The sequence below is a fragment of the Peromyscus maniculatus genome, chromosome 3, assembly GCF_049852395.1.
Source record: "Peromyscus maniculatus bairdii isolate BWxNUB_F1_BW_parent chromosome 3, HU_Pman_BW_mat_3.1, whole genome shotgun sequence".
Lineage (NCBI taxonomy): Eukaryota > Metazoa > Chordata > Mammalia > Rodentia > Cricetidae > Peromyscus > Peromyscus maniculatus.
In genome coordinates this window covers 109269383-109340451 of record NC_134854.1, presented here as the reverse complement: position 1 = coordinate 109340451, position 71069 = coordinate 109269383, and the positions used below count along the sequence as shown (strand labels likewise).

Below are 71069 nucleotides of genomic sequence, written 5' to 3'. Positions count from 1 at the left end.
TTCCATGGCTTGATTTTAGTTTTGGTTTTTGACTCCAGAGTCCAGCTTTGGAACTCAGGCTGGCCCCAGGTTCAGGAGTTCAGGTACTGCAGGCAGCAGGGCTCCTCAGAGCACACGCTTTCCTCTCCACCACCATTAATCCTTTCTCTTTCTGACAGGGACTCCTGTAGCCCAGGCTGGGACTGAACTATTTAACCAAAGATGACTTCGATTCCTGATTCTCCTGCCTCCACCTCCCATGTACTGGGATTCCAGGCGTGACCCACCATGCCTGGCCCACTTGGGGTTTTTTGTTTGTTTGTTTGGTTGGTTGGTTGGTTGGTTGGTTTGGTTTGGTTTTTGGTTTTTCCAGACAGGATTTCTCTGTGTAGCCTTGGCTGTCCTGGAACTCGCTCTGTAGACCAGGTTGGCCTCGAACTCACAGAGATCTACCTGCTTCTGCTTCCTGATTGCTGGGACTAAAGGCGTGCAGTACTATCGCCCAGCTTTTTTTTTTTTTTTAATACAGGGTCTCATGTAGGCCAAGCTAACTCAGAACTCCATGTAGCTAAGGCTGGCCTTGAACGCTTGATCTTCCTCCTTCCAACTGCTGGATGCTGGAGTGACCAGGGTACCCCTTCATGACAGGTGTCAAAGAAGTTTTGAATCATTGTTTTCAGCTGCAGACTGTATAGGTTTAGGAGAACTCCATCCTGAGTCTTAATTTCCTCAACTTTAACATGGGCATGAACCACTCATGAAGTTGGTTTGTGTCTGTTGCCCTTCGCTGGTTTTTGGTTGGGTTTTGATTTAATTTTTGGCCGTGCTAGGGATGGAACTCATGGTCTTGCCAATACTGAGCCAGGTCTCTGTATTCCAGGCTGACCTACACCTCACTATGTAGCCCAAGCTGGCCTGAAACACAGGTCAGTCCTTCTGCCGCAGCCTCTGGAGTGCTGGGGTAACAAGCATGAGCCACCATGCCGGGATCCTTGACTTTTTCTTTTCTTCTTTCCTTTTTGTTTGGTTTGGTTTGATTTTTTTTTTTTTTTGGTTTTTCAAGACAGGGTTTCTCTGTGTAGCTTTGCGCCTTTCCTAGAGCTCACTTGGTAGCCCAGGCTGGCCTCGAACTCACAGAGATCCGCCTGCCTCTGCCTCCCGAGTGCTGGGATTAAAGGCGTGCGCCACCAACGCCCGGCTCGGTTTGATTTTTTTTTTAACAGGGTCTTACTTTGTAGACCTCAAATTCATAGACATCTACCTGCCTCTGCCTGCTGAGTGCAGGAATTAAAGGCCTACGCTATCACTCCTGGCAAATATGTATGTATGCATTCAGTGCTAGGGACAGACCCGGGGCCTTATGCATGCTAGACAAGTACCACTGAGCATACCCTCCGCCCTGTTAAATATTCACTGAGGGCTGGAAAGATGACTCAGTGTCTAGGAACACTTCTTACAGGCCAAACATGGCAGTGTACACCTTTAATCCAAGGATTCGGGAGGCTGAGGCAAGTAGATCTCTAAGTTCAAGGCCAACCTGGTCTACAAAGGAGTTCCAGGACAACCAGGGCTACACAGAGAAACCTTGTCTCAAACAAAAAACGTTTGGTTTTTGTCAGTCTTCTGTATCCTAAACTGACCATGAACTCTGTAACCAAGGGTGACCTTGAGCTTCTGATCCTCCTGCCTCTCTAACTCCTCAGTGCTGCGATTGTGGGTCTGAGGTTGAACCCAGGCTTCTAACCAGCCGTATCCCCAGCCCTAAGGGCCTTTTCACTCACACAGTAAGGTATAAGGGCCCGGCCCAGGCCAGGTGCATTTTTCCCAACTCTGTCTTGCTAGTCCCTTCCAAAGACCCCCTCCCTCCTCCCGCCCATGCTCTCGCCATTTCCCCGGCAGCCTTCCTGTGGGGGAGGGTCCCACTTAGAAAACACAGCAGGAATGAAACTGATAGAAAACTGGGAGGCATTCCTGAGCATGCGTTCACACCCCTCAGGCTTCACAGGCCTACCTTCCTTCCTTCCTCCCTCCCTTCCAGATAAAGAGATCAAAGTTCCCCAAGAGCTGACTCCCCAGGCTGGTTTATGTGAGGAGAGGGAGGGGGAGGAGGAAGATAGGATGATCCACTGAGAAGACAGGAGGGGAAGTTCTGCCCAGAAAGCTGAGGTCTCCATCCCAGCTAGCAGCCAAGGCTCTGCGCTAACACAGAAGCTCATCCTCCTGTACTGCAGGGTCCGATGCAAGACCAGACCAGTCCCACCGCCATCTAAATCCCATAGTGCACAAACTGGAAGGACCCCCAGGGCGTGTGGATGTGTTTATAAACAAAACCACCTCAAGGGAACAGGAGAGTGGGACTGAATGCCCCTCAAGTACCTGTATTTTTAAAAAAGACACCAATTAAGAAATAGCCCATGGGGCTGGAGAGACATCTCAACGATTAAGAACACTTGCTCTTGCCGAGGAACTGGGTTTGGCTCCCAGCAGGTGCACGGCATTCACAGCTCTCTGTAACTCCAGTTCCAGGGGCTCCCGCACCCTCTTCTGGCCTCCTTAGATACCAGGCACACACGTGGTGTGTACACACATATGCAGGCAAACACTACACACACATACAACCTTTAAAAAGAGAGTTCAAAAGAAAAGAAAGAGCTGGGCATGGTGGCACACGTCTTTAATCCCCACTGAAGGAGGCAGAACCAGTCAGGTCTCCCTGAGTTCCAGGCCAGCCAGGGAGACTTCTCCTCTCCACCACAGCAAGCATCTCAGTAAGGAGCCCATGTCAAGGCAGGCATGGTAGGACGCGCTTGCAGTTGCAGCCGTCAGGTAAACCCTCATCAACAGAGAGGCTGTCAGAGCCCTTCGAGGTGGAATGACAGGGGGTTGTGAGACGTCCAGCTAAACTCGGGTCCTCTGGAGGAGAGGGTTACACACTCCTCCCTGAAGCCTGGGTTCTGTAACTCTCTTTACCAAGTCCTTCTCACTGACCACTTACCCTTCACTTCCTCCTCCCTCCCAGGAAACCTGGAAGGGTGTTTAGGGGCCCGGAGAGGATTGTGATGAACTGGGGCAGGTGAAGCCACCAGTTTTTTGGTAAGGTGGATGGATGTCTTCCCCGATGCTGGGAGGCTTCACCTGCTAGGTCCACAGCCCAAGGTCACCATCCCTCGCTGTCTGGCCTCGTCTGATGTCTCCGGCCTGTACCATGAGTTCAAGGTCAAACTGGCCAATTTAGCAAGACCTGTTTCAAAATTTAAAAAGCTAGCTTCAAACTAGAGAAATCCTCCTGCTTCTGCCTCCCAAGAGCTTGGATTAAAATCACTTGCCACCACTCTGGGCCTCCCGTGCATTATTTGGGTTGTTTCTTTATTTCTTATTTTATCGTTTTTTTGTAGTTTGATGGTGCTGGGGCCTCCAGGTGTTAGTTAAGTGTGGCACCACTAAGGGTGCCCACCACGTGTCTGTCTGCTCCTGTTTGACTTTTTGTTGTTTATTTTGGAGACAGGGTCTCTCTGTGTAGACCAGGTTGGCCCGGAATTCACAGAGATCTGTCTCCCAAGTGCTGGCTTTAAAGGCATTTGCCACCACACTTATTTATTCACTTTGGAGACAGGTCTCTGAAAGCCACACTGGCCTCCGACTTACTACGTAGCTGAGGACGGCCTGCTTCTGCCCCCAGGTGCTGGGATAACAGGATGCCAACCACGCTGGGCCTTCTTTGCCTATTCCACATCTGCAAGTGAAATCACCTGTGAGCTGTAATGGAAATGACTGGGGCTTGAACCCAGGGCCTTCCACATGTCCAACACGTGCTCTACCGTTTTGGTGCATTCATGATCCTTCTTATTTTCCCTTGAGCAAGATCATACTAGATTTCTTAGAATAGCTTAGAAATTCTATCCTCTGGAGTGCTGGGCTCACAAATGTGCACTACCATGCCTGGCTCAGGGAGATTTTGTTGTTATTGTTTTTCTGAAGCAGGGTTGATACGTGATCTTAATTAGCTTGAAATAAAAACCCGGAGTCAGATATCGATAAGAGAAGCAGAACAGCACCTACTAGAGACTTCTTAGCTCTATGAATCCTCAGACTGAGTGGGGCCGAGATCCTGTCTCCACCTCCCATGTGCTGGGATCAAAGGTGTGAGACACTGCTGACCCGAACTGTTTCTCTTTTAGACAAGTACAATCTTGTGTAGCCCAGGGTGGCCTTGAACTCCTGATCTTCCTGCTTCCTCCTCCCAAATGCTGGGATTAAAGGCATGCATCACCACCGCCCAACATGAAACAGGGTTTTAATCAGTAGTTCCAATCGCCTGCAACACATTATGTTGACCATTCTTGCCTGGACCTCTCTACCATCCTCCTGCCTCTGCCTCCTGAATGCTAGGTTTACAGATGTGTCCCTCCAGGCCTGGATTACACAGATGATTTTTGATGATACCTCCCATGTTCTTGGGGAGACAGCATGGGCTCACTTTGAACAAGGAGACAAAGGAGGTGTTTGGTGTTAGTGTGTGTGTGAGTGTGTGGTGGGAGTGTGAGGTGGTATCACCACACCAGAAGGCTGGAGACTTGGCTGGCTCAATGGGTCTCCTTGCTTTAGGCCAGCAGAGTGGAGCCCAGCAGGGCATGGTCTCTCTCTGTACACTGGGGGGAGACCAGCTTATATCCAAAATTTCAGCAGGGGATTTGGGAATCTAAGAAGTTGGAAGTGTTGTTACAGAAAGCCTAATCCTTATGCCCTATTTCTTTAGACAAGGGATGTCTTAGAAAAGGAAAGTAGAAGTTGACAGAATGACAGGATGTTCTTGCTAACCGCAAACTTACAGAATTATCTATAGCTTGACTACAGTCCTTTCAGGACCTTTTGAAGGATTCTTTCACCCAGGGCCTTCTACCACACTCAAGTACAAGGGCTTGATGGTACTAACCTGTGATCTCAGCACTTGGGAGGCAGAGGCAGGAGGATTGCTGAGAGTTAATGGTCAGTTTGAGTTACATAATGAGTTCCAGTGGGAGACCTTCTCAAAAACCAACAGCCAGGTATGGAGTCTCATGTCTGTAATCCCTGTACTCAGGAGGTTGGGACAGTATGACCCAGAGTTCATGGTAGCCTATGGCTGTTACTTTAGCACTGGGGAGGATGAAGCAGGAGGGTCAGGAGTTCAAGGCCATCCTTAGAGATATGGCAAGTTGGAGGCTAGCTTGGGCTACATGAGATCCTCCCTCAAAAACAAAATAACAAAGGCAGGTAAGAAGTCGTGCAAGCCTGAGTCCCTCAGTTTGAATCTCGGGTACCTATATAAAATGTCAGATGTGGTACTAGACCCTATTATCCCAGTACTCCCACTTGAGAAGGGAACAGAGACAGGAAGGCCCCAGACAGACAGACCAGCTAGCCAGAAGTACAAGGCACAGTGGCAAAAACAAGAAAGACTCTGTCTTGACAGGACAGAGAACTGACTCCCAAAAGTCCTCTGATCTTGACGTGCATACCAAAACACATCACACAGATTGCAAAGTGGATTTTCATGTGAGGTGACTAGGCCTCTCTACATAGACATTTTCTCCGTTTCAGATTCATTTCCCATATTCTTGTTGGGTTTGTTTGTTTGTTTGTTTGTTTGTTTTTGAGACAAGGACATTCTATGTAACCCTGACTTATTTCTCACATTTTTAACCACACTGGAGATTTTTCTCTGTTAGGTTTGCAGGTTAAAACAAACCAATCACAGGACAGCACATTACTTTTCATTTGATTAGTGGGAAGAAAGCAGAAATCACACATGCCGCAGCAGTTTGTATTGAGAATTCAATGGTCCATGTCACGGAGGACATGTGGTTTGTTTATATGTGTGTGCACTTCTGAGTGCCACACTGTGAGTGCGGAGGTCGGGTGACAGTCTGTAAGACAGACAGTTGCTTCTCTCCCAGTATGTGGGTTCCAGGAATCCACCTGGGGTCCTCAGGCTTGTGGAAAACATCTTGCTGGCTCCTAGTCCATTGTTTTTATTTTCTATATTGTTGATTTTGTCTTATTGAGGAACTGCAAATGCATGCCCTGTTCTCAACCCCAGAACCACTGTACTAAAAACAATGAAGCTCCACATTAACCTTTCATCCTATCACTGTCTGGCTCTCTCTTCTTCTTTTTGTTTTATTATTAGTATGAATGTGTCCCTGGATGGTTTGGAATTTGTTAGGTAGCTGAGATTACAGATGTGTACCTCCACACCTGCAAGATTTTCTTTGTAACGATTTTTATCATTATTGTTGCTAAGATTTACTTCTGGAACTTATGTGATGGTGGTGGTGGCGGCAGCGGCGGCAGCGGCGGCGGCGGCGGCGGCGGCGGCGGCGGTGGCGGCGTGTGCTGACGTTTTCCTATGGTATAGAATGTCTGAGTGATTAGAGAGAGCCCTGGGCTCCTGAGATGTTTTCCAGAGTGTGAGGACAGATATTTTCACAAGAATGCTAGGGTTGGGCCTTGCGTGGTGCTACAGGCCTTTGCCTTTACTCCAGCACTCAGGAGGCAGAGGTAGGCAGATCTCCTAAGTATGTGGTATGGTATGCTGTGTGAGTCTCAGTGTGTATGTGGTGAGTTTCTTTGTGTGTGTGTATGTGGTGTATGTGTGTGGTGAGTTTGTGTGGTATATAAGTGTGTGTGTGTGTGTGTGTGTGTGTGTGTGTGTGTATGTGGTGTATGTGTGTGGTGAGTTTGTGTGGTATATAAGTGTGTGTGTGTGTGTGTGTGTGTGTGTAGTGTAACTCTGTGTGTATGTGGTGTGTGTGTGTGTCTCTGTATATGTGATGTGTAATTCTCTCTCTATATATATGTGGTGTGTGTATGAAGTATGTAAGTCTGTGTGTGTGTGTGTGTGTGTGTGTGTGTGTGTGTGTGTGTGTGTACACAAACGTATATGTGCTGCCTACTGGACTAAAAAGAAAGGTAGCCCTGAGTGGGGAGCCGAGCTTTAACAAGGGACAATATGACTCATGTTGCTGACGGGCTGGGAAGGTGGAGCCCAGTGAAGAGAGTCGGAGATGTGAAGATTGCTGCAAGCTCCCCACCCTGCCCCAGGGCCAACCTCCTTTCGGACCAACCAAATACTTTCAGAAAATGTAATCTTTCTTTACTGGCACAATTAAAAAAAAAAAAAAAAAGCCTGGTAGTACACACAACCCCAGCACTGTGGAAGTGGGAGTAGGAAGATTAAGAGTTCAAGGGCATTGTCTTCTACATCGAGAGTTCAAGTCCAGTCTTGACCTAAAACAGTACAGGCTAAGCATGTGACTATAAAAGTATTTTAGTGTGTGTGTGTGTGTGTGTGTGTGTGTGTGTGTGTGTGTGTGTGTGTGTGTGTGTTTAGGTAGCTTTGGAGGCCAGAAGAAGGCACTGGATCCCCTGGAGCTGGAGTTACAGACATTGTTGTGAGCCTCCTGGCTTGGCTATTTGGCTGCTAAAAACTGAACTCAGGTCCTCTGGTAGACAAGCAAGCTCTCTTAACCACTGGGGCATTTCTCCAGCCTAAGGTGTGACTTTTTAAAAGTACAGTCATAAAAAATTCATTGCACAGCCAGGCAGTGGTGGCACATGCCTTTAATCCCAGCACTCTGGAGGCAGAGGCAGGCGGATCTCCGAGTTCCAGGCCTGCCTGGTCTACAGAGTGAGTGAGATCCAGGACAGCCCACGCTACACAGAGAAACTCTGTCCCCAAAAACAAACAAACAAAAGTTCATTACGCAGTTTTACTTCTTTCAGCTTATAGAAAACGTGGAACAACTCGTGGATGCTCTAGAGCAGGCACCACGTTCATCTCGGTGGTTCAAGCTTTAGCATGTGGCTGCCAAGACCAGCACACAATTGCATTTCTCTGTACATGGCTGGGTGTGTCTACGGGTGGCTTTTTAAAAATTTGCCTCAGGCTGGGATGAGATTGGAGCTGAGCAGAACTCAGGTGTGGCTGTGAGGAGGGGCCAGGAGACAGAACCAGCCAGAAGAGTACTGCATATATATACACACACACACACACATATATCAATAGTACTGGGGTTGTATGTATCTTATATTAGTTTTCAGAGGCAGGGTTTCTCTCTGTGTAGCTCTGGCTGTCCTGGCACTGGCTTTGTAGACCAGGCTGGCCTCAAACTCAGAGATGTGTCTGCCTCTGTGCCCCGAGTGATAGGATTAAAGGCATGTGTCACTACACCCAAATGTATATATATATTTTAATGAGACAAAGTTTTGGTATGTAGCCCAGGCTGGCCTTGAATTCCTCCTGCCTCAGTTTCCAGAGTGCTGGGATTACAGACACACAGCCCACACCCAGTCAGAGGAGCACATTTCCTGATTTCCTGGGAACTCACACCTGAGGATGGTCATGGTGAAGGCTTGGCCTAACCACCAGCAGCCAGCATGGTAGCTGCTTGCCCATGTGGCTCCTGAAGCCTTGAAATGTCATCTGCATTCAGAGGGGTGGGGTGGGGGTGGGTGGGCTGGAGAGATGGCTCAGCAGTTAAGAGTACTGACTGCTCTTCCAGAAGACCTGGGTTCCATTCCCAGCACCCACATGGCAGCTCACAACTGTCTGTAATTCCAGTTCTAGGGGACCCAACACCCTCACACAGACATACAAGCAGGCAAAACACCAGTGCACATAAAATAAATAATAATAATAAATTATTTTTTAAAAAAATGTAAAATACGGGCTGGGGATGTCCCTCAGTTGGCAGGTGCTTGCGGGATGTCCTTCAGCTGATGGAGTGCTTGGTTAATACGCATGAAAGCTTGGGTTCCATTTCTAGCATTACATAAACTTGGTGTGCTGTTGGAGGTCAATCTGGAATATCTGAGACCCTGCCTCAAAAAAGTTAATAAATAGCCGGGCGGTGGTGGCGGCACACACCTTTAATCCCAGCACACGGGAGGCAGAGCCAGGTGGATCTCTGTGAGTTCGAGGCCAGCCTGGGCTACCAAGTGAGTTCCAGGAAAGGTGCAAAGCTACACAGAGAAACCCTGTCTCGAAAAACCAAAAAATAAATAAATACAAGTAAAAAAAAAAATTTTTTTTTTTTTTCTGGAGCTAAGGACCAAACCCAGGGCCTTGCGCTTTCTAGGCAAGCATTCTACCACTGAGCTAAATCCCAAACCCCATAAAATGGGTTTTAAACACTTAGCATGGGAGGCCAAAGCAGTGGAACGCAGCTACACTGACACTATATATAGTAGCAATGCTATGGAGTTACGTGAGCTGTATTGTGTGAGTTGATTTCACCTATTGGTTTGTTCTGGGTTCTTGGCCTTAAACCCTGGCCCCTGGCACTGAAGGCAACAGCCCACCACTGAGCCCCTCCCATTTACTTTCAAAAATATGGAGATTTGAGGCTGATCATCATAATACACACCTTTAATCCCAGCACACAGGAGGCAGAAGCAGGCAGATCTCTGTGGTCATTAGGCCAGCCTGGTCTACAAAGCAAATTCCAGGACAGCTAGGACAGTTACACAGAGAAACCCTGTCTAAAACCAACCAACCAAACAACCAAACAAACAAAAGGACTTGGGGCCTATGAGATGATGATAGGTCTCACCTGGTAAAGGTCTATACTCCCAAGACCGAACACACCTAAGTTCAATCCTGGGACCCACGTGGTGGAAGGAGAAAACTGACTCTTACAAAGAGTCCTCTGAAGGCCTTTAATCCCAGCACCTTGGGAAACAGAGGCACGGGGCTCTCTGAATTCAAGGCCAACCTATTCCATTGAGAGACTCTGTCTCAAACAAAAAAAGTTAAAAGAGAAAGAAAACAAGCAAGTTGTCCTCTGACCTCCATGTGCATGGCATGCCATGCACACACCCACATACCTGCACACACATTCAATAAACAAAAAATGTAATTACTCCTCCTTACTTTGCTCAAGGAAGCCCGAAGGCACAACAGCCATTTATATCCCAATAGCTGCAGTTGTTAGAAGGCTGACCACTGGCCAGGCACTGTATGTTGATTTAGTAACTTGTCATAGGTCAGAGGGCTGGTCAGAGCGCTGGTCTGTCGATTGTAGAATCCCCACTATTCACTGTGAGGCCAAGATGCCTCCTAGATAGCAAAGACCTGAGAGTCTATCTGGGACAATGACATGTGACCTGACTCAATGCTGAATGCCAGGACCACAGTCTGGCACACAGCAACTCAAGTTCAAAACCCAGTTCCAGGCAGGGCTGGGATGTGGCTCTGTTGGTAAGGTGTTTGCCTGCCATGTTCAAGGCTCTGGGACCCAAGCCCAGTACAGCATAGACTAGGCATGGTGGAACCCAGGTCTGTGATACCAGCACTGAGCAGGCAAAGGATAGAAGGTGATGCTACATAGAGAGTTCATGGCCAGCCTGGGCTGCAGGAGACCCTGTGCAAACAAATAAACAACCAATAGGAAATTAGAGGACCCGGGAGACAGCACAGCAGGTCAAGGTTTTTGCTACCAAGCCTGAGGATAGGAGTTCAATTCCTGGGATTCACGTGGTGGAAGGAGAAAACCAACTTCCCCGAAAGTTGTCCTCTGACCTCCACATGCACGCCATGGTGCATGAGGCCCCTCCCCTAGATATACACACCAAACACAAAAATAAATGTAAAATAAACAGAGAAATAAATAAATGTGAGAAACAATGATGGCCCCTGTGTCCTCCTTCATTTCCCAGGGCAGAGGGTAAATTGCTCATCTATCTAGTGGTCAGCTCCTGGAGCAGCGGCAGGCTCCACCCCTCTGCTCACACAGTCTGTTTCCTGCTGTAGAAAAAAGCCCGGAGAGCCTCACTGGCCCACACTGCAAAGGGAATGCTGATTATCTTGATACTGTAGGCTTTGTCCTGATGTCCTGATTGCATGGGTCACTGACAGCAACACTTGATATTGTGTGATGTTTTTCTGAAAGAGGTTTTTTTTTGGTTTTGGTTTTTCGAGACAAGGTTTCTCTGTGTAACCTTGGCTGTGCTGGAACTTGTTCTTTAGACCAAGCTGGCCTCCAGTTCACAGAGATCTGTCTGCCTCTGCCTCCTGAGTGCTGGGATTAAAGGCTGGTGCCACCACCGCCCAGCTTTGAAAGAACTTATTTTTATTATTTTTTTTTTGGGGGGGGTGGTGTTTCAAGACAGGGTTTCTCTGTGTAGCTTTGGAGCCTGTCCTGGATCTCACTCTGTAGCCCAGGCGGGGTCTTAATGACCACCCACTGTGTGATCCCACCAAAGTTCACCCTGGGGAACCAATGAGCGTGGGTGAGAGGTCACAGACAGGCGTGTGAGTGACCCTAAGACAGCCACACTGGAAGGTCTGCATACAGCATGGATGATGGTGTCCCCAGCGCTGAAGATGAAGCTTCCCCTTCTCTGATTCTTTCCAAGCCTGTTACTCTGGCACCTTCCCAGACACAGAGGAGTCCATCTACCACGTGGGCAGAATTGCATGCAAGTGTCTGGGAGCAGTGGTTGTCCTCTGGTGAGGGTTCAGGGACCCTCCCCACTCCCTCCTCAAGGGATCGAACACCAACAATCACCAGGCCCAGCTGAGATGATCTTTTGCAAGCAGACACAGCTGATCTTATGAAGATGCCATTACTCGGCTTGGAGGACAGTGCTATTTAATGAGAGTAAAAGGGAACAGGAAAGGGAGGAGAGTGGAGGGGAATGGAGGTGGGGTGGGGCGTGGGGGGTGGGTGCAGGGAGGCTGGCTTGCAGGTGAGAATGTCCGGTGTAAGTCAGCAGAGATAATTTTCAGTTTTGAATACTGTAAAACCCTTTAAATAGTCCACTGTAAAGTGAGTAAAATACAGTTCAGCTCCAGGGGATCTTATAATATTCCTCCTGGCCTCAGGTAACCCCACACACAGAAGCACATTCATATAGATACACACACACTAAAATACATACATACATTAACTGAAAAAAAAAATCCTGGGGCTGAAGAGATGGCTTAGCAGTTAAGAGCCTGTACTGTTATTACAGAAGATTCGAGTTCGATTCTCAGCACCCACTTCGGGCAACTCACAACTGCCTGTGACTCCAACTCCCATTATCTAATGCCCTCTTCTGGTCTCTGCAGGCAACTGCATTCACACACACACAGACACACAGACACACACACTCACACACACACACACACACACACACACACACACACACACCCTAAATAGCCACTGTGGCACACACCTTTAATCCCAGCACTCAGAAGGCAGAAGCAGAATTCAAATTTGAGGCCAGCCTGGGCTACCTAGTGAGTTCCAGGGCTACATAGTGAGACCCTGCTTTGGTTAAGAAAAAAATTGAAATAAATCAATAAAATGGTGATTATGGGTTGTGGTTGTGATACAATTCCATGGTAAGGGTCCAATCCAAACAAGGAGCAAATAAATAAAATGGATTTTATGATGATCAAGATTTCAATGTAATAAAAAGAAAAATAGCTGCATACTTGTATATAAAGTAAGTAGTTGGAGCATTAGCAGCAGCAGCAGCAGCAGCAGCAGCAGCAGCAGCAGCAGCAGCGGGGCTTTTCACATGTACCCAACATTCATGCAGTGTGCTAGCTAGTGTGTGTGAGACCCTGTGTTCCCTCTCCATAACCTCTCCTCCCAAAGGTAAGTGTAGTGACACACACTTTGAGTCCCAGCACTCAGCAGGCAGAGGCAGGTAGAACTCGGAGTTTGAGACCAGCCTGATTTATATGGTGAGTTCCAGGCCAGTTGGGGCGACATAGGAAGAAGACCTTGTCTAAAAACTAAAAAAACTGAAGAAGAAGAAGAAGAAGAAGAAGAAGAAGAAGAAGAAGAAGAAGAAGAAGAAGAAGAAGAAGAAGAAGTAGAAGAAGAAGAAAGGCATTTTAAAAATTATTTATTATTTAGAGATTTTTTTTATCTATTTTATTTATTTATCTATCTATCTATTTTTTTAATGTGTGAGGTGTGGGTGCGTGTGCCCCTTGTCTGATATCTCTCTCCAGCCCTGCCATCTTATTCTTTGAGATAAGATCTCTCTCTCTGATTAGCTAGACTGGCTGGCCAGGAAGCCCTGGGATTCCTCTGTCTCTATCCCCTTACCCAGTGCTTTGGTTACAGGTACACAATGCCATTTTCATGTGGGTTCTAAACTTGCATGGCCAGCTCCACATCTCTAGTGTCCCACAAGGGCTCCTTCTGTCCAGGCTGGCTTGGAACTCATGATGGTCTCGTGCCTTATCCTCTTATATGTTGGAATGTGGCCTGGAATTACAGGCATGAGCCACCATGCCTGGCATGCCTTTCTTTTCTTTAATTGGAAGGTGGACAGTAAAAGCTACTAAGGACAGTCAGACATAGTGGTTCATGCTTGTAACCTCATCCATCACTTGGGAGGCTGAGACAGGAGGATCACCCATGGGTTTAAGGCCAGCCTGGGCTACATAGTAAGACCCTTTTTTGTTTTTTTAAGTTACCAAAAACAAAAGACAGTGTGTAGCTAAAAGTTTTCCTGGTCCCACCCAGCTAGCTCAGTGGGTAGAGCATGAGACTCTTAATCTTAGGGTTGTGGGTTCGTGTCCCACGTTAGGCGCCGAGTAGACTAACTTCTAAATGGTCTTATTAAATAAAAAATAACTTGGGTTAAAGCCTTAGAGAGATCAGGGAAATACAGAGAGCTACCAGCTAAGCTCACCTGACCAACTCCCCAGCTTCCAAAGAGCGTGACTTCCTGTCTGTCTACCCAGGCTTATATGCCTTACTATTCTGTCCTCTCATTGGCTCTTAGCCCAGATACCTCACTTCCTCTTCCTACACAGCTCTGTCTTTGTCTGTCTGTACAGACCTCCAGGTCTCTATGGTTGGTAGTGTGTCACCGCACTAGGCTCTGTTCCCTAGTGTGGCCTTGAACACACAGAGATCCTGCCTGCTAAGGGATTAAGGGTGTGTGCTGCCTGACTTCTTTGTTTACTTAAAATGGCTGGCCTTTTCCCCCTGATCTCCAGGCAAGCTTTATTTATTAATGCACAAATAAACTATCACCACAACAGAGTGTCTAAAGGTCGTTTTTCCAGCCTGATGGGACAGTCCAGTAGAGTGACTGAAAGCACAGCTTGGTGCTCTCTCTGGACCTAAATATTCAATAGCTGTGACCTGGGATCGGTCCCTTCAGGACTGGAGGAGGGAGCTAGGCTTTCTCACCTGTAAAATGGCATCAAAACTTCAGCTGGGTTGGGAAGCACACACCTATAATCTCAGTACTTGGGAAGAAGTGGATACAAGGTTTAAGGGGTCTCTAAGGAGGCAGAGACCTCTCAGAGCCTTCCCTGTGCGGCAGGGTACAGAAGAAAGGAGTTCCAGGACAGCCAGAGCTACGTAATAGAGAGACCCTGTCTAAAAAAAAAAAAAAAAAAAAAAAAAGCACCTGGAGGGATGCGAATCAGTGGTTCAGGATCATTCTACATAGTGATTTGGAGTCCACCTAGGATACATGAGATTCTTTTTCAAAAAAAAAAAAAAAACCCACCCAAATACCCAGCTGAAACTGGCTAATGCCAGCTCTCTCCCTCCCACTCTCCTCCCTGGTGTGGACAGAAGGCTTGTGTGTCTGAAGTCGGCCCAGTGTCGGGAGGCAGAGCAGAGATGGGACCACAAAGGCAGCATTATATTCCAAGGCAGCCAGAGAATGGTGGATATTATCTCCTCCTGTCTTCCAGCTTGGAAGACTGAACCCTAGAAGGCCGGAGCAACTTGTCCAAGGTCACTGTAAGCAGCTGCCAGAGTCAGGCCTGGAGCTGGGATCCCTCAGCGGAGCCAGGAGTCCTTGCAGATGTGGAAGCTCAGAGGCAGGAGCTCCAGAAGCCCAGGCATGTGTGGAGGAAGCACCCAGCCAGGCATGCCCACATCCCTGTGTACAGATGCCCAGCAGAGTGACAGAGGACCACAGGGAGAGCTGAGGGGGACCCAGGATGACTGTCACTTTGACAGAAAGCTGGAAAGGAACAATCATAAAGGAGGGTGGGGGATTTTCTTTTCTTCTTAGCTCAGGCTAGACTCCAAGGATTTTCTCTTGCATGGGTAGGGATGGGATTTACTTTAAGTAGGGGAAGGATATAATCAGATTTACAATTTTGGAAACATGGGCTAGGGCTGTCACTCAGTTGGTAGAGTGTGTTGCGTGTCTAAAACAGGAAGCTCTAGATTCCATTCCCCAGGCCCACCTAAAACCACATGTGGTGATGAATGCCTGCAATCCCACCTCTACGAGGCTGGAGGATCAGAAGATCTAGGTCATCCTACATATCAATTCTAGGCCAGCCTGGGCTACATGAGACCCTGTCCTCCAAAGAAACAAACAATTTTTAGGAAGTCCCTTTAGTAGTCAGGCAAAGCGAACAGAAGACACACAGTGGAAGACGTCTCCTGTGACAGCCTGTTCCTCTATCCTCCTTATTGTCTGGCTAGTGCAAATGTAAGCACAAAGAAGACACTGGACAGTGTGGGGGGGGCCACTCCAGAGAGTCAAGAGTGTAGGGATGAGTTTGCTTCAACTCAGAGGCCTCAGCTATCAGCACATAGTGCCGGCAGGGGTGGGGGTGGGTCACAGTGTCAGTGGCTGCTCTGGGGATGCCCTGAGGGTGGTGACTCACTGTCCAAAAGGACGGCAAAGGTTATCCAAGTGGCGGTAGTAGTCAGGGGTGGATGTGAAGGGGACTGAGTGAGAGAGGACTGTGGTTTGGAGGGAGAGGGACCTTGTGTCATGGTACAGCTCCTATGGCCATGACACAACATTGTCTGTCAACCTGTCCAGGCTCCTCCATCGAGTGTCTGTGGCCTAACTGCTGATGGCTGTAGTAAGAACCACTGCAGGCTGAAGAGATGGCTCACTGGTCAAGAGCATATGCTGTTCTTGTCGAGGACCTGAGTTTGTTTTGTTTTTCGAGACAGGGTTTCTCTGTGTAGCTTTGTGCCTTTTCCTGGAACTCACTTGGTAGTCCAGGCTGGCCTCGAACTCACAGAGATCCGCCTGCCTCTGCCTCCCAAGTGCTGGGATTAAAGGCGTGCACCGCCACCACCGCCTGGCTGGAGGACCTGAGTTTGATTCCCAGCACCTACATCTGGCAACTCACAACTGCCTATAGCTCCAGCTCCAGGTGATCTGACGCACGCGCACGCACATGCAGGCAAACAAAAATACCAGCCAGGTGTGGCCACTCACTCCTAGAATTCCAGCACTTGGAAGTTACAGGCAGGGGGTGGATTCACAACTCAAGGTCAGCCTAGGCTACACAGTGAGACCACCATAGAAGATACCCTAATCTTTTCCCGATGCTTTTCACATTCCCTGCCGCCGCCGCCGCCGCCGCTTCCATGCTTTCTAGCATCAGTATTTGAGAAGCTGAGTGGCCTCCACTCTATCTGGGCGTCTTCAGCTCCCAGGCCTGCTTCTCCTGATGTTCCCCCTCACTGTTCTGAATTTTTGCTCTTCAAGCATGCATTCCTTTGAAATGTCTGCCCCAAGTTATTTTGGTCATTAAAATGACAGTATATGTGCAGGAGTCAGGAGTGGGGGACAGTAGCAGGGGTGTATGATGAAAAAAAAAAACCCTTCACATTTAGATTTTTTTTTTTTTTTTTTGAGACAGGGTTTCTCTGTTTAGCCCTGGCTGTCCTGGAAATCACTCTGTAGACCAGACTGGCCTCAAACTCTCAGAGCTCTGCCTGCCTCTGCCTCCTTAGTGCTTGAATTAAAGGTGTGCGCTACCACTGCCTGGTGATTTAATTTAATTTAATTTTTTTTTGGTTTTCCCGAGACAGGGTTTCTCAGTGTAGTTTTGGTGCCTCTCTTGGACTTCGCTTTGTAGACCAGGCTGGCCTCCAACTCACAGAGATCTGCCTGACTCTGCCTCCCGGGTGCTGGGATTAAAGGCGTGTGTTACCACCACCCGGAACAACTTACTTTTTTATTTAGCAGTGGTGGGCTGTCCTGGAACTACTGTGGACCAGGCTGGCCTCGAACTCAGAGATCTGCCTGCCTCTGCCTCCCAAGTGCTGGGATCTCACAGCACCACACCTGGCTTTGTTTTCCATCTTAGTAAACTCTTCCTGGTTTCTCTCTCTGGTGACTTTCAAGATTCCCAGAAGGCGTGGGTCTGGTCCTCTTGCCTCCATCTCCCAAGTGCTGGCGTTCCAGGTGTGCTGTTTGTGCTGGTGACGGAACCTAGGCATTCCCAGTGCAGGCAAGACTCCAGCAACAGAGCTACCTCGGTCTTCTTTTTTACTGTGAGGGTGTATTTTATTTATAGGAGCATGGGCATTTCACCAGTGGCTACATCACTGAATAAAATGTCCTTTTCTCCCCCAGCAAAAAAAAATCCTCAGGGAGGGGTGGGGACTTGAATCCATCCCCCCTTTTTTTCTGAGAGAGGATCTCTTGTAGACCAAGTTGGCTTTGATCTACAAGAGATCCTCTCTCAAACTTTGTGGCCGAGAATGACCTTGAACTGCTCCTGGAGCCACTGGAGTGCTAGGGTTAAAGGCAAGAACCATTACACCTGGCTAAATGTTGTACCTTTATTTTTTTGTTGGGGAAGTGGGTGGGTAAGGGAATTTCTTTTCTTTAGAGACAATGGTCCTAGCTGACCTGGGAACTCAATTTGTAGACCAGCTGACCATGAACTCAGAGATCTGCCTGCTTCAGCCTCCTGAGTGCCCGGATTTAATGGACACATGTCTGGCTCTGTGTGTTTTGTTTTGTTTTTGAGATAGGGGTCTCAGTATATAGGTTGGGTCTTCACACTTGTGAGCTTCTTGTCTTAGCCTCTCAGGGCTGGGCTTGCCTATGCCATCACATCTTGTTTGTGTTTTCAAGTCTCCAGCTGGGCAGTGTGGGGCACACCTTTAATCCCAGTACTCAGGAGGCAGAGCCAGGCAGATCTCTGAGTTTGAGGCCAGCCTGGTCTACAGAGTGAGATCCAGGACAGAGTCCAAAGCTACACAGAGAAACCCTGTCTCGAAAAACAAAAAAACAAAACAACTCTCTTCAGCATTACTGCCCCTTCATCAGCCTGGAAACTTTTTCACTTTTCTCAAGGCCACTATCTGGTTAACTATCCTGGTTCTTCAACTATTTCTCTCAAAGTATTTATTTGTATGGTGTTGGGACTGAACTGAACACAGGGCCTTGTGCATATCAGACAATTGCTCTACCACTAAACTACTTTTGAGATCCCGCTGTGTCAGAGAGACACCAGCACCCAAGACTACTTAAGTCCCTCATCTCCTCACCACCTAGCTTCTGGTCCGTATTTATGTGCTGGCATGCAGCTGGGACTTCGTTTCTAGTTACTGGTGGGCTATTTGTGCCTGTGTATAAATCTGTCACCAGGCTGGGATACATTGTTCTTTTTGTCTGTCTGTCTTCAGCCTCCCCAGTGTACATTCTGCTTGCTGCATCGCAGCCTGTGTTAGAACCTCCTTCCCTAGATGACCTTCTAGTGGCTGTCTGCCCCTGCCTTCCCTTTCTCCAAGGCGGGAGCCATTCTATGCTCTGCTGCCCAGATTATCTTGAAATTACTGGGCATGTCGGGGAGGAGAGCTGAGAAAGCTCAAGTGATCTCCCGCGGTATATTTGAACCATTTCCCTCTTTTAGGGACTCCAGTGCCTTGTCTGACGACTCAAGTTTGTAGTCCACTTGCCCCATTAGTGCTGTTTCCAGAAGACACTGTACTAGGCCCTCACTGGCCCCGTGCCCCTCCTGGTCACTCGGCCAAGTTTAGAACACATCAGGGTTTTTTTTTTTTTTTTTCCTGGCTTTTCAAGACAAGGTTTCTCTGTGTAGGCCTGGCTGTCCTGGAACTCATAGTGTAGACCAGGCTGGCCTCGAACTCAAGAGGCCCACATGCCTCTACCTTCAGAGTGCTGGAATTAAATGCGTGCACCACCAAAGCCTGGCATTATTTTTATTTGAGACAGGGCCTCTCTATGTAGTCCTGGCTGGTCTGGAACTCACTATGTAAGGGGCTCAAAGTCAGAGTTCTGTTTGTCTGACTCCTGAGTGCGGGATTAAGGTTATGCACACACCTGGCCAGTATATATGCTTTTAATCAGGTCTTCTCTGCCCGTGTAGTCTAGGCAATCTTGACTCCCACAAATAGGCCATCTGCCATCTAGTTTATTTTGTTCTAAGATTGCTTTTTTTGTCCCAAGCTCAGGGAGTGTGTTTTTTAAACACCTTCAGCTTCCAGTGCTTTGCTCAAGGCCACAAGAACCAAGTCTACTCTATGACCTGGCCTCCCCTTTCAGCAACCCCCACAGCATGGTAGCCGAGCATGGAAATCTCCCCTCCAGGGACTAAACAGGCTCGTACAGTGGTGTCCTGCAGGGAATCATCAACAAATGCTTACTGCCGATAACCTCCTCTATAAAAAGTTCCTTTGCCTGGGTTTGAACTGCCCACTTTGGCACCTTAACTGCATAGTATTGCCTGTGGCTAGTGGCCACTTTTTCTTCTGCTCTGGGTCCAGCCTAGACTCAGCTGATAGGGACTGGATCGCTCGGCCTTTACCACAGCTGTTTTCAAACTTAAGATAAACTCTGAGCTCTTAGTGGCCATTAAAGATGCAGTTTTCTGATTCGGTGAGTAGTGGGACTCAGGAATCCGCATTTTAGCACCCTGGACTGGTCTACATTCCTGGGAGGGCTGTCCCACTTGGGCAGGATTATTTCCTGCAATTATTAGCTAAACACTGCACACAGCTGAGGAGAATCAGAAAAATACCCTTTTGTTTCTGGGCACCTCACTTGGCAGGTGTAACATTCTGACCGGGCTACTTGCCACAGGTGCATGCGCCCCACGTGGTCCTTCTGGAGTGTCATCCCAGCCCCGACCCAAGCCCCTCCAACCCCAGCAGCTGTGGCCCTCCTTCCCACCCCTTGTTTCCCTTTCCTCCTAGTCCCTGCCCCCTCCCACAACCCTTGCCCAGAATATTTTATTGTTCTGGCTAAGTTTTCCCTGCGGGATGGGGGTAGGGGAACCACTGGCTAGACGGACAGGATGTTCTCCATTCATCCTGTCCTACTGAATGGGCAATTTTTCCACCTGAGAAAGCCCTGTATTTTCTACCAGAGATATGGGCAGCGGCCCCTCTCTGGAACTTAGTCGGAGAGAGATGTCACTCCTAAGAGACCCCGTCTCTGTAAACATCCCGAAGCAGGCCCAACCTGCCATTCCTTTGTTGGGGCAGAGGGAATGGAATCTTGCCGATAAGGCAAGGAAAGCTTGCCAAGAAGAACAAGCACGGCCCACCCTTCTCCCTCTGGCCTCCACGCACCCTACACTTAACCGGGGAAGGGAGGGGAAAGAAAGCACCAACAAAAGAGTTCAAGATAGCAATTCCCAGCTTGTTCAAATACGAAGCGTTTTTAACCAATCCATTTTTTTAATTCTTAAATTCTTGACATTACAGAACTAAACTGAAATTTATTAACATTCCACTCTTACATTTCTTATCGACAAACAGAAATAAAATCCATGAGCCAAAAAACCCAAACAAAACTAAAAACAGGGAAAAGCTTATAAAACTAAATATGGATCCCAGCATTAACAGCTGAACAGAGAATGTGATTTTCTTTTTAAATTCTTAGCGGATGATAAAGTGTAGAAACTGAACACTTACAAATTATTTAAAACCTGGAATCACTGACCAGAAATTACACAGTTGGATCATGGGAAAACAGCAGAAGGGGGTTACGAGCGAACCTACACTGTTCTAGCTGCACCCCATGCCCTTCTCAGAGGAAAGCCTGGCATTGATTAGATACTGGGCCAGGCTAATACTGGCAGCCGAGCCAGTGATAGTGACCTGCCTTCCAGAAGAGCCTTCCACCGGGTTGGCAATTTTGATCTGGGCCCCGGACATCTGGCGGATCTCATTGATGTTGGCGCCTTGGCGCCCGATTATGCAGCCGATTAAGTTATTTGGAATGGTGAGTTCATGGGTGGTTTGAGTAGATGCATCCAAACTTGCCCAATAGCCTTTCACCTCTGGAGAGCTGGAGTCAATTCCGGCGAATCCCGTCCCGCCGTGCATCATGGCAAAGTGAGACTGTTGTCTTGCCACCTGGTTCAGCTTGGCCAGATCGAGCGGAGAAATGGTGTGTTGTCCTTGAATCGAGTAGGCGTCTAGAGGTGGTCCCTCCAGGTCGTGGGTGGCGTGGGGGTAGCCCGCCGCGTCGCTGCAGCGATCTTGGCCGCCCGCGCAGATGACTGGCGAGCTGGCCGGCATGGGCTGGTACGGGATGGTCATGACTCTCCCTTGCGGAGACTGGGAGAGCGTCTCCAGCATGACCAGGCAGATCTGCTTGACACACTCGGTGACCGACTGCGGCACGCCGGCGATAGTGATGGCCCGCTCGGTCGAGTTGGGCAGCATATCCCCCGCCACCTGGACCTGGGCCCCCGTGCTCTCGCGGATCTCCTTGATCTTGCAGCCGCCCTTGCCGATCAGGGAGCCACACTGGGTGGCGGGCACCACCAGCCGGAGGGTGACCGGGGGCCGGCTGGCCGCCGTACTGTTGGTCATGGAGCTGTTGATATCTTCCTCCAGCTTGTCGATGATCATGGCGAAGGCCTTAAAGATGGCATTGGTGGGCCCGGTCAGCGTGATGATTCTCTCCGGGCAGTTCCCCTCCGAGATGTTGATCCGCGCGCCGCTCTCCTCGCGGATCCTCTTCACCGACTCCCCTTTCTTCCCGATGATGCTGCCTACTTCCTTTCCGTGCATCAGCAGCCGAATGGTGAGAGTCACGTTGAGTCCGCTTTCGGTCACACCGGCGTCCATGGCGAGCGGCGGGCGGCGTTCGGGAGTTGGGCTCGTTACGTGGTCAAGTCCTGGGCGGCTGGCGGGGGAGGGGAGGAGTAGGCCCGAACTGCCGGCGCGAGGCGAGCGGGGGCCGCGGGAGCGGGCGGGCGCGGGCGGGAGGCCGCGGCGGCGTCGCAAGGCGAGCGGCGGCGGCGGCGGGGGCGAGCGGGGCCGGGAGCGGCGGACGGGCGGGTGGGCGAGGGCGCGGCGGTGGCGACTCCGGCGGCAGCCTCGGCGGTCTGGGCGGGGCGGGAAGCCCGCTTTCAACCCCGCGTACCCTCTGACCCCGGAAGTGCTTGCCGCGCAGGACCCCTAGGAGGAGAGGAGGAGAAAAAAAAAAAAAAAAAAAAGAGGACCGGCTTTTTTAGGTCACAAGACTGCGCCAGCGCGCGCGCGGTGCCGGAGGGAAGCGGCCCGGTGGCACCGCGGGCGGGGAGGGGACGCACCACGCGGGCGGACCTGGGGGATCCGGCAGGGGTTTGGGAGGGGGCACGTGTTCTATGAACGCTGGCCGCCCCGGCAGGGGCCTGAGAAAAAAATGACTTGTGTTGTGACGGCGACAGAGATGAGGCTCCCTTCGCCACCGAGGGGGTTCGCACGCGGAGCGGGACAGGCAACCGCGGGGGCCGCTGCAGGCGGTCGCGGGGGACGCCGCGGGTTTAAAAAAACGTGCGCGCGAGGTGGTCCGGGCGCATGCGCGGGAGTGGGGGGGGGCGGGCGGGGCCCAGGGCGTCTTCCGGGGGGGAGGGGCGGCGAGGCGAGGCGCGGCCGGGCGGGCACGTGGGGCCCCTGCGTCCCCGGCGCCCGGGCGCCTCGTCCCCACCCCCACCCTGGCCTCCGGCCGGGGGCCGCGTCCGGTGGCGCGGAAAGAGCGGAGACGGCCCCGGCCCGGCGTGCGCACGCCCGGGGCGGCCGCGGTGGCGGCGCGGGGCCCGGGTGAGGGCCGCGCGCGGAATGGCGTCTCTTTACATAACGCTTTGTTTGCACTTTCGTCGCTCCGCCGTCCCCGGGAAGCCCCACCTCCTGCCCCTGCGCCGCCTCCCGCGGCGGCCTCTGTAGACGTTAGAGCACTAATGCGCGCTGACCGGGGGCCGCCGGGGCCCGCACGTCCGCCCTCGCCCGCCCGCCCGCCCGGGCCACGCTCTCCAGGCCGCCGGCCCTCGGCGCCGCCGCCGCCATCTTGGGAGGCCTCCCTGCCCGAGTCCCTCCCGCCAGGAAATGGCCACGGAGCCTCTGCAGGGCGAGTTAGGGTGTCCCGGCCTTCGCCCTGCCCCGCGGGCCTCGCCGGACGAGAGGAGGTTGTGCGGACGTGTGTAGACCCTCAGGGAAAGGGCCGGCGTGGCCCCCTCCGCCGCCCCCTTGCATTCCCGCAGCGGGGAGGGCTGGCAGCCATGTTTCCCGACAAGATGGCGACACGTGTCGCCGACGCGCAACTGGGGTGGGTCCGAAAGCTCTAGAACGTGCGTCTCAGCATTCTCGGGCCGTCCCCAGGTTCTTTCGGGATGAGACGGCGGGCCGCTCGGACGTTGGTTGGCAGAGACTCGGGCTCTCCACCTCCCTCGTTGGGCATGTGCATAAAATGCAGGCCCAACGCTGCCTTCTTTTTTTTTCTTTTTGAGTAATGGCAGGCGCGGGTGTGTGCAGTACCTAGCCGAGTATCCAAGCGTCTAGAAACCTGTTTTTCTAGATCTTGTCCAGGTTGTGGTGTTAACTGATTAAAGATTTTGTAGCTAAAACCATGAGGCTGCCTGTGTCTCACTATTCAGCTGTCCGGTGATCCGCAAGTTCGCAGTTATGCCCTCTAATAGAGTCAAAAGGAACCGCCGGTGGTTTTGGATTTGCCAATCCAGATTCTATTCTAAACATTTCACTGCAATCTCCTTTTTTTTTTTTTTTTTTTTTTAATCACAGTCCCCAGACTGCAGTGGGTATTTATTTCTCTCTCTTTTTCCCCCCAGCAGAGTAAGACAAACCCAGAAAGGTGAAGTGACTGATTTAAGGTCACTCAGTATGGAGAATTTGGAATGCATAAACATCTAATTTCCTTACTGGTGAGCACCTTTGTGGATTTTTATTTAAACCAGAGTTTTAGAATTTATTTTTGCAGAGCTGGAGCTGAGACATAGGATCCTGGACTTTTTAGCCAAACTCTTCGCCACATTCCCAGCCCTTGTGTTTTCAGTGCAGATTCACACCATGTAGCCCAGCTTTCCCTAAACTCCAGACCCTCTTGTCCCCGACTCTCAAATACTGGAATTATAGGCATACACCAACACTGGCAGGATTACAGAATTTAAATGTTGCAGGACATGGTAACAAACATCTTTAATCCTAGCTCTAGGGAGGAAGAAACAGGTGGAGTTTGAAGCCAGCCAGGGCTACATAGCAATATCCTGTTTCAAAAAAGGAAAAAAAGCCGGGCCAGCACTCGGGAGGCAGAGCCAGGCGGATCTCTGTGAGTTCGAGGCCAGCCTGGGCTACCAAGTGAGTTCCAGGAAAGGCGCAAAGCTACACAGAGAACCCCTGTCTCGAAAAACAAAAAAAAAAAAAAAGGCAAAAGAATTTAAATGCTGCTTTCAGTGCATTAAATGAGCTTGTCACTTGGTCTATGTTTTGTTTTCAGACAGGATAGTCCTGGCTGTCCTGGAACTCACTCTGTAGACCAGGCTGACCTTGAACTCAGATATCTGAACTGCCTGCTGGGATTAAAGGCCTGTGCCACTACTTCCTGCAAACGTGTCGGGGTTTTTTTTTTTGTTTGTTGTTGTTTTGTTTTGTTTTATTGTTGTTTTTTTTTTTTTTTTGTCTTTTGTTTTTTTGAAGGCAGTGTTTCTTCCTGTAGCCTTGGATGTCCTGGAACTAGCTCTGTAGACCAGGCTGGCCTGGAACTTACAGAGATCCACCCGCCTGTGCCTCCTGAGTGCTGGGATAGAAGGCTTGGGCTACCATTGCCCAGCTGAACCTGTCATTTTTAAAGGAGCCACTCAGATAACCAATTGCTGTATAGTTATCCCCTATTAGTATGTTTAGTGCCTTCTAGTTTTTCCTGGTGTTGGTAACCTTGTCCAGGCTCAAATATTGTTTTAAGAAGCCTCTGGCTGGGCAGTGGTGGCGCACGCCTTTAATCCCAGCACTTGGGAAGCAGAGGCAGGTGGATCTCTGTGAGTTTGAGGCCAGCCTGGTCTCCAAAGCAAGTTCTAGGAGAGGCACAAAGCTACAGAGAAACCCTGTCTCGAAAACAACAACAAAAGAAAAACAATCCTTTGGTTTAGGACTCGAAGTGGAAGTTAGTCAGTCTTGCCCAAAGATTCAAGTATCTGTTAATCTGTGATACATTTTTATCTGTCTGACTTAAGGGGAGCAAGCAGTTTTCTGTATGACTCAGTTATTCATGTGGTGGTTTTCTGGCTTCCCCATTCCAGTATCTTAGCAGATAAAGTAAACTATTTTCCCTGACTCCTATCCTCCATTTTCTGCAAATATTGACAGGGTATGGGAGAGATAAAACATAATCTGTGAACTCTTCAATGTAATCAGTAGTGGGCCAAGCAACAAACATGTACCTAAGTGCCTTTGACTATGTGGGCATTAGGGGAGAAGAGTGTTCTATTTGGACTTACATGGAGATGATGTGTCAAACATTCCAAATGGACATTATTTTGACTAACTCTGCAAACAGCTTTAATAGATATTAGCAAGTGACAAGAATAGACAGCAATAAGTGTGTGCTAGACACTGTTATGTGCGCTATTGGGTGCTTTAATTCAATGCTTCTCACATTTTAAAAAGCATTGAGAAAATTAAATTTGCATGACTCACACATGTACACACGTATGTAACAAAACTATTAAAAAATAGCATTGCTGCTTGGAATATACTCTGGAAATTTCTGCTCGATTCTTTATATGCAAAGAAAACAGGAGCCATTATAACTAAAGTAATTAAAAGTCCATAAGTAGGTCATAACAGATGCACATGTTTAATCCTCACAGAACTTGAAATGAGTGGTGATATTTCCATTTTACAGACGTAAAGGACTTGAGTCTAGGCCATTGGAGTTCAGAAGCTATATGTTGAACCACTAAACTACATATGGATTTTGTTGGGTGTCTTTCCTTGCATGGAATTTAAAATATTAAGTACTAAAAATATCTGGTGAAGCTCGACCCTAATTAGTCTTATTAAATAAAAACCCAGAGTCAGAAACTAGGGTGAAAGCTGAAAGATCAGAGAAGCAGAGCAGCCAGACACTTCTTAACCTCTTTGAAATCTCAGACTGAATGTGTGGGGCTCCTGTCTTTACGAATCCTCAGACTGAATGGTCCTGACTCCACTCGCATTATATTCCTGTCTCTACCTCTGTAGTAGTGGGATTAAAGGTGTGAGCTACCACTGCCTGGCTCTGTTTCCTTTTAGACCGTTTCTTGGTAGCTGAGGGTGGCCTTGAACTCCTGATCATCCTGCTTCCCTCTCCCAAGTGCTGGCATTAAAGGTGTGTGCCACCACTGTCTGGCCTGTATGATTAATTAGTGGCTAGCTCTGACCTCTGATCTCCAGGCAAGCTTTGTCAGAACACAAACAAAATATCATACAACAGTCAGGCAGTAGAGGCAGGCTTGGTGGACTACATCTTTGATCTCAGCACCCTGGAGGCAGAGGCAGGAGGATCTCTGCAAGTTTGAGGCCTGCCTGGCTTACATAGTGAGTTCCAGGACAGTCATGGCTCTGTTTCAAAACAAAATCAGGTTAACAAAAGGATGAAATGTAATATAATGAGAGAGTGTCCTAATTCAGAAAATTCTGGTTCTGAATTTGACAATTTTAAAGCTATTAACTCAGGGTTAAGATGTGGCTTAGCAGTTAAGAGCGCCCCTTTTCCAGGGTACCTGCCTCTTCCAGGATACCAGTGTTGGATACTGAGAACCCACGGGGCTCAGTTATTTGTTAGCTCTAGTTCTAGGGGATCTGACGCCCTCTTCTGGCGTCTGGAGAAACCAGGCATGCAAGTGATGCACAGACATGCATTCAGATAAAAATACCCATACGCATAAAAAGAGCCAGGCGGATCTCTGAGTTCCAGGGCAGCCTGGTATACAGAGCGAGTTCCAGGATAGGCAGGGCTACACAGAGAAACCCTGCCCTGAAAAAAAAAGCAAAAACAGAACAAAACCAATACATTTAAAGTCTGCTAAGGCAGAAAAGACTTAAAAATAGACTCAGGATGAAAAGTCTGATTTGGTTAAGTTTCTTAATTGTAATATTTATATGTATTTTATATTAATTATATATATTTATAAATCAGGAAATATTTCATTTCCTTTATTTTTTTTGGTTGGTTTGTTTTTGTTTTTTCGAGACAGGGTTTTTCTGTGTAACTTTGGCTATTCTGGAGCTAGTTCCAGAATACCACCACTGCCAGGCTGATTTCATCTTTTAAAAAGAAAGTTAATTATCTATCTATCTATCTGTTTATTTATTCTTTTGTTTTTTTCTAGACCGGGTTTCTCTGTGTAACAGTGCTGCCTGTCCTGGGTCTTGCTATAGAGTCCAGGCTGGCCTCGAACTCACAGAGATCCACCTGGCTCTGCCTCCCAAGTGCTGGGATTAAAGGCATGTGCCACCACCACCTGGCTAATTTTTATTTTATGTGAGTGTTTTTGCTTACATGTATGTAGGTGTGTCCTGTGTGTGAAGTGCCTGATGAGGCCAGAAGAGGATGTTGATTCCCCAGACCTGTGTCCTACCTCTGGGACTCGCTAGCTGAGAGACTTGTATAACTCAACTGTTCGGGCCTAAGTGTTCCCATCTATAAAACAAAAGGGCAGCTAATTCCAAGCTCTTGGATTTTGTTTGGGGGCGGTACTGTTCGATGACATTGCTTGTGTATCCTTTTGGGGAAGGGGGCAGTTTTACCTCACATTGAGCACATTCTTTACTTCCCTTAGATCCACACTCCATGTTCTGAGGAGCTGCCTGTGAAGTTACTGAGATAATGGAGCAATGGACTGGATAGTCCCCTGTATTTCATCCATGATTCCTCTCAAATTCAAGTGACCACAGGCTGGTTAAGGGGCTTAACGAATCTGGGAAGGTGAGTCAGGCCTAGACTTTGTAAGTTGAACCACAGGATTTATGCTCCATTCAGAGGGATGATTTTTATTTCCTCTTAGCTTATCTTGACATGCCACATAAACCCTTTGATAGTGAATTTACATTATTTAAGTATCACAGACAGCCTTGCCGTTCAACTGTTATTAAGTGTGCACTTCACAGAAGAGCTCTCTGTGGGTGGGAAAAGACTTACTGAAAGTTGGATAGCTTGTTAGGACTTGAGGTAAGTCTCCTGACTCCTGGCTGTCGCTTGTTCTTTTTCTCTATGCCTGTGGCTGACTAGACAGTAGAAAAGTAGTACTCGAACTCAGAAGAGTGGCTGCTAGAATGACCTCAGGCCCTTGGCTTTTGGGGTTAAGTGTTCAGAGACTCTTCTTCCCGTGTGTGTGTGTGTGTGTGTGTGTGTGTGTGTGTGTGTGTGTGTGTGTATGTATGTTTGTGTTTTCAAGACAGTGTTTCTCCATGTAGCCCTTGCTGTCCTGGAACTCATTTTACAGACCAGGATGACCTCAACTCACAGAGATCCACCTGCGTCTGCCTCCTGAGTGCTGGGATTAAAGGCGTGCGCCATCATACCTGGCTTTGTATTCCATATTCTTTTTTTTTAATGTGCATTGGTGCTTTGCCATATGTCTTGAGTCCCCTGAAACTGGAGTTACAGAATCCAGTTGTGAGCTGCCATGTGGGTACTGGGAATTGAACCTGGGTCCTCTAGAAGAGCAGTCAGTGCTCTTAACTGCTGAACTATCTTTCTAGCCCCTATTGTTGTTTTGAGGTAAAAGTCCCACTATGTACTCCAGGCTGGCTCAAATTTGTAATTTTCCTACCTTACACTGTTAAGTGCTGGAATCTGACCAAGCTGGCTCCTTATGTATTTCTTAGTTATTTTTGAGACAGGGACAGGGTTCACTATGTATCCCTGGCTGGCCTGGAACTTGCTATGTAGACCAGGCTGGTCTTGAACTCACAGAGATCTACTTACCTCTGCCTCCCAATGCTGGGATTAAAAACTTGTGTCAGTATGTCACACTCACTTTTATCTTTTTAAACATTTATTTGTAGCCAGGCAGTGGTGGCATACCCCTTTAATCCTAGCACTCAAGAGGCAGAGGCAGGTGGATCTCCGAGTTTGAGGACAGTCTGGTCTACAGAGTGAGTTCTAGGACAGCTAAGGCTACAGAAGGAAACCTTTTCTTAAAACCACCCCAAACCCCGCCCAAAATTTTTTTACGTGTGTGTGTGTGTGTGTGTGTGTGTGTGTGTGTGTGTGTGTGTATGCTCATATTTGTGCCAGTGCCTGTAGAGACCAAAATGGTGTCAGATTTTCTGGAGCTAGAGTTACAGGCTTTTATGAGCCTTTCAGAGTGGGTGTCGGGCTCTAAACTCTGGTCCTCTGATAGAGCAAAAGTGTTTTTAACCATCAAGCCATTTCTCTGTCCCCTATTTCATTTTTATTTAAAATAACTTTCATGTATACATACCTGCCCACACCTAGTTAAAATATAATTACTCTAAAAAAACCTTTATTTTGATTATGTGTATCTGTGTGGGTTTGTATACATCAGTGCAGTGCCCACAGAGGCCAGAATAAGTTATTTGGTCCCCAGAAGCTAAAGTTACAGGCAGTTATACACTAACTGATATGGGTGCTGAGGTTGAACTCAGGTACTCTGGAAGAATAATATACACTATTATACTGAGCCATCTCTGTATTCCTTAAAAAACTTTATTTTTGTGTGTATATGAATGCCTACTTGTCTGTATGCACACCGCACATGTACAGTGCCTGCAGAAGCCAGAAGGTGTTGGGTTTCCTGGAACTGGAGTTACAAGAGGCTGTGAACTTCCCATTGTGGATGCTGGGAATTGAACTCGTGTCCTCTGTAAAAGCAGAAAGTGCTCTTAACCCCTGAGCCATTTCTCTAGCTTCCATTTTATATTTTTTTCAGACAGGGTCTCACTATGTAGACTAGGCTGTCCTTGAACTCAGAGGTCTGCCTACCTTTGCCACTGGAGTGCTGGAATTAAAGATGTGTGCTACCACATCTGGCCAAAAACTAAAATAAAAAAAAAGGTCTGGAGAGATGGCTTAGCAGTTGAGTGTGCCTACTCACTGCCCTGTCACCACGGGCATCTTACAGCTGTCTTTAATTCACCTCTAGGGGATCTGACACCCATTTCTGGCCTCCTCAGGCAACTGTGGGCACCCATACACATGTGGTATTTGCACATACACATGAATAAAATAATTATAGTAAGGCTGGGGCATGTAGCTCAGTGGTGGAGTCCTTGCCTGGTGTGCCATGGCCCTGGCTTTGATCCTTTCAACTTCCCACCCAACCCCCAAATAAAGAAAATGTAAACTGAGAAAGTACAGCTTAGAAACATTTTCTGCCTACTTTGCAGATTGTAATAGTTTATTCTGGTGACCCTCTTTTCTGTTAGGATGTCATTTCTTGGTTCCCTGATAGACACAAGAACTATGTTAATGTGTTGCTGGTTATTTTTGCTCTTTTGGAGGGCCTGCTACCCAGCTCCCAAATAAATCACACAGGAAGGCTTATTCTTCATTATAAATGCCTGGCCTTAGCTTGGCTTGTTTCTAGCCAGCTTTTCTGAAATTATCCCATCAGTCTTTGCCCTTAGGGTTTTATCTTTCTCTATTCCTGTATACTTTTTCTTTCCCTCTTACTCTGTGTCTGTCTGTGTAGCTGGGTGGCTGGTCCCTGAAGTCCTCTCCTTCTTTCGTTCCTTGATCTTTCTTTTCCTCCTCCCAGGTTTCTCCTTCTATTTATTCTCTCTGCCTGTCAGAACTTATCCTTTTTCCTGCCTCACTATTGGTCATTCAGCTCTTCATTAGACCATCAGGTGTTTCAGACAGGCTAAGTAACACAGCTTTACAGAGTTAAACAAATGCAACATAAAAGAATTGTGGTATTGTGTTCCCTGAAATATTGTGCATGCTAATAAATTTCTCTGGGGTCAGAGACAGAACAGCCACAATATTAAACATAAAGGATAGGCAGTGGTAGCACACGCCTTTAATCCTAGCATTCCAGAGGCAGAAATTCATGTGTTCAAGGATACAGCCAAGCATGGTGACGCACGCCTTTAATTCCAGAAAGCGAGCCTTTAATCCCAGGGAGTGGTGGTAGAAAGCAGAAAGGTATATAAGGTGTGAGCACCAGAAACTAGAAGCATTTGGCTGGTTAAGCTTTTAGCTGGTTAAATTTCAGGCTTTCAAGCAGCAGTTCAGCTGAGAGCCATTGGGATAAGGACACAGAAGCTTCCAGTCTGAGGAAACAAGACCAGCTGAGAAGTTGGCCAGGTGAGGTTAGCTGTGGCTTGTTCTGTTTCTCTGACCTTCCAGCATTCATTCCAATAACTGGCCATAGGTTTGATTTTATTAATAAGAACTTTTTAAGATTCATGCTACAAAGAATGCAACACTTTTGAACTCACAGAAATCCACCGGGCTCTCTTTAAGCCCTGAGTGCTGGGCTTAAGGCGTGCGCCACCACCGCCCAGCTCCAAGTTCATTCTTTTACCAGCATTAGAGCCTACTTCCTTAGAATTGTGGTGTATACTAAAGACCATCTGAGATATACAGCCTCATGAACTGAACAACTACTGAATTCTTCAAATTTCCACTGGTAGCAGCCATTGATGGACTACCTGAACCACAGTTGTGAGACATTCTAATAAATCTATTTTGTTCATGCATAGAGAGATTCATTCCTCCAGTCCTTTTCAGGTAGAGAACCTTGAATAATGCAGTTGTTTTTTCCTTCACCTGCCCACTGAGGAAGATGCTGGCTAACAATAGTGCTCATAAACACATTCTTTATAGCTCAGTTATTCTCTAAATATTAAACTATCCATGACGACTACTCTATTATTATTCATTTGCCAACAGTTTGTTCTGAATTTCTAGAATAAAACTCCTAAAGCAATGGAAAAAAAAAAAAGAATGCAACACATCTTTGCATCATTAAAGAAATGTTCCACAGCATAAACAAATGTAACATCTTTTTTTTTTTTTTGGTTTTTCAAGACAGGGTTTCTCTGTGTAGCTTTGCACCTTTCCTGGAACTCACTTGGTAGCCCAGGCTGGCCTCGAACTCACAGAGATCCGCCTGCCTCTGCCTCCCAAGTGCTGGGATTAAAGGCATGCGCCACCACTGCCCGGCTAAATGTAACATCTTAAAATAATACTCTGTGGGTTGGGGGTTTAGTTCAGTGGTAGAGCGCTTGCCTAGCAAGTCCAAGGCCCTGTGTTCTGTCCTCAGCTTCGGAAAAAAAAAATACAAAATAATATTCTACAACATTAGTGTCATGCCGAGGTTAGCAGGGAATATAGTAACATTCTTGGCCCAAGTTCTCTGTTGGATAAAATGATGCTCGCAGATACCCAAACAGTAAGGCGTGTGGATGGGTGTGTGGAGGGGACTTAAAGGGAAAGATGGGGACACAGTACAGATGCAAAAGGTAGGAAATAAGGAATGGAGGGAAGGAAAATGCTAAACGAATAAGACAGAGAGAAGAAGTATATGATTCTCCATATATTTTCTAAACATACTGTATTTTACACACACACACACACACACACACACACACACACACACACACACACTATTAACCACTGAGCCATCTCTGTAGTCCCTAAAAATCTTTACAAAGTTATTTTTTTTGTGTGTGTGTATGTGTATGCCTGCTTGTCTGTATACACACCACATGTGTACAGTGCTTACAGTATCAGAAGAAGGTGTTGGATCTCCTGTTATAATGTATGTTAATATATGGGAGTCCATCAGTCCTCTAGTCTATGAGCATGGGCACCATACACAGGAGCTGGCCTGAGAATTTCTGGGTTGATTTTGGATTTTTGTTTGTTTGTTTGTTTGTTTAGGGTTGGCTGTGAGGCTGTGTGGCGCACACCTTTAATCCCAGCACACTCAGGAATCGGAGGCAGGCAGAGCTCTGAGTTCAAATTTAACCTTGTCTGTGGAATTAGTTCCAGGACAGCCAGGGCCACAAAGAGAAACCCTGTCTCAAAAGATGAAAAAACAAAAAAGCAAAAATAAAAATAAACTTTTTTTTAATATACATTTGGACGTTTTGCCTGCACTTATGTCTACGTACTACATATATGTCTCGCGCCCATGGATGCCGGAAGAGGGCACCAGTCACCTAGAATTGCAGTTACAGATGGTTATGAGCTGCCATAAGGATGCTGGGAACCTGGGTCCTCTGGAAGAGCCACCAGTGCTCCTAACCACTGAGCCACTTCTCCATCCCCCAATTCTCTATTCCCTTTAACAAGTGGGGATTTTTTTTTTTTTTTTTTTTTTTTTGGTATCAGCTGGAGATAGGTTTCCATGCCAATAATTTTAATACTAACCTAAATTCAGTTGGTTTATCAGGGAAATATATATTACAAAAGTCACAGAATGGAGCTGGGAATTGGGGTGCATACCTGTATTCCCAGTGGTTGGGAGACTGAGGCAGAGGATGAGTTTGAGGCTAGTGTAGGGTATAGTGTGAAATCCTGTCTCAGAAAAACAAGGAAAAAATATCACAGAAGATACTTTAGCATAAAAGTCATTATATCCAGTCAGTAAATAATCACTAATTGGTGATATATCCTACAAGCTGGGATCTGAGAAGGGCTGAAGCCAGGTGGTGGTGGTGCACCCCTATATTTCAATGGGAAGCTGAGGTGTGGATTGCAACTAGTTGCTGTAAGACGACTTCTCAAACCAACCCCTCTCTACCCTCCCTCTGTCGCTCTCTCCCGCCCCAGTGAGATTTTTGTCTCTGCGTTCCACATTATTCACGGTCCAGGAAAGAAGGGAGACAAGCAGTTCAGGACAGCGCGTTAAGTCTTAGGACATAAAACCGCAGAGTGTGCAGTGGGGACGCTGAGAAGGGCCTTTGGCTTTGGAACGAATCTGAGGGCTGGGATGACATTCGGAGTCCCACAGGTAAAGTGGGTAGTAGGGAAGGAGGTTCTGGTTAGAGAGAGCCCGGAGGCAGGGAACACAGCCCTTCTAAAGTCAGCCATTTCAGGAGGAACGGAGGGGACTGGTGTTACCTTTTTTATATACAGGGTTTCTCTGTCTAATGACTACGGCTGTCTTCTAACTCACTCTCTAGACCAGTAGACCACCTGTTTCTGCCTCCCTAGTGCTGGGATTAAAGGTATGTGCCACCACCACCTGGCTGTCTTACCTAGTTTTTTTCTTTAAGATTTATTTATTCCATCCATCCATTCATTTCTTTATTATGTATATAGTGTTCTGGCTGTTGGTTTGTGTTTTTGTTTGTTGTTTTTTAAGTAAATAAGTTGTTGCCTGCATGTAAGTATGTGTACCACCTGTGTGGTGCCAAAAGAGGTCAGCAGAGGGATTTTCTTCTAGAACTGGAATTACAGATGGTTGTGAACTACCATATGGGTTTGAACCAGAGTCCTTTGCAAGAGCAAAGTGCTGTTACCCACTGAGTTGTCTGTCAGGCTTTGTTTTTAAGGAAGAATGTATGTGTAAACTTAGAACTTTGTAGTTGCTGAGGATATTTGAGTTAGAAAGGAGGGAAAGAATTCACGAGAAATTGCTGCTTTATTCAGAACAACAGAACTAGGTTTCCCTAGGTCATTTCTCTGATCCCACCTACTGAGCACACAAGTGAGATGCTGTCAGAGATTTTTTGTTTTCAGAGACAGTTACTTCAACCAGACAAAGCATTTGTTCAGCATTATTGATTGTTAAAAAGCTGTTATCTCCAGGGCTAGAGAGATGGCTCACCAGTTAAGGGCACAGTTTACCCAGAGGGCCTGGGTTCCAAGAGCTCTGAAGCCCTCTTTTGGCTTCCACTGGCATTGCACAAGAAGGGTGTATAGACATACATGCAGGCAAACGCTCAGCTACATCACAAGGGAGAATAAATGTAAGCATGTCATAGACCGTATCAGCAGTAGAAGGGCGTCTCCTATAGGCAGTAAGGACACAAGGAGGCTGGTGAGAAATGGCAGGTTGAGTTCCCAGCATGGTGTGGAGCAGAGGTGCATATACACAGTAAGCTCTACGGAGTGGAGCCCCGGTCTGCATGTGAGGTTTGTGTTTGTTATATCTGTACATGAAGCTTCGAAGGACATTTTTCACAGTGTCTGGTGTACTTGCTTTGGACTGTCCAACCACATGAAATCAGATGGGAACTTCCCACTTGTGCCATCCTGTCAACTTTTATTATTGTTTGAGATACTTTCACATAGCACAGGCTGATTTTGTAGTGCTCACTGTGCTCACTATGTTCTTCCTGTCCCGATTCCTTTATTATTCCTTGAATATATATGAATAAATAATGAATTATATATTCATTCTTTCTTTTCATTCATTCATTTACTTATTCTGAGACAGGGTCTCACTGTAAATGTACACCAGGCTGGCCTTAAACTGGATCTTCTTGCTTCTGTTTTCCTAGTACTGGGATTATTAACTTCCTAGTAGAAGTTAGGACTTTTAGAAAATGTTTTTCTGTTGCCCAACCCCGTTCTGTACCTTATCCCAGGACTCCCTAAGTAGTCCTTGTCTCCTTTCATGTCACTTACATTCCGTTATCCTCTCTTGTTCCCCATTATGACCTTTTTACGAGTTTCTTTAAACCCAGTTATTAGGCCAGCCAGTGGTGGCTCATGCCTTTAATCTCAGCACTTGGGAGGCAGAGGCAGGTGGATTTCTGTGAGTTCAAGGCCAGCCTGGTCTACAGAGTGAGTTCCAGGACAGCCAGGGCTATACAGAGAAACCCTGTCTTTTCTTTTTTCTTTTCTTTTCTTTTTTTTTTTTTAAGATTTATTTATTTATTATGTATACAGCATGTATGACTGCAGGCCAGAAGAGGGCACCAGATCTCATTACAGATGGTTGTGAGACACCATGTGGTTGCTGGGAACTGAACTGAGGACCACTGGAAGAGCAATCTGTGCTCTTAACCTCTGAGCCATCTCTCCAGCCCGAAACCCTGTCTTAAAAAAACCAAAACCAAAGGGGAAAAAAATCTTATCACTAGGGCTGAGGAGACAGTCAGTGAACAGAGGCCTGGGATTTGGAGCCCTAGAATCCCATAACCTCCAGAGGAAGTGGTTATGGTGACCTTTCTGTACCAAGGGCAAGGGAGGTAGAGATGGGATCCCTGGGGCAAGCTGGCTGGATAGACTAACTAAATCCATGACAGCAAGAAACCCTGCTCAGGAAATAAGGAGTGAGGAAGAATTTTTTTTTTGAGACAAGATCTTACTATGTAGCCTGGCTAGCTTGAAACTTGATATTGTAGACCAGGCTGGTCTCAAACTCAAAGATTTGTGTACCTCTGTCTCTTGAGCTCTGGGATTAAAGGTGTGTATCACTATACCTGTTGAAGGAGATTTTTTTTTTCCTTCGGGGGGGGGGGGTCTTCAAGACAGGGTTTCTCTGTGTAGCTTTGGAGGCTGTCCTGGAACTCACTCTGTAGCCCAGGCTGGCCTCGAACTCACAGAGATCTGCCTGCCTCTGTCTCCCAAGTGCTGGGATTAAAGGCGTGTGCACTGCCACCACCGCCACCGCCACCCAGTGAAGGAGGTGCTTTGATGTCACCCTCTGGCTTCCACATTTAAGAGCACTCATTTAATACACACTGCTGTTATTAGGTGTCAGGTCCCTGGACTCTGTCTCCAGTATGGAAAAAAACCCATTTTTAGTGTGCCTGCTGTTGGTCTCCCCTCCCCTCCCCTCCCCTCTTCTTCCCTCCCTTCCTCCTTCCCTCCTCTTCCCTCCCTTCCCCTCCCCTTCCATCCCCTCCCTTTCCCATTCCCTCCCCTCCCCTCCCTTCCTTTTTTTTCCTTTCTTTTCTTTTCGACAATGTCTCTCTACATAGGCCTGGCTGTGGTGGTCCTCACTCTGTAGACTAGGCTGGCCTTGAACTCAGAGAGATCCACCTGTCCCTGCCTCTCAAGTGTTGAGATTAAAGGCATGTAGCACCACCACCACCCTCTTGGACACCCTTATTCTTTTGGATTAAAGGTCTTACTGTATTGTCCAGGTGGGTTTCAAACTGGTGAGTATAAAGTGATCTTCCTATCTCAGCCTTGAATGTAGCTAGAGAACACTTGTGTACCAACATGCCTAGCTCTACTTGGGCACCTTCTGACACTGCCATCTCCTTCCATCTTGGCCTCTCCTCAGCTCTAGACATTTTTGTCTAGTAGTCCTGAGTTCAATCCCAGTAGCAACTACATGGTGGCTCACAGCCATCTGTAATGAGATCTGTCGCCCTCTTCTGGCCTGCAGGGATACATGCAGACAGAACACTGTATACATAATAAAGTCTTTAAAAAAAAGAACTAAACTTGTATCCTGTAACTCATCTTCATAGTAATCTTATGCGAGTAATGACTGCTAAGCAAACTTTGCTGAGGTAACAAAGCTGAGGAGAACAGTTCAGTGGTGAGTTCACATTGTTGAGATGAGATGGCAGTGTCAGGTCTGGGCCGCCAGCCGCTGGGCTATAGTGCTTGGGGTCTGGAAAACACGCAGGAGGGAGTCTTCAGTGTTGTCGGTGACTTTAGCTCAGGATGATGATCGTTCAGAGCCGAAGAACCTTTGAAGTGTTTAACATAGTCTCCTGGTCTGCTGTCTCCTACAGGCATGCTTTCTACTCTCCCCTGACAGACGTCCACCCCGTTCTGTTCCAGTGCCTCCACTGACTCCACTGACGGGGAAGGGCATCACTTTACTACTTCCCCTATTTTTTTTTTTTTGAGACAGTTTTGCTCTGTGGCTCAGGCTGGCCTGAAATTCTTAATCTTCCTGCCTCAGCCTCCCTAGGAATATAGTCATGTATCACCATGTATCCATGTCTGACTTACTTCCCCATAATATTGTTGCATAGTTGTCATTAACAAAAGATTATTTCTCTTTTTTTTTTTTTTTGAGACATGGTTGATCCTGCTGTCTAGCCTTTACAGTCTTGCCATAGCCTCCAGAGTACATGGGTTTGCAGAGATGCCAGGCTTTATTTTTTGTTTTGAGTTGAAATTTAATTTCGATGTCTCATTAAATTTAGGCTCACCTGGAGCCCCAAAGAATTAGTCCATCTCCCACAGAGAGCCTTAGCTTGTGTCCAGGCACACTTGTAGTCTCCCTATAGCCTTTTTTTTTTTTTTCTTTCACTTGGGTCACCCTGCACAGAAGCCCTCTTACCTCTAAGTACTTGGCAGGTGCAGTCCGGCAGATGTGTATCACTTCTTGTCATTATTTACTCCAAGGTTTAAAGCCTTTTTCACCGTGGAGAAGAAATCAGGGATGTGTGCAGTCTTTCCTAGCTTGGAGAATGGTTGGAGGGGGAAGTCTTCAGTTTCACAGAAGCTGGGGAATTTTATCAAGGGCTCTCCTGGGCATCTTGAGAAAAATCACAAAATGGCTGGAAGTTATTTGAGCTCTTGGCAAGCTGCATTTACTTCACTAGGCCACTAGGTGTTGAGCGACTCACAGACCTGGGAGCAGGGACTGCTGTGTCAGTGGCTGTCTGAAGACACAGCTTACCTCACTGAAAGGTATTTTAGGTGCTGAGAAAAAAAAAAAAACAAAAAAAAAAAAACGTGTTCCTCATATGCTTTGTCTTTCTTGGCTTTGTTCTAGTTTTAAATACTAGTGTGAAAAAGTTCTTGGAGTGTTTTTCTTAGAAGAGGGGAATGAGTATGTGTGACTTAGCAGTTTAAATGGAGGCCAGCACGGTGGCTCAGTGGGACCCTGGGACTCACATGGTGGCAGGACAACCAGCTCCCATAGGCTGTCCTTTGACCTTCATACACATGACATACCACCCCTCCAGTAAACAGTACACTTTAAAATTTAAATTCATTTGTAAACTGAAAAACAGATGTCAAGTATATTTCTTGGAGGGCAGTGTGATGTTTTCACATGTATGTACATTGTGCAGTGTTTCAATTAGGTTAAACTGCAGCACCTATCCCTTAAATATTAATCCTTTTTTTGTGGTAAAAACCAAAAAAAAAAAAAATCAAGCTCCATCTTTTAGCTTCTGGAGTGTATGACACATTATCACTTTTGTAGTCTTCTTCTTTGACCTAGCATGGCCAAACTCTGCATGTTTCTAGTTGTAACCTCTCTGCCCTCATTCCTTCTCTCTCCAGCCTCTGACCGCCATTCCATTCCTGGCTGTCATGAGATCATCGCTCTTATTTCCATGGACGAGGAGAGTGTACAGTGCTTGCTTTTCGTGCCTAGCTTGAGTCCATGTTGTTGCAAATGATAGACTTATAAAGTTACTTTTATTGGCTGAATAGCAGTCTGTAGTCTATAGTGTGATTGTGATTTACATTTTCTTCCCCTTTCCCTCCTTCTCACTGTCCTACTTCCTTTCCCTTTTTTTTTTGTCTTTTAAAAATTTTGTTTCTCTTTGAGCTAAGGATGGGACCCAGGTCCTCGTGATGGTAGGTCAGCATCCAACCAGAGAGCCCCAGCTTGCATTATGTAGTTATTGTCAGCAGTGCTGTAGTGAACACAGGGGTACTAGAGTCTTTTTTTTCCTAAGATTTATTTATTAAGTATACAGTATTCTGTATGCTTATATGCCTGCATGCCAGAAGAGGATACCAGATCTCATCGTACATGATTGTGAGCCACCCTATGGTTGCTGGGGATTGAACTCAGGACCTCTGGAAGAGCAGCCAGGGCTCTTAACCTCTGAGCATCTCTCCAGCCCTTGATGTCTTTTTTTGTGTTGCTCTTTTGTTCTAGACAGGGTCTCACTTACGTAGTCTGGTCTCAGAGCTGACATCTTGTCTTAGCCTGCTGAGTGGTGGGATCATCTGCATGTCTCAGCACACTTGGTCCTGTGTGAATGGTGTCTTCATAGCCTTCAGGATTCTTGACTTCTTGATCACAGTCAGCAACTTTCTGGCATCTTGGGATTCTAGAGATGCAGATGAAGCATCCAGTGCCAGCAGCATGTGCCAGTTGCCTGTGCTGGTCCTTTCTCAGTCCTTTGTAAGCAGTAACTTGTTACCGCTGGAGTTTGCGGATTTTATTTATGCCTTGAATTTTACCATCTAGTGCTGAGGTGTGCCTTTGAAAAGTTACTCTGATTTTAGAACTTAAGCCTTTTCTTGGTGCAGGTGCTTTCCAGTCTCTCTATGTTATGGGCGAAGAGACTGAACCCAGAAAAGTGAAGTGACGTGCTTTGAGTCACAGCTAGCCACCATGAACATCAGGCACATAACTCCTGCTGAGCTGTCGCCAGTGTTCCAGTCACCCCACAGCAAAGGCTCATTAGGAGTAAATTAGAAAGTTTTTCTGAGACAGGAACCTGCCAGCAGTTCCTGAGGAATCAAGAAGAGGTAACAAAACTCTTTACACCCAAAATGTGGCTCATGTAAAAGACTGACGATCCCTGTGCCCTGGTGTTCCATTAATGGATCTACTTCATAATTCTCAAACTCTGTAAGATCAGAAAGTTGCTTCAACTTTGGAGAATAGAGGTTTTGAGGAGCCTGGAGCTTGATAAGTGTGATCATGCCCTGTTGTAAATACTGGACAACCTAATCAGCTGCCAAAGCTTGGAGACAGACGCCATAAACTGTCTTATCAGGGGTCTGGTTTCTGTTTGAGTTCCAGCCTGGGACTCTTCTGATGGGAACCACCTGTTCCTGGTCTGTTGAGCTTTGGATTTCCCCAGTCCCTCGGTCCTTTCAGTTTTGAAATGAAACCTGCTCTACAGGGTGAGGTCAGGTCCAAGAGGACTTTGACAGCTCACAGCAGCTTATTTTTTTCTAGAGCCAACTGGTATGTAGCTTGTGATGAGAGAGGTGATGAATCAGCTGTTGGGTAAGATCTGGGCAGTGTCATTTCTTTGGGTAACCGGGAAAACAACCAAATACATATGTTTACTGCTCAGGAAGCTGAAAGTTAAGAGTGCAGTCACCAGAGGGCTGCACAACCTCAGCCTTGCTCTCCTGAAGAGAACTCGCCCACCCAGATTTCTCTGTGTAGCTGGCCGAGACTAGCTTTGAGCTCCTAATTCTCCTGTCTCAACCTTTAGTGTTAGGATTACAGCTGTACACCACTCTGCCTTGCTCCAGAAGGTTTTATCTCAACTTCTTGTCTCATCCGTAGGACCTCCTACCTTCTTCCTATCCAAGTCTCTGTCCTCTCTCCCTGCTATTCTCCTGTCCTTGCCCTTCACCATAAACCTCCTCCCAGAGCATAGCACTTCACGTAACTCTTTCTAGTAAGACTGGGTCACCACATGACCTCACTGGGTCGCCCCTGCATCATTTCGTAGCACTCCAGAACTGCCTTTAGTCCATAGAACATCTCTTTCTTTTGGGATTTCTGCTGGATCAGTGCCAACTGCATGTCTTCCCTTGTCTTCCACATTCAGTGGTCCCAGTGGATTATTGGTAGCCAAGACTAGCCTGGCCCAGAGGTTCAGGAGAAAACATGGCATCGAGAGGCTATGTTAGTAAGTTAAGATGTGGGCAAGTGTGAAGCCCTGCGACCATGAAGGCTGTGTTGGGTAGGAGGGACAGGAAATGCAGTACTTGAAGCAGGTGTCCTTTGTAGCCTTCCTCTCCTGCTCATTCTGTTTGGGGATGGAATGCAGCTTAGTGGTAGAGTACTTTATTCCCAGCACCACAAATATCAACATGCTTAGAATTTCATAATTTACGTGGAATATAGCAATCTTTGATTCTTTCTCCCATTTCTGTTCCCTAGAGAGAATGTATCTTTGGAATGTGTGAACTAAAGAAAAAAAATAGATCTTTTAAGTTTTATCTCCACAAATAATATAGATGCTATGTATCATTCTGATATTTCCTTCTTTGTCTAAGAATGGGCCTTCAGCCACTGTGATGGAGCACATCTTTAATCCAAGCACTCAGGGAGGTAGAGGCAGCTGGATCTGGATGAGTTCAAGACCAGTCTGATCTACATAACAAGCTCCAGGTCAGGGCAAGGCTACATAATAAGACTCTTTCTCAAAAACAAAAAACAACAAAGAATGGGCCTTGGCAGTATCCCATGTTAGTAAGTAGTCATATCATTCTTTTTGGCTGCTGTATAGTATTTCATAAAATGGATAATGCTTTGTTTTATTTAGCCACTTTCCTGTTGAGTGACATGAAAGTATTTCTCTGTTCTAGATGATGCTTACTGTGGCTTAAGAGTTGGTGTTCTGTTCCTAGGCATTGATCTCAGCCTTCTTCAGTTCACAGGGAGAACTTAATGGTGTGTGTGTGTGTGTGTGTGTGTGTGTGTGTGTGTGTGTGTGTTTCTGTTTCTTCAGTGCTGGCTGGGGATCGAACCGAGGGCCTCATATATGCTAGGCAAATGGGCTGAGTCACCAGCCCCGATGTCTTGCATTCATGATGAGCATGCTGTGCTCCTTCTCTGGTGCCCCATCCACTTATAACCAAGCCCTGCATCGACTAGACATCCCTCCTTCCCATTCCTGGTCTGATCACTATCAAGCACCAGAATGGGCCCTTGGGATTCTTAGAACTAGACTTTGCCTTCTTTGTTGCCACTGCCTTATGCTGTGGTTTTCTCATTTACCAGGTTAAATGATGTGTAAAGTGCTTACAGTAGTTAGGGGCTACCGAGTGATGCAGTCACCTGATTCCAGGCTTGACTTTCTGTTGTTTTGAGGCTGCCCCTGAGTCCTGGTGAGGTTCGAGGCCCACCTAGCATGGGAACCCGGAGTCTGATAGAACTGGAGGGAAATACCATACCTTGGGTGCAGGCTGATCTTACTTTGTGTCAGGTGCAGGCTAAATTTACTTTGTATATCTTTTTTTTTTTTTTTTTTTTTTTAAAGATTTTATTTATTTATCATGTATACAGTGAGTGTTTGGCCTGCAGGCCAGAAGAGGGCACCAGATCTCATTGTAGATGGTTGTGAGCCACCATGTGGTTGCTGGGAATTGAACTCAAGACCTCTGGAAGAACAGCCAGTGTTCTTAACCTCTGAGCCATCTCTCCAGCCCCATTACTTTGTATATCTTTTATTGTCAAACTTTTTGAACTTATTTTGCATTTGAGTGTCCTTACAAGAATGTTGTGTTTAAAAACAGGGCGGTGGTGGTGCACATCCTTAATCTCAGCACTCAGGAGGCAGAGGCAGGTAGATCTCTGTGACTTTGAGGCCAGCCAACTACAGAGCAAGTTCCAGGTGAGCCAAGGCTACACAGAGAAACCCTGTCTCAGGAAAGAAAAAAATTGTATTTGGAATTGTAACCAAGGAGCTAGAGACATGGCTCAGTTAGTTAAGAGTGCTTGCTGATTGTTCTTGCAGAGGACATGAGTTTGGTTCCTAGCATTTACTCTGGCTGCTTACAACCACTTGTAACTCCAGCCCTAGGCTTCCATGGACTCCCACACTAACTTGTGCATACACAGACACATCCACAGAATTACAAAGAAAATAAACATTTAGAAATTGTAATCCATTCTCCTAGTGAACAGAAAGGGAGGAGGGACTCTCAGAGCTTGGCTGCAGTATAGATGGTTTCATAGTTCCTCAATTGAAGACCATATGTCTCAGACATACAGAGTGGCACATGCAACCGCCACCGTATTAAGTGCTTAAATAAATAGAAAATAGTATGAAAATAAAAGATCACTGGGCGGTGGTGGCACACACCTTTAATCCCAGCAGTCAGGAGGCAGAGTCAGGCAGATCTCTGTGAGTTTGAGGCCAGCCTGGTCTACAGAGTGAGATCCAGGACAGGTACCAAAACTACACAGAGAAACCCTATCTCAAAAAGAAGAAGAAGAAGAGGAGGAGGAGGAGGAGGAGGAGAAAGGAGAAGGAGGAGGAGGAGGAGGAAGAGAAGGAGAAGAAGAAGAAGAAGAAGAAGAAGAAGAAGAAGAAGAAGAAGAAGAAGAAGAAGAAGAAGAAGAAGAAGAAGAAGAAGAGCACTGGCTGCTCTTACACACAGGACCTGGGTTCTGTTCCGACACCTACATGGTAGTTCTAGGGAATCTGATGGATCTGATGCCCTCTTTTTTTTTTTTTTTTTTTTTTGTTTTTGTTTTTTTTTCAAGACAGGGTTTCTCTGTGTAGCTTTGCGCCTTTCCTGGAACTTACTTGGTAGCCCAGGCTGGCCTTGAACTCACAGAGATCTGCCTGCCTCTGCCTCCCAAGTGCTGGGATTAAAGGCGAGCGCCGCCGCCGCCGCCACCACCGCCCGGCTGCTACAGGTGTGGTAGTCTAGCGCTCTGACTTAGAGCCACATACTGAACCTTCTGATGCCCTCTTCTAGCCTCTTTGGCCACTGCATGCACATGGTGCGAGGACATCCTTGTAAACACTCATACACATAAAATAAAAAAATAAGGGCCAGGCAGTGGTGGCACAAACCTTTAATCCCAGCATTCAGGAGGCAGAGGCAGGTGGATCTCTGTTAGTTTGAAGCTGGTCTGGTCTACAAAGAGAGTTCCAGGATGGCCAGGGCTACACAGAGAAACCCTGTCTTGAAAAACCTAAAATAAAGTAAAAGGACATCAGCAGTATTCCATTGGACATTTACAGTGTTTTTTACTCACTTAGAAAACTTTCTCTTCAGTCTGTCTTCTTCCATTAAGAGCACAGCTTTTAAATCATCTCCTTAAAGAGGCCTTCCTGACCAACTGAGGATTCCATGAGCTACCAATGCACTTGCCTGTCCCATTACCTTATTTGTCTTTTTGAAAACTTGATTTAATAAGCTTTTTTTCACATTTATTTATCGTCTCGTGTGTGTGTGTGTGTGTGTGTGTGTGTGTGTGTGTGTGTGTGTGTGTGTGTGTGTGCGCGCGTACGTGTGTACACTCACCACTGTAGCAGTATGAGTGGTGGTCAGAGGACAGCTTTCAGGACTTCTCCTTCCACCACGTGGGACCTGGGCATAGAACTCAGGTCATCTTGCGTGGAGGCAAGTGCCTTTACCAGCTGTGCTATTTTCTTGGTTCCTCCTCTTCTTCTTTTTTAAATTTATTTTTATTTATGTGTATGAGTGTTTTGCTTACATGTATGTAAGAGTGCCATGTGCATGCAGTGTATTCTCTGAGGCAAGAAGAACTGTTCCTCTGGAACTGGAGTTACAGTGAGCTGCCATGTGAGTGCTGGGAACAAAACCTGGGTCCTCACCAAGAAGAGCAGGTGCTTTTAACGGCTGAGTCGTCTCTCTACCCTGTATTACCTAGTCTTTGCATAGCACTTGTCATTATCTAGTATTTTTCAGGCTTACTTTCATATTTGCTTGTAGTCTCTAAGTAGACTTGGCCTTGGCTTATTGTCATTGTTATTTGATCACCTTTGATAATTATACTGGCCAGGATGAGCCACCTAACTTGCTTGTCTGGAGTCACTGAATCATTTTCCTGAAACCAGAGAAGGGTGGCAGGGACTTGACCTTGGGGGGCATGCATGCTGAAGGCAGAGGGTAAAGATGGGATACTGCTTCTGCGGCTGCGGACTGAAGGCTGAGAGAATGGAGCAGTGGGCAAGATAGGAATAGAGGCCTGCAGGAGGACACAAACGGTTGAAACCAAAGATTGAGTCCTGAGGCCTCCTGAGAACAGAACGCAGATGGAGAGTAAGGAGGGCTGGGCAAGCATCTCAGGACAGGTCATCAGTAACCACAGAGATACTGGGACAGTCTCAGCTGCTGCCTCCTGTCCCTCCCCTCCTGTGCTTGTATGGATGTGGAGGTGCACAAGTACCATCGTACATGTGTGGGAGTCCTAGAACAGAGGTTGGGAATTGGTTCTCTCTTTTCACTTGTGAGTTTGCAGGATGAAGCTCAGGTCCATCAGACTTGGATGTAAGCACTTTTACTCACTGAGTTATTTCATTGGCCCTCTCTCATCATTCCTGCTTTTGGGTCTTTCAAGACAGGGTTTCGGGTTGGGGATTTAGCTCAGTAGTAGAGCGCTTGTGCAAGGTCCTGGGTTTGGTCCTCACCTCCAGAAAAAAAAGAAAAAAAGAAAACAAACAAACAAACAGGGTTTCTCTGTGTAGTTTTGGAGCCTGTTCTGGATCTCGCTCTGTAGACCAGGCTGGCCTTGAACTCGCAGAGAGCTGTCTAGCTCTGCCTCCCGAGTGCTGGGATTAAAGGCATTCTTGCCTTTTTAAGGAATAAACTTTTGTCATATAGAAAGAATCTGGTAGTTAACATGCAGGGCTCCAGGGAGGTTGCCTGATGCTGTGTGTATTTGGTGTGCTGCATGCTGCCTTTTCCCTCCTCAGGAGCCTGTTTTTTGTTGTTGTTTAAATTATCATTATTAGGCTATTTTAAAGACAGGGTCTCGTTATGTAACTCTGGCTTTGTCCTGGAACTCATTATATAGATCAGGCTGGCCTCAAACTCAGAGATCTGCCTGTCTCTGTCTCCTGAGTTCTGGGATTAGCAACAAGTAGTTTTAACTGAACCATCTCTATAGTCTCTACAATCTTTTTAATTACATTTTTAATTTTTAAATTTTAGGGGTGTGTGTAACAGCACATATGTGTGGTGGTCAGAGAACAGCTTTGTGGAATCAGTCCTCTCCTACCATGTGGGTCCGGAACTAAACTCAGGGTGTCAGTCTTGGTGGCAAGTGCCTGTACCTGTTGAACCATCTCTCCAGTTCTTCAAAAAATAGTCGATTCAGCTCTTTTATCCTTTAGAAGTTATACCTTTTTATTTATTCATTTTGTGTGCATGGGGTGACATGCAGGTGACACAGTGCACGTGTGGACATCAGAGGACAACTTGCAGGAGTTTGCTCTCTGTCCACCTGTGGATCTTGAGGATCAAATTCAAATAGTCAGGCTTAACAGTGCCTTTACCTCATTGAGCCATGTGTCAGCTAGTTTATCTTTAAACATGCTTCCATGTGGAAGCCTGCAGTAGTCTTGGAGCTCCCTTAAGGTGGTTGGAGGGAGGGGGCATTCCCCTCCTTCTGGGAGGCTTAGGAGCTGGCCTCACAGCTGTAGGACTTTAGGGCTGGGTTGAAGCTGAATCTGGAGCTGCTCTGGATTTTGAGAAGGGACATGAGAGTACTAACTCTAGGGTGGGAATCTACCAGTGAAGCACAGAAAGAAGTAAAAAGAGGCCAGGCCTTGGCAACACGTGCCTGGAGAAGCTGAAGCAGGAGGGTCTGGGCTATATAGCGAGATCCTATCTCAGTAGTGGAAGACTGGCTGGCCATCCTTTGGTGGTGGGTTCCAGGTTTGCAGTAGGCTCCAGACCATTGCCTGGAATGGTCTTTGAGTTTATAGCGAGAACAGGGACTTGGATGTGCCAACGAGACATGAGAGAGGCTGTCACTAACCCTCTTGGAGATGTGCTGTGTGCTTTTCTGCGTAGCTTGGACTTTACGTAAGCCGAGAGGAATCAGTAAAAACAGTACTTGCCGGGACAGAGTGCTCTCTGGAAGGCTGGAGAGGGTGACACAGATGGGATAGTCTGGGCAGGTCATCTGTCCCGTGTGAGGCACATCTGCTCTCCAAGTGACTGCTACAGTTTCCAAGGATGCCCTGTCATTGCGTGCTCTTCTGCACTCTAAGCTTGTGCCTTCATGTCCCCACTTCTCTTTTCTTTTTTCCTTTTCTTTTTCTTTTTTTTTTAAAGATTTATTTATTTATTACATATACAGTGTTCTGCCTACATGCATGCTTGCAGGCCAGAAGAGGGCACCAGATCTCATTACAGATGGTTGTGAGCCACCATGTGGATGCTGGGAATTGAACTCAGGACCTCTGGAAGAACAGCCAGTGCTCTTAACCGCTGAGCCATCTCTCCAGCCCACCCCCGCTTTTCTGATCAGATTCCATAGTCCACTCAGACCTGTATTCTAGATAACCAGCTGCATGCCCGGCTTGACTCTTTGTGCACAATTTACTAACACTAAGGTTGCCAGCCAGCTTGCTCTGTTAGCCATCTGGTTAATGATTTTGAAATTTTAGGGAATAAAATTGAACTTTTTCTGGGCATGGTGGCACATGGCTTTAGTTCCAGCACTTGGGAGGCAGAGGCAGGTGGATCTACATGAGTCCGAGGCCAGCCTGGTCTACAGAGTGAGTTCTAGGATAGCCATGGCTACACAGAGAAACCCTGTCTGAAACAAAACAAACAAACGAAACATTCACAGACCAGATATCATAGGAAGGGGCAGAACCCAAATGCTTACATGGAGGGCCTTAATGTCATCTGCCATTGCAAACCAGTGCTTCTGGTTTGCTTCTGGAGATTTTGGCATTGGGAAGCAGGTTTAAATGCAGGCCCTGGTGGCCGCCCAGCATACTTGAGGCTTGCCTGTAGGGTTTGTGTGTGTTTCCTCTGCTCTAGTGAAAGCCTTCTTCCTCTACTATGGCTGCCCTCTCTTCCCAGAGCTCTCTTTCATATCGCTCAGTTCTTCCTATGAGCAACTGGATGTCATTTTCCTCCTTTAAGAGCCCAGTTCAGGGCCTCAGTTTAGAATCAGCAGTCTTCCACAGTTCCACCTGAATTATGGCCTATAAGGCTTTCAATATCTGCTCGAGCAGCACAGTGCTTTGCTCCTTTTCCTTTTTTATTGTGTAACCCAGGCTGGTCTCTCATGATCCTTCTGCCTCAGCCATCCTCATGCTGAGACTCCAGGCCCATGTCGCAATACGCAGCTTAGCTCCTCTTACAGAGGCCTTTCACCTGTGTTGTGATTTCACCTAGGAAAGAGATGGGTTGCACTGTCCGTTTTACAGACAGCAAGCCAAGAGCTAGATGGGAGGGAGAGTGCACACCTCTGGTCCCAGTATTTCAGCGCTGGGCTGGGAGATGGCTTGGCAGTTAAGAGTACTGACTGCTCTTCCAGAGGACCTAGATTCGTTTTCCAGTACCTACATAGTGGCTTGCAACTGCCTGTAACTCCAGTTCCAGGGATCCAGTGCCCTTTTTTGCCTCTTCAGGCACTGCATACACATGATATACAGACAGCAAGCAAAACATCTGTATACATAAAAGAAAAAGAAAAAAACAAAATCAGACAGCATGTTCCAACTCACTCAGGGACCATCACATAAGAGGAGGGTGGAAAGATTGTAAGAGCCAGAGGTTGGGATGGATCAGAGCAAAAAGTGACTTTTTGTTGTTTTTTTGTTTTTTGTTTTGTTTTGTTTTGTTTTGTTTGTTTGTTTTTGAGACACAGTCTTTCTGAATAGCCCTGGCTGTACTGGGACTCTCTGTGTAGACCAGGCTGGCCTCAAACTCCCACAGAGATCCGTCTGCCTCTGCCTCAGGAGTGCTGGGATTGAGAGCATGGACCACTATACCTGGCATTAGTGGAAAGAATTCTTGAGGGAAGGAAGCGTCTCATGATTTTATCCCATAGTAATGAGTATGATATCTGCTAGTGTGTGTGTCCATGTTCAACAGAGACAGCAGAGGGGAGAGAAACAGTCTGCCCGGGAAGTGAGTTGTGCCTGGGTTTCTCTGACTTACCTGCTGACTCATGTTCCATCTCAGTAGATGCTTTCTCCCAACTGAGCGTGTTGGAGGCCTGGTGCATGCATTGTTGTTGTTGTCTGTCCTACTGAGAGCTCACAGAAGGGAGCAGAAGTCAGACAGGGCCCGAGGCCCAGGTCTAGACCTTCGCAGAGACTTCTGTGTCACAGCCTAGGAGAATCTGGTTTCTCTTCCCAAATCAAGCCTGTGTAAAGAATGGTCAGTAGAGCAGCTGGACCCTGACGATACTTGGGCTCCTAAATTCAGAAGGTAGCCTAAAATAGAATATGATAAAAGTGACTTTTGTTATTTTCCTTTTTTTTAAAATTTTTTTCCTTTTTTCTCTGTTTCTCTCTTCCTTCCTTCCTTCTTTCTCTCTCTCTCTCTCTCTCTCTCTCTCTCTCTCTCTCTCTTTCTTTCTTTCTTTCTTTCTTTCTTTCTTTCTTTCTTTTTTTCCTGGTAGAGCCTCAGATAGCTCAGACTGGCCTTGAAATCTTTATGTAACTGAGGATGACTCTGAACTTCTGATCTTGTCTCCATTTTTCAACTGCTGGAATTAACAAGTGGCTACTACCATGCCCACTTTTAAGTGGTACTGGGGATTGAATTCAAGGTTTCATGTATGCTAGGCAAGTACTCTACCAACTGAGCTATACCCTTAATCTCATTCTTTATTAAAAAATTATTACTATTATTATTGATTATTATTACTATTGTTATTGTGTGTGTGTATACACACATGTGTGTGTACTACAGTTTGTATGTGGAGGTCAGAGGGCAACTTGTTTATGCAGGTTCTCTCTTTTCATCATGTGAGTTCCAGTGACTAAAATTCTGAAATTGAACTCAGGTCGGCAGACTTGATGATGTCTTACTGACCCCCATTAAATTTTTTTTTTCTTTTTTTCTTTTTTTACAACGGTGTCTCTCTCTGTAGCTTGGATTGCCCTGGAGCTCACCTAAGCTAGCCTCAAATTTATGTTAATCCTCTTGCCTCAGCCTCTCAAGTGCTACTGGTGTAAGTCACCACACTTGGCTCCAAGCTGCTTCCTGGACGGCCCTGGTGAGGAAGCCCTGCATGTCTGGGGCAGCTGTGGTAAGGCAGTAGGTATAGGGCCGATCAGGAGTTAACTTGACCAGAGTAGCTCCTGGCTCGTGTGGAGGAGAGGAGATAGGAGCAGTTCTGCTAGGTCTCACGCTTGTACTCACCTCCACAGGATTGGACACCGTGTGCTGGGGAGAAGCTCGGGTCCCCCGTGGCCTCTTCCGTGTGACGTGCCAGTCCTTGCTTCCTGCAAGCATGGAGCTCAAGAGGAAGAATAAGGAGCTAAATGGCCTGGCTTCATACCCTTGGGATCTTCCTGGGACCTGTCTTCCTCATCCTGTCCAGATTGCTTGACGGTGGCCTTCACCTTCCTCGGACTCCATTTCACCCTTCAGCAGCCTGGTTTCTGGGAAGAGGAGGAGCATGGGGACTGTGAAATGACTTGAAGGGTTTGCCTTCACTGTCCGTAAGTCCCCTCTGGAACACAGAAGAGGTGGAGGGAGTGGGTGGGAGGGCCACTGGCTTGGCATTCTGCCTAGACCTCTGTTAATATTTCTGCTTTTCTATGGGTTGTTTCTCTCTCCCAGCTATTAGTAGATTATGAGCATGGACCTTTCTGTGATTTTGCTTATCTTGAGACCAGGTCTTGCTGTGTAGCCCAGGCTGGCCTCAAACTTGAGATATTCTTGCCTGGGCCACATGATGGCTAGGTTCACAGGCAAATATCATCAATCTGGATGACTTTATTTTATTTTATTTATTTTTGTTTTTCAAGACAGGGTTTTGTGGTATTGTATTCCCCCAAATATTATGCATGCTAATAAACTTATCTGGGGTCAGAGACAGAGCAGCCACAATATTAAACATAACGGATAGGCAGTGGTAGCACACGCCTTTAATCCTAGCATTCCAGAGGCAGAAATCCTTGTGTTCAAGGATACAGACAGGCATGGTGACTCATCACGCCTTTAATTCCAGAAAGCAAGCCTTTAATCCCAGGGAGTGGTGGTAGAAAGCAGAAAGGTATATAAGGCGTAAGGACCAGAAACTAGAAGCATTTGGCCTGGTTAAGCATTTGGCTGGTTAAGCTTTCAGGCTTCTAGCAGCACAGTTCAGCTGAGAACCATTGCGATGAGGACACAGAAGCTTCCAGTCTGAGGAGACAAGACCAGCTGAGAAGTTGGCCAGGTGAGGTTAGCTGTGGCTTGTTCTGTTTCTCTGATTTTCCAGCATTTCACCCCAATAACTGGCCCCGGATTTGATTTTATTAATAAGAACTTTTAAGATTCATGCTATAGGGTTTCTCTGTGTAGTCCTGGCTGTCCTGGAATTCCTTCAGTAGACCAGGCTGTCCTAGAACTCACAGAAATCTGCCTGCGTTTGTCCCCTGAGTGGTGGGATTAAAGGTGTGCATCACCATCACCTAGCTATTTTAATTTTTTAATTGAATTTTTTCCCTCAGGCTATGGTGGCTCAGCCTTTAATCCTACCTAGCACTTGGGAGGCAGAGGCAGGGTGGATCTCTGAGTTCGAGGACAGCCAGGGCTACACAGAGAAACCCTGTCTTGAAAAAAAAAATCAAGGCTGGAGAGATGGCTCAGTAGTTAAGAGCACTGGCTGCTCTTCCAGAGGACCTGAGTTCAATTCTCAGCACTCACATGACAGCTTACAACTGTCTGTATAACTCCAGTTCCAAGGGATCCAACATCCTCATACAGAAACACATGCAAGTGAGATACCAGTATACATAAAATCAAAGTAATCTTAAAAAAAATTTCATACAATATATTTTGATCATGATTTCCCCTCCCCCAACTACTCCTAGATCCTCCCCCCATACACATAACAACAACAACATGTGTTTCCATGTGTTCTCCAGCTGATGGATGGGAGACATAGTCTGGTAATGCCATGCTTCAGTCTGTGACTGTGGAGCTAGCCTGCTTGACCTTGGGTAAGTCCTGTGCCCCTCAGTTCTTTGTAAGGGAGGGTAATAATGGCACCTATTTGGAGGTTGGGCCAAGGAAAATGCTTAGACTAGGAACTGAGACAGTCACTTCAGTAGGGCTGGTTTGCTTTTGTAGTGCTGGTACCGACCAGAGCTTCACATGCACCGGGTCAGTGCTTAGAGACAGGGTTTGGTTTTCACTCCTTTGACTATAAAAGGTTGAACTGGGTCTCATGTTGTCTGAGCTTGTTTCAAACTAAAAGCTCTGTAGCTGAGGCTGCCTTGAACTGATCCTTTTGTCTCCATCTCACAAGTGCTAGGATTATAGGCCTGCCCCACCATTTCTGGCTTAAGGTTAATCACCTTGACATATGCATGCTGGGCAAGCATGCTATCCTGAGCCATCTCCAAACCAGCCTTCTGATTGTTTTGCTTATTAACACTCCTGAACTATAAATGACCGCATTTGTCCTTCAGTATTGCTTATGCGGTTATCTTCTGCCTGTAGAGTTTACATTTTTTGGCATTCAGATATTTTCCCTTATAGTCTTTTCTGCTACAAGACCAGTGTTTAGAAAAAAGTATACTTTCCTATCTTGAAATTATAAAAAATGGCTTCTCGTTATTTTGAGTGTACTTAATTTATTAATTTGAATTTTTAAATTTCAACAACTTTTCCATCTAGAATTTATTGTTAGGTAGAGAGTGGTTAAGTCTTGAGTCTTGATCCATTTTTTTTTTAATTTCTTCTTCTTCTTCTTTTTTTTTTTTAAAGGGCTGGAGAAATGTTAAGAGTGTTTGCTGCTCTTCCAGAGAACCAGGATTCAGTTCCCAGCATCCATACCCAGTGGTTCCAAGGAATTCAACTCCTTTTTCTTAGCTTCCTCAATCACCCACACACATGTGACTTACACACACACACACACACACACACACACACACACACACACAAATAAAAGAGATATTAAAAACAATTGTTTCTATTTTTACTTAATGTGTGTGTGTGTGTGTGTGTGTGTGTGTGTAGTTGTGTTCAGCCTGTACTCACTTGTGTCACTAGCATGTTGTCATGAAACTTGGTGGCAGACACCTTTGCCTGCTGAGTTATTGCTCTCCCTTCTACTTCCTTCATGTGGGTAGGGGTCTAAACCTTCGCTGAAGGAGAAGAAAAGCAGGATCCTTCCTGTGAAGCCCTGGCTTGCTCCACACTCTATATTCCTTCCTCCATCTGTCCAGGACTGGGGTTAGAGGCATATGCAGATGTCTCCCTTCTCTAAACAGTACATCCTCATAGGAAACAAATCTGTTTCAGAGAGTGGGGTTAATGTCTGACAGTGGTCACGAGTGTTGTAGTTGCTGACTTGTAATTAGTTGTGTTGTGGACTGAGTTGAGGGGACACTGTCCTTGGCTGCAGCCTTTGCATGGCTCTGTAAACTCCCCATGCAGACCCAATGAAGGACTGCTTTACAGGGCTCACCCACTCAAGTGAACACAGTATTTTGCTTTGTTCATAAACAAATGACAGGCTTGGGACATAGTCTAGCATGTCAAGACCCTGGGCTTGATCCCAGCATCACAGAAACAGCCAGGTGACTATAGCAGATACTTCCTCCAGCCTGTGGATACTGTGGAATATTGGTGAAGGGGTATTGAACGGTAATAACTCCACTGGACTCCAATTCTGTCCTTAACACCTGCAATTCTAGTTCCAGGAAGTATCTTGCCTGGACTTAAAATGGAAGAAAGACCCAGGTATAATTGTGTAACCTCAGTACGGCTGCTGCTGGCCATAAACAATGAAGAGAAGTTCACCTTCATGTGAAACATTGTGTGTATGCGAGGTCCCGAGCAGCAGATGTTTTAAGCCCCCCTTGAAGTGCTCTGTCTGGGTTGAATAGCACCCCTCAGACTTCATGTCTGTTGATCAGAGCCTGTGAATGCAAGTAGTAGATTCTAAAGATTTTTTTCTTATTTTAAGATTATGTATTTTCGTGTGTGTGTGTGTGTGTGTGTGTGTGTGTGTGTGTGTGTGTGTGTGTGTGTGTGTGTGTTATGTTCACATGAGTGTAGTGCCAGCAGAGGCCAGAGAGAGTGTTGGATCCCCTGGAGTTGGAGTTACAGGTGGTTGTAGGCTGGAAATTGAACTCTAGTCCTTGGCAAGGGCAATAAATGCTCTTAACCACTGAGCCCCCCTCCAACTGGGAAACACAGTTTTTGTAGATGTAACTAAGTTCCGATGAATACGATGGCAGATCCTGATCCAGTGACAGTGTTCTGTAAGACTCCATGGGGATGGAGGCAGGAGTTGGGGTTCTGCATGCTTTCATTCACTACTCCAGGACAACCAGCTATCTATCACCAGGAACAAATTCCTCCCCTGCCTTTTCGAGTATGGCCTTGCTGATACCTGATTGTCGTCTGTGGTCTCCAGGCTGTGGGATGCGCTTCTGCTATTGGAAGCCTGACAGTCTGTTAGATGTCTCTAGAGACTAATGCACACACCACCACTTAGAAAATGGAGGCCCGAAGACAGCAAACATTGGAGAGCTTCCACAGCCACTGCCCTGCTCTCTGGCTCCTGCTCTCACTTCAGCTGGCTCTGCACCTTTACCATGGACACCCAGCAATTGAAATGACTCTAGCCGGGCAGTGGTGGCCACGCCTTTAATCCCAGCACTCGGGAGGCAGAGGCAGGTGGATCTCTGTGAGTTCGAGGCCAGCCTGGGCTACAGAGTGAGATCCAGGACAGGCTCCAAAGCTACACAGAGAAACCCTGTCTCGAAAAACAAAAACAAAAAAACAAAAAACAAAAAAAAAAAAAAAGAAAGAAAGAAAAAAAGAAAAGACAAGACTCTAATGTCAGGCCACTTTACCCTGTTAAGTAGACACTCTTCTTGTTAACACCAGGTATCTTCACAACCCCCCTTTTTTTTATGTATGAGTGCTTTGCCTGCTTGTGTGAATGTGTACCATGTGCATCCCTAGTTCCTGTGGAGGTCAGAAGATGGCAATGGATCCTCTGGAACTGGAGTTAAGGATGGTTATGAGCTACCGTGAGGGTGCTGGGAACTGAGCCCAGACTGCAGAGTACTTCTGCAGGAACAGTAAGTACTCTTACCACTGAACCATCCCTCTAGCCCCCATAGCTCTCTCCTTAATGTTTCCTTTCCATGCACTATCGGAGAAATGTGGTGACAAGGTGATCCACTGCCCTTCTTTTTCTGGAAGCAATCCCATTTTGGGCTGCTGTGAATCCTGTCCCGACAGCACATGCCATGCATTCTTTGGAGCTTTCAGGATGATGGGGGTAGCCTGCAGCTCACAGCTGAAAGCAGAGAAGGAACTACTTTCTGGTAGCGCTGGGTGTGTGTGTGGGGGAGTAGTGGGGGAGCACAGGAAGGGAGCCAGCTCCTGCTCTGCTCCTCACCTGCTAGTGGCTCTTCTGGGAACCTATGGCTGGCAGTGACATGGAGGCTGTCTTCAGTCTAGACTGCTGGCTTTGGATCCTGCTTTCATACAGTGGGATTCTTGCAGTGCTACATTGGTTTTGTTTCTTCTCCTATCCTGGGTCTAAGCAAAGGCCTGGCACTTCACCACCACCCTTTACAAGTGTTTATTGAGGGGCTGGAGCAGTGCTCAGCAGTTAGGAGCATTGGCTGCTCTTCCCGAGGACCCAGGTTTGGTTCCTAGTGCCCACATGGCAGCTCACAACCATCTGGAGATGGACATCCTCTTCTGACCCTCACAGGTTCTTCGTGGTGCACAGACATACTTGCAGACAAAACACCCATACACCTAAAATTTTAAAATAGAAAAACAAAAACAACACCTTATGCTAGGTATCCCCACCTGGCCCTGGCCCTGGCCCTCTGCTGCCTAGGCTTTTTTTGTTCCTCTTCGTACCACTTGCTCAACTGTTAGCTGGCCTTTTCTACTCCAAGATGCATCCATCTCCTGAGACTTCAGGCTGGGCCAATAGCCCTGGCTCTCTGGGGACATTCCAGCAAGGAAGTACAGGACACGGGCATGGCTGCAAAACACTCTGGCTGCATCCCACATGAGTTGTGGTTCGTAGTCAGTATAATATTGTCCAGTTGATTATGTCCAGGCCAAATTTTGGCCATAGGATTTGCTTCTGCAATCCTGTAAATGGAAAGCCTAGATGGCCCTTCCTTGATCACTCAGTGGTCAAGATCGAGGACCATTCTGCTTCTTGTATACTGGGCTTCACTGAGATCATTTTTATGAAGAAAGGTTTATACTGAAAGTGGGGCCCAAGCCTCCCAAGGTCTTGTGCAAGGCTTTGACTATAGCCAGGTCCTGTTAGAGCTTTGGGTTGGAAAACCAGAAACAGCACTGCTGTTGCTGGAGGGCTTCTCTCCAGGTTCCACCAATCCCCGCAGTCCCACAATCCACGTATAAAATAATCACTCAGACGCTTATATCACTTATAAACTGTATGGCCATGGCAGGCTTCTTGCTAACTGTTCTTTTATCTTAACCCATTTTTATAAATCTATACCTTGCCACGTGGCTGGTGGCTTACCCGCGTCTTTATATGTTGCTTGTCCTGGCGGTGGCTGCAGTGTCTCTCCCTCCTTCTTCCTGTTTCCCCAATTCTCCTCTCTCCTTGTCCCGCCTATACTTCCTGTCTGGTCACTGGCCATCAGTGTTTTATTTATATAGAGCGATATCCACAGCACACTGCAGTACTCCTGGCTAGAGCAGGAGGGACAGCCTCCCGAGTTTGCTCTGGACCTGTTGTTGACTGAGTTGTGACAGCTAGCAGTCTGAGCTGATGTTCTGTGACTTTGAGTCTTTTCCAGCTCAGAGTCATGGAAACCTGGCTTGCAGGAAGGAGGTGACACTCATGTCTTCACCCTCTGGGAGAGCCTCACCAGTACGCATCCTTTCTTTTGTTCAAAATTTCAAACTCTTTTTAGATCTGTTTCTACTTGTCTGTTTTTGAGACAGGATCTTATATAGCCCAGCCTGGCCTTGAGCTTGCTATGTAGATAAAGATGGCCTTGAATTTCTGATCCTTCTACTTCTGCCTCCCAAATGGTGGGGTTACAGCCATGTGCCACCATGCCTTGTTTTCGCAGCGTTGGGGATGGAACTCAAGGCTTTGTGGATGTTAGACAAGTGCCTACCAACTGAGCTCCTGGCTTTGTCAAATACTGAAACCTCTTCACGGAGTTAATATCGGAACCGAAGTGGTGTTCACGTGTTCTTGAACTTGGGTCCTCAGACTTGCTTTTGTGTGAACAGTGCGATTAGATAACTCTGCAATGGATAGGAGAAACTTTGGTAGGGGTTACAAAAAGGACAGGGAGGTTTGTAGGGTACACAACTTGGCTTAGAGAATAGAGTGGTTGGGGTGCCAAGGCCTCTTGTATCCTGTCACCTGACACCTGCAAGCTGTCCCCTCCGCTATCCCAAGGCAAGGACCCTCTGGACAAGGAAGATCAGATGGGAAGAACAAGCTCACACTCTGTTGGCCAGGAGTGTCCACATTGCCTTTCATATACTATTAAGTTGTAATTCAAGCCATAGAACAGTAGTTCTCAACCTTTCTAATGCTGCCACCCTTTAATACAGTTCCTCATGCTGTGCTGACCCCCAACCATAAAATTACTTTGTTGCTACTTCCTGACTGTAACTTCTCTACTATTATGAATTGTAATGTATCTGTGTTTTCTGATGGACTTAGGCAACCCCCGTGAAAGGGTCGTTTGATCCCCCAGAGGGGTCTAGACCCACAAGTTGAGAACCACTGCCTTAGACTGTTGTGCTGTATTGAGTGGGCTGGAAACAAAAAAGCTGTGTGCCTTGCTCAGGGTCATGCAGCTAGCAAAGGCTAAACTAGGACTGGTTTCTTCTGGTTTGGGCAGCTCCAAAGCCCAAGCTGTTTCTCAGAGCTTTGACTCTGGGAGACTCAGGAAAGGAGGCTGGGGAGCCGTGGGAAGACGCCATCTTTCTTGACCTCACAGTTTTGCCCGTAGCACCCTGTTCAGCCAGTGCGTCTTCTTTCACCCTGCATAGCCCACAAGTGTTGAAATCCAACGGCTGACTGGCTTATGGCTTAATGGCCCTGTTACGTCTCACATGAAGTCTGCTGTGTCCCAGTGAGTAAGCTATGATGCAGCAGCGAGGGTGTGGTGTGGCACACTGTCTGGGCTGGAGCCAGCCACACCTGTCCTGTGACTGTTACAGTAAATTGTCCCTGAGTAAACAAGGCTGGCGCTCTTTTGCCTTTCTGAGGAAGACCAGATGGCTGTGGGTGCTGGCACAGGTCCAAGGGGTCCTGGCCCTGTGCCAGCAGAGGAGACAGCTAGAGGGTGCCAGGTGATGGGATAAAAAGAGGGCTGGTGTGACTTCAGAGGGCCCAAGAATGTCCTGTTTCTGAAGGCTCCCTGGCCTTTTGCTAGTGCTTGGAATTCCACAGCTGAAAGCTTTCTTGATTTAGTGAGTGTGTGTGTGTGTGTGTGTGTGTGTGTGTGTGTGTGTGTGTGTGTGTGTAGGAGTATTAGAGATTAAACCTAGGGTCACACATGCTAGTCAAGCACTCCATTTCTAAGCTACATGCTCAATCCTCTTTTTACTTTTTGTTTTGATACAGAGTTCCATAAAGTTGCTCAGCTGGCCTTGAACTTGTGACCCACCTTCCTCAGGCCTGGCTCCTGACTTAAATCTTTGGGACTCAATTGAAAATGAAAGCTGAGGATGTAGCTTAGTGATTGAACAAATGCTTAGCACGCTCCAAGCCCTGAGTTTAATGCCCAACACTGTTTGGAAGGAGGGAGGGAGGGAGGGAGGGAGGGAGGGAAGGAGGGAGGGAGGGAGGGAGCACTTGGGAATGAACATATGAGATTGGTTTTAGAACAGACTATGGAAGTGATGGAGAGGGGAGCAGCATGCTGTGTCTTAGTGGTAGAGAGGAGCGAGACTAGCGAGTCTGAAGTAAAGGCTCTACAAAGAGAAGCTGGACCCTGAAGGAACATTTTTGTGTTCTTCAGGATGCCGAGGATGAAGGTTCTGGTCCCAAGAGTGAATGAATGCTGGGCAGGAGGTTTCCACAGGGTGCTGGGATGCAGGGCTCTGGGGAGTGGCTGATGTCCAGATTACGCGCAGGAGTGCGAAACCGTTGGGTCTGTGGTTTGGGTCTGTGATGTCCTCAGACTGTCACAGATCTCAGGAAGGGGAGGCTCGGCTTCCCAGAAGTGATGCACAGTGATGGTGTAAAGGAGGCCCCTAGTGACGGCAAGGGCAGGGCACTTCCTCCGCGCTGTCGCAGACTTGCCCAGTGAGCTGTGCTGAGGGGTTTGCAGGAGGCAAACACGCCTGTGAGAAGCAGCTCAGGCACCTACACACAGCCCGGTTGTCCATGCCTTGAGCTTCTAGGAGAACCTGAGAGTCAGACCCACATTCAGTCTGCCCTCCTCCAGAGAGTTTCTGGTGCTCAAACTACCTCGATGGTTTGGATTCTCCCGGTTTTCTTCTCCTAGGAAATCTTGGGCAGGGGCAGCTCAGGTCTGGGCCCCCTGTCTACAGCATTGTCCTTTGGACCCAGACTTTGACTTCACTCAGGCCTCCTAGGTTCTAACATTCTAACTTCTTCTCTTGCTGCCTCCAACTTCACAAGATGTGGACCTCTTTTAACTGTAGTGGGACTCGGGAGGTTTCTAGAATACCATCCTTTCAACATCTGCAGTCTTCTATGCAGACTCAAATGTCAGCTGTGTCTGCTGTTGATTGAAGATTGGGGGCTAGCAGCCCCAGGAGGGGGGGGACCCCTGGCATGTGTTTTGTGCCTGAAATGACAGTGCCTCCTCCTGTCTCTGTCTTCCTCCATCTTGCCTGTAGTGTACTTTTATAGTGGCAGGCCCTGGCCACCATCCACCCTCCCTCTTAGACTCCTTCCTCTTGTCCAGTAGCCCGGTTGTGAGCTCCTCATCAGGAGCTGTGGCCAGACCTCACTGGGGAGAAAGTCCTGCCTGCTCGGCTGGCCACTTTGGACAGCATGTTGCTTTGGGGGCTCACTGGATGTCATGTTGTTCTGTCTGTTCTTTTGGAGGAAGGTTTATGGCTTAACTGGGTTCTTGTCTTGGATTTCATGCTGTCCATGCCCTTGCTTCAGGAGAGGTTGTCAAGAAGCATCATAAATCTTCAAAAAGAAAGCAGAGAAGCATTTTATAAGCCCTTTGTTTTTCTGAAGGAAGTTTTTATTTTTATATTTATTATTTAATTTTTCTGTGTATGAGTGGTTGCTTACACACACACACACACACACACGTGCACTACATGAATGCCTGGTGCCCATGAATGCTGTATGCCCTGAACTGGAGTTATGGATGATTATGGACTGCCATGTGGGTTCTGGGTACCAAACCCTGGTCCTCTGTAAGAACAGCAAGTATTCTTACCACTAAGCTAGACCCAGAATAGTTATGAAATCTACAAGGACACAGTATTAATAGAATGTAGTTTTGGAAAGGTTTATCACAAAAGGACAGGTGGATGAAGTCATATCAAGAAACAGTAATGCCAGTTCAGGTAAGAAAACCAAACAGGTGATGGGCAGGATTTGATCACTATGACCTGACTTCCTGCTGAGAGAGCACGTAGCAGCTCCCAGCTAGAGTGGAGCTCCAGAAATCAGCCCCCTCCCCCCCATCTGAGACAAAGTGAAGATGGGACTCTACCTTCTTGTCTCTAGATGTCACCTGCTCTAAGGACCAGGGCTCCTCCTATACCCTTTCCCCACTGACCTCTTAGGATTTATGGGCTACACTCTGAGCAGCCCTGCCTTCTTGTTGGGGACTGTTTATCTCAACATCAACTCAGGACTTAACTGCACAGGGCCGTCAGTGCCAGGTAGCACGTTTTTATGGAGCATATATAACATTATAAAATTCCCACTTTCCCTATTAAATCTCCCTCCTTCTATAGTTTCCCTTCAGCCCTTAGAGATAAGCAGTGGCCTGTGGGCAGGGCCATGTAAATCTGAAAGACAGGTGAGCTGGTACTCAGAGGAAGCCAGTCATAACCTTTGAGTGAGGCCATGTCCGAAGAGCCTGTTTCTTCTCTGGACTGTCTCTAGTGATGCATCCTGCTTATGTCTTCAGCTGACACTAATATTTTTTTTTCTGAGACAGTGTCCTTGCTCTGTGTCTCTGGCTGGTCTAGAATTCGTTATGTAGACCAGGCTGCTCTCGAAGTTGTGGTAGTCCCTGGCTTCTGCCTCCCAACCAAGTGCTGGAATTAACAGGTGTGCACCACCACATCTGGCTTGTCAAGTGCTTTTGAATCTGTGTCTTCAGCCTGGATTTCTCTTCTGGGTTTGTCACTCAATAGCTACACACTGTTGGCATGGTAACCTTGATGGCACTCAGGTATCTTAAGCTCAGCATGTTCCGTCCACATTTCCTTCTCCAGACTTCCTTCTCTTCCACATTTTCCATTGACTTAGGAATATCATCATCAGGGCCCTTTGTGAACTGTGTTTCCATTGCTACTGTCCACTGTTCCCTCCAGAAATAGAAAGGACTTTGTGTCTTTGTGTGCGTGTGTTCACATAAACCCTGGTGTGCTATGGCAGCCGGAGGACAGCTGTTTAGAGTTGCTTCTCTCCTCCCACCACGTGGGTTCCAAGGATTGAACTCAGAAGTGCCTTTACCTACTGAGCCATCTCTCCAGCCCACCCCCAAATTTAATAGCTTTAAGACCTGGTTTTTTCCTCTTCTTCTTCCCCATCTAGAGGTCTGCAAGGAATCTGTCGATGAATTCAATAGAAAAATTAACAGTAAAAAGAGAAAGAAATCAGGAAAAATGCTTGTGTACCTGTGAACCAGGACTACTGGACAGTAGGGTCTTGTTGGGAAACAGGTCAGAAAAAAGTCCAGCACAGTGTCAGGATACATGAAACAGGACTGGCAGCTGGCTAACTGTTAAAAAGAGACCATTGAACTGGGCACAGTGGCACACACCCGAAATCTCAGCACTGAGAGTTTAGGGCAGGAGGATCGTGGTTACAAGGCCAGCTTGGGTCACATATTGAGGTTCTATTTTGAAAAAAACCTGATTACTGTATAAAGGAGTGAGATAACTGAGAGACTTTCACACCAAGACTATAAAGCTGGGCGTGGGAGGTCACACTTGTAATCCCAGCAGCACTGAGGAGGTTGAGGCAGGAGGATTGCATGAGTTCAAGGCCTACTTGGACTACCTATGAGTTCCAGGACAACCTGGGATTCAGTTTTGAGACCTTGTCTCAAAACAAGAGCAAAAATAACAAAGTAATGAATATAGTAGAAGAAAATGGGGGGGGGGTTGTTTGTTTTTGACGGGGGCTCACTGTGAATCTCTTGCTAGCCTGGAACCTGATGTGTAGACTAGCCTGGCCTTGAACTCACAGAGATCTGCCTGAGTCTGCCACCTGTGCCACCACACCCAGTGATGATTAGAGACCATATTTTTGATGATTTTGATGATTTTAAAGACCATATCTCTAACACAAACACTGCTCTTACGGGGAAAAACAATACCCCTGAAGAAGATATGCCGAAGTCAGAACAAATACAAATGAAGTATGAAGAAAAAGGCTGTTTGCTCTCAGTCTAGAAAATAAACAAAAATGAAATGTTGGATTTCAGTGTAGGCCAACAATAAACATTAAAGAAGAGGGACTGGGGTGCAGCTTGGGGGAGTGAAGCTGGGGGGTACAGCTCAGAGGATGCACCTGCAGGGGGTTGCAGAATAGCCTGCAATATAACTCAATGGGTAAAAGCACTTACTGTGCAAGCAGCTCTGGGATGCATCTCAGGGAGAGTAGCTGGGGGGGCCTGGGGTGCACATGGCTGGGAATGTGAATCAGCACGGTCTCTCTGAAGGTCAGCTTGACAATACCTATCAAAGTCTAAAGCGCAATGCCTTTAGACCAGCTAGACCATGTGTGGGAACTTTTGCCAAGGGCACATCTGCAGATCTTTGTCTATTTGTGTATGTGGATATTTGTTACATAGAGTTTGGAAAGCAACCAAAATGGCCATGAATGACCAGATCATGGTATGTCCATGCACTGATAAGTGAAGAAGAGCCATGTTTACATGGAAGTATCGGTACAACATTATACATAAAATATGTAGTATAGGAATCTCTTACTTGAAGTAAATATAGCCATAGTTGGGTATGCATTCTAAAAATCAGAACCAGCAACATAGCTCACTGGGTAACAGAACTCACTGTGCAAGCCTGACTGAAGTTCAGTCTCTGGAACCTGCGGAGGGAGGGGAGCACTGGCTCTTGACTTCTGAAGGGTGTTCTCTGACTCCACATGTGCCTGGTGGCTGGCACCACCTACACACACACACACACACACACACACACACACACACACACACACACACACACACAAATAGTAAAAATAAAAATTAGCCAGGCAGTGTTGGTGCACACCTTTAGTCCCAGCATTGGGAGGCAGAGGCAGGTGGATCTCTGTGAATTTGAAACCAGCCTGGTCTACAGAGGGAGATCCAGGACAGCCAGGGTTACACAGAGAAACCCTATCTCAAAAAAAAAAAAAAAACCAAACAAACAAACAAAAAACAACAAAAACAAGCCAAAACAAAACAAAGAATAAAATTTAAAAATTGCATAACATAAATGTTCTGATTTGGAAAAAAATGCTACTCAAAAGTGGGATTCTAGCTGAGTGTGATGGTGCATGCCCATAATCCCTGTGCTTAGAAGATAGAGGCCAGAGGGTCAGGAGGGTAAGGCCAGCCTGGGCTATATGAGACCCATCTCAAAAAAGCAAACCAACAAGAAACAGGGTTCTGACTTGAGGGTGGCCTGACCAAATGATTTTACTCAGTGGGTGAAGTAATGAAGAGCCATCATAGACCCTTGAGCAGATGGCAGAGACAAGAGCAGGAACCATGGAAGTCTTCATGGCATGCCATGTGGATGGATGAGGCGGAAACTGAGCTCCATTAGAGGCCCAGGCCTGAAGTGATAGACATCAGTTAGGTCGGGCAGTGGGATTATGACTGAGGGTTGTCCAAGGCCTGCATGGAGGAGAAAGGACAAAAGGTAAGATAGAAATCACCCGATGTGGGGCCACCCCATAAAATACAAGTACCACACACGACAGCTAGAGAGGTGAGCCATCTTCTCGGAGGAGGTGGACTGTTCTGTGGCTGGAGATTTCCACGGTGAGAAGTTTCTCTACAGTAGAGGCAGCTCTCCTAGGAGTCTGGCAGCGTTGGCAGGCAGGGCTTTCCTGCTGTTGGTGGGGAGCGGTGCTGGGGAGGAAGGGATGTTGGGGAGGAAGGGAGCCGTGCCTCAGTCAGAACCCTTGAGCGGGAGCCTGGGGAGAGGTGCAGCCCCCGCCCCCCCCCCCGCCCCCCCCCCCCCCCCCCCCCCCCGCGTGCTGAGTTGCCCTACCTCTGAAGAGCCCCACTGTGTGCACAGCCTGGACGGACAGAAACCTGTGTGCTTCCCAGCGTCTCTTTCCCTTTTCTATGAGCTGAAGCTCAGGACAGAACTGAGGAGCTAGGAGTATGGCTCAGGATGCCATTCCAGCACTCTGGAGGCCGAGGCAGGAGGGTTGCCATGAGTTCAAGGCCTCATAGTGAGACCTGGTCTCAGAAAACAAAGCAAACAAACAAAAAACAGACAAAAGTGAAATTGAGACACAGTCTTTCCATTTTCCATTTTTCTGTCCTGTTTGTTGGTTTTGACTTTGCCAGGAGAGGGAGAGGGTAAAGCAAAGGTGGCCCCTGGAGCTAAGGGAGGTCCAGGGTAACCGGACGAGGCTGCGCGCTCATCGCTGGCCCGACAGACGTTCCCGAAACCCGAGACTATTGGATGGTCCATCGAATTCAAGTTGGGGGAAAGGCCTCACCTGTCCTTAAATAGAGGTGTTGGGAAGTGAGACTGCCCCGCGTGACTGCAGCAGTTAGGGGCAGCTGAGTAGCTTGTTTCCGTTTATTCTGGCTCCGTTCTTTGAGAATGATACAGTAAAAGTGCATTGGCTCAGACCAGTGGAGAAAGTCTGAGTTAGAGGGAAGAAAACATCTGGGAAGTCGCGAGGTGTGTTAACTTCTTCCATCCCATACCATCTCTACTTGTCTGTTCTCAAGCTGGTACAGAGCCAAGATAAATCTCCTCTAAAGGGTAGATCAGGTCTCTCAAGTCACCCGGCTCTCCCAACAGGTGACCGTCTTTATGGTTCTAAATCACACGCCTGCACATGACAGAGAGAGGAGGAGGCTCCTCCATCCTCGCCAGGTTCGGAGCACGCAGGCTCAGCTTTCAGCGGGTTTTCCCCGGCGCTGCACTGGTGTGGGCACTGCTGTGTTAGACCAACCTTGCAGCCCATTCTCTCCAGTGCGGGGCAGTGAGAAATGAAGACTGAGTGAGCTGCAGTGGGCACCTGCTGCATCCTCCCCCAGGCACGTGAAGGTGGGGACGGCTTCCCGAGCTTCTTCGTGCTGCAGCTGGAGGGTTGTTTTAGGACAAGTCTCTCTCAGCTTTTACAGTGGAGGGGGGAAAAAAAAAACCCAGCACCCCTGGGGAAGTGTCTGTTCTGGGAGCCGGTGACTCCTCAGGCTTTTCCAAGTTGGCTCACTGGTGCCCTTGGTCCCTCAGCAGACGAGCAGTCCTGCTGGAAGATCTAGTGCTGAGAGTCTTTGGAGCAAATGAGGAGGCCCAAGGGAGTCAGATAGCCCCCCCGGCAACCTAGACTTTAGACAAGGTGGGTAGCTGTTACCCAGCCCGTGCGGGAGGCTCTGCCTCTCCTCCTCCTGCCTGCTTGGTGCTAAGCCAGGCCTTCTGCCTTGTCCCCGGCTCGTGCTGACCCTGGCTGGCCCCGTTTTCTGGATGTGTGCCAGTGAGGATTTTTTAGGTTGGCTGGAAATGACGCCACTCTCTACCAGGGTAAAGCAAACTTGGGAGGTGCTGGCTCCGGCTCCAGAGGGACTGGGACCTGTCTGTCACCCAGCCCCACCCTGCCTTTTCTGGCATGTGTTCCCGGCCACCCTTTACCCTTGGCACACTTCCAAGCCAGTAACATTGCCTCTGTAAGGATTATAGATTATAGCTCCTTCCAAGGAACTGCAGGGGCGGGAGCGTCGCGCCGTGGAAGATAGCCTGTGGTAACCCCCATCTCACCAGGGGGAGACTGGCTCTTCTGCAGCCCCGTGGGGTGCGTGGGACATGGAGTGTGTTCACAATGGGAAGAGATGCACACCGCCTTTGCTTCAGGAGGTAGGGGTTCACCGTGTGGCCCAGGCTGGCCTAGAGCTTGCTGTATATCTTAGGCTGATCTAAAATACATAATATTCCAGCCTCAGCCTCTTGAGAGCTGGGATTACAGGCATGTGTCATCCTACCTGGCTACCACTGTGAACTGGAGGCCAGCCTGGTCAACCTACTGAGTTCCAGCCCAGCTAGAGCTACGCAGTGAGACCTGGTTCAAACCCAACAAACCAAATAACATCTCTAAGGCTGGAGTTTGCCTCCTTCTTTTGCAACTTCAAATTCCCTTCCATTCTGAGCCTCCTACCACCTTCTTCTTCTTCTCCTCCTCCTCCTCCTCCTCCTCTTCTTCTCTCCTTCTCCTCCTCCTCTTCCTCCTCCTCCTCCTCCTTCTCCTCCTTCTTCTGTTGGTTTAATTGAGCATTACACAGTTTAGCACCTCAGAAGAACTTAGGGACCTCTCACCAACACTTTCTTCTCAGAACTGAAAGGATTGCCGAGGAAGGCTGCCTGGCCACGAGGCTGACCATTGCACTTTCTGGTGTGTTCACAGTCTGTGGTCTAGAGCCTGTCTGAAAGGGAAGGGAACTGGGGGAATCCAAGCCCTTGGCACGACTGTGAAGTCATTTGAGGCCTGTGAGGTACTGTCCTTTTATTTAAAAAGAGATGGGGGGCGGGCAGCGGTGGCGCACGCCTTTGATCCCAGCACTCGGGAGGCAGAGGCAAGTGAATCTCTGTGATTTTAAGGCCAGCCTGGTCTACAAAGTGAGTTCCAGGACAGGCTCCAAAAGCTACACAGAGAGAAAACAAAACCAAACAAAAAACGCAAACAAACAAACAACAACAACAAAAAAAACTCATACAATTTTAGGCAGGGCGGCGGTGGCACACACCTTTAATCCCAGCACGTTGGAGGCAGAGGCAGGTGAATCTCTGTGAGTTCAAGGCCAGGCCAGGCTACAGAGCGAGTTCCAGGAAAGTTGTCAAAACTACACAGAGAAACTTTGTCCTCAAAAACGAGAGAGAGAGAGAGAGAGAGAGAGAGAGAGAGAGAGAGAGAGAGAGAGAGATAGGGGTGGGGAGAAAGGAAAGGGGAAGGGAAGGAGAGAAAAGGAGAAAGAAAAGGGAAACTTGACTGCTCAGGAAAACAAGGTTCAGAGCTGCTGTGGGGGCGGGGGTAGGCGGTGGAGCTTTCTCCCTCCCTGCCTTCCTCCCTCTCCTCTGGAGAGGCCTCCTAGCTGGCCTTTTCCTTCTTCTTCTTTTTTTTTTTTTGGTTTTTCGAGACAGGGTTTCTCTGTGTAGCTTTGCGGCACCTTTCCTGGAGCTCACTTGGTAGCCCAGGCTGGCCTCGAACTCACAGAGATCCGCCTGGCTCTGCCTCCCGAGTTCTGGGATTAAAGGCGTGTGCCACCACCGCCCGGCTTTTTCCTTCTTTTTTTAGATAGGATCTCCATATGTAGCCCTGGCTGGCCTGGAACTGCTACCTTGAACTCACAGAGATCCACCTGTCAATGGTTCCTGAGTGCTGGGATGAAAGGTGTGTCATCTTTTGAGGAGTGCCAGCTCTAGGTGAGGGCACAGTAAAGAAATCACAAAACGGCTGCTCCATGACTAGGCAGAAGGTTTTAGTGTAGGGTTAAGGGGGGGGGGGGAGAGGGAGGGAGAGAGAGAGAGAGAGAGAGAGAGAGAGAGAGAGAGAGAGAGAGAGAGAGAGAGATATCCAGGACAGAGAGAAAAAGAACCAGACTGGATGTGGCCAGGGACATCTGCAAGAGAAGTAAGATCAGCAAGAGAGAATATTGAGAATAGTGTGTGTGTGTGCGTGTGTGCGTGTGCGTGTTAATGGCAGGAGACTTGTGGAAATTCCATCAGAAGCATCTGGTTTATTAACCATCAGGTAATTTCACCTGAAAGAACCCTGAAGAGACGGGGAGCAATCACATTATTATTATGAAATGATGGAGACCAGTAGATTGAGAAGGGGTAGAACTGGGGGCCAAGGGAGACCAAAGGATCGCCTTGGAGCCCGCCCCTGGATCCTGGAGTTGGCAAGTCAGTTCTCTTTCATTTGGCTGGACTGGTTCACATTAGCTCTTAGCAAAGGCCAGGCCTTGCTGGTTCTGCAGGACCAGCCAGGCTGGGGAGATGAGGCTGTTTTGGAGCAGTTGCAGATGGCCCCAGCTGATTCCTGCATGGTGTCTGTCAGCTGAGTGGAAATCTGCTGGGACAGGGTTAGGCGAGGGACAGAAGGTATTATCGTGGCCACTGTCTGTAATTGCACTGAAATCCTCCTTGCAGAGAGAGCAGTTAACAAGTGTTTGGGACAGCCGGAGTAGACTGAGGCCTCTGAGAAGTCCTCAGCCTGAGGAGGTGTGAGCGTTCATCTGTGGTGAGACAGAAATGCCCTGGCGGGGAAGAGATCGAGAGAGGAGTTTGAGGACCCAAAAGATGGTCTGGGGTGGCAGCGTGAACAGTTTCCTCTGTCCAGGCTGGAAAGATGGAGACTGAATGGAGATGTTTTCAACACAGTGAGAAACACTTTTAAGTCTAGGTTTAGAAAACAACCAAAGGAAATTTAAAAAATGAGCCTATGACTAGAATTTTGAGACTTGACTATGATAATTTTTAAAAAAAGGTTTAGTAGCCAGTGATAATTATAATTGTTACCAAGGCTAGACTAATAACTTATCAGAACTCCATTATATGTTCAACTGAGAGCTTTGAATTCTTTTTTGTCTGTTTGTTTGTTTTGAGACAGTGTTTCTTTGTGTAGCCCTGGCTGTCCTGGAACTCCCTTTGTAGACCAGGCTGGCCCCGAACTCACAGAGATCTGTCTACCTCTGCTTGGGTTTAAAGGTGTGTACCACCACCACCACCTGGCCAAGTCTTAACATCATGCATCATCTTGAAATCTCATTTTTCACATGCCTTAAATCATTTCTTTAGGCCTTTACAACTTGCATATATTTTGAACTTTTTTTTCATCTGGAAATATCCAGTCATTTTCCATGAGACGCAGGTGCATGGTTCCTGAGGGCAATCATTGAAAAGCAAGTTCTTTTAAATAAAGGAACAGAAAAAAGTAAATCTTGAGTCAGTGACAACAGCATGGTAGCTTGAGTTCGTTTTTTACATTAAGCCTGTTCTGTGAGTTTCTTTTTCAGAGGAGGCCTGTTTCTTCAGAAAAACAAAGCCTGAGTTTTACCTGTGAAATGAGTTCAGGCTGGCAGGTAACTGAGTTTCAGTTTTAAAGCCTTTTTTATTAAAGAGACTCGGGTAACTAAACTTTGTTTTTCAAGACAGGATTTCTCTGTGTAGCCCTGGCTGTCCCGGAACTCACTCTGTAGACCAGGCTGGCCTCACAAGAATCGCGTGCCTCTGCCTCCTGAGTGCTGGGATGAAAGGTGTGTGCCACCACTGTGGCCTTTTTTTTTTTTTCTTATGAAAGTTTGATTTGGATTTTCATCAGCCAGAAATGTTAGTGTATAAGTTGTGGAGCGTCCTGGCTGGAGCATGATGCAGCCTGCTCAGCAGACCCTTTTGCTTTAAAGTGACTCAAATGAGACCCTACATCTAAAGAAGCTAGCAATCTGCACAGTGAAAACCCAGTAAATATCAAGTACAGGAATCAAAGCAGGAGGATCCTGAATGCCTGAGAGTGACCTCTGACCCCTCAGCCCTGCCTGCCCCCGCCCTTCCCGGTGTTGGTGATGGTATTCTTCCAGGGCAGTGATTTACTCTGTCCACTCCAGTGCCCCACAGATGTTGATTGAATGAGTTGTTACAGATTGGACTGACCGCCTTGATTCATGAGGTCAGGACTAGGGCCAGATGGGCAGATTCAGGGAGAGGCTGTGCCCTCGGCACCTCCTGCAGTACCACACTGCCAACATGCCCTGCCTGTAGCACAGAGCGCTTCCTCTTTCGTGGGCTAAAAGCGCTTGACCAACTGAATGGTGTTCCAGACTAGTGCCCGCAGAGCTTCGCAGAGGGGCTCTTTGTGCCCCAGACACAGCTTCCTGGCTCTGTCTCCATTCTCCCCGCTCTCGCAGGAATGTTTCAGAGGCTGTTGGGAGGCCAGGCATTGGTGATGGAAAGGATCCAGGACCCTGGAGACTCCATTCTGAAGAAACTCAAGCGGTGAGAGGTGCCTGGTGACCTGGGCCCCCTTCAGCACCTTTGGTTGGAGTCTGAGCCCACCTCACAATGCCACCTCCTCCCCGCCCGGATGCCATTCCCTTCCCCCAGAGCCCGCTCTCCCTGCAAGCCCCCCCCCCACGGGGGGGGGGGATTTCCCAGGGCCCATGTGACTCCCCTGGCAATTGGCAGTCAGGGGAGCTGCCAGCGGCTTTTGTGCTGGACAGCCCTTTCCTGTC

General features: G+C 47.4%; 1 protein-coding gene and 1 long non-coding RNA gene across 2 annotated transcripts; one reads left to right on the top strand and one right to left on the bottom strand.

Annotated features, from left to right (window-relative positions):
• Positions 1-20385: 20385 nt before the first annotated feature.
• On the bottom strand, positions 20386-21944 carry Pcbp1 (poly(rC) binding protein 1). Its single transcript, XM_006998906.3, has one exon. The coding sequence runs from the start codon at positions 21804-21806 to the stop codon at positions 20736-20738; it is 1071 nt and encodes a 356-aa protein (XP_006998968.1). The 5' UTR covers positions 21807-21944; the 3' UTR covers positions 20386-20735.
• Positions 21945-29663: 7719 nt separating this feature from the next.
• Positions 29664-53357, top strand: LOC107402165 (uncharacterized). Its single transcript, XR_013049965.1, has 3 exons — positions 29664-31266; positions 52362-52436; positions 53206-53357. It is a non-coding gene; the product is annotated as an uncharacterized LOC107402165 (long non-coding RNA).
• The last annotated feature ends 17712 nt before the right edge of the window (positions 53358-71069 follow it).

Excerpts from the sequence above, each read along its gene's own strand:
- Pcbp1 (XM_006998906.3), bottom strand. The coding sequence starts at position 21,806 with ATGGACGCCGGTGTGACCGAAAGCGGACTCAACGTGACTCTCACCATT.